Below are 69,502 nucleotides of genomic sequence, written 5' to 3' on the forward strand. Positions count from 1 at the left end.
TCTCTCTCTCTCTCTCTCCCCTTCTCTCCTCTTGTTTCCGGTGTCTCTATGTCTCTTCCCTTCCCCCTCACTCCCCTTTCTAAACAAACTCCTCATTTAAGCTCTATCTGCCTGGTGTGTTATTCCCTCCGCCTCGGTCACCCTCACCTGCTATGGGACCTGCTATGCTCTCCCACGTGGTTCCTTACCTTGGGACCCCACTCATTCGGGACCCCCCTTTCTCCAGCTTTTATTCTTATAACTGTAACTAAAGAACAACAGCCATGTCTGGGTCCAAAGTCCTGCTGCAGCCGGGGTCTGTCTTGGCATCCTTGGCTCATGTTAACCACCAAAGGCCACGCAGATGTCCATGATCTACGCAGCAGTCTGAAGCCGTGTGGGTGGGGCCATATTGATGTGAGTGGCCTGCACTGGCACCTGAGGCCATGTTGATGTCTGTCTGTGGTCCGGACTGCCTTGTCTGGGCCTACGGCTCTATTTTAACTGGGGACCATGTTCGTGGTCTATGCTGTCACCAAAAACCACATGGGAGCCCATGACCCTTGCTCCCATTGACGGTAAAGAACCAGGAAGCAGACACACAATTGAGGAAGAGGGACACGGAAGTCTTTGGTGACAGTCCCTACCCCCACCCCAACCCCCACCCAAAAAAAAAAAAAAAAAGTAACAGCCTAAGCAGAAAGCCATCAAAGAGAACTCTTAAAAGTGTAATAAGGAAGCGGGGTGTTGGTGGCACAGGCCTTTAATCCCAGCAGAGACAGAGACAGGAGGATCTCTGTGGGTTTGAAATCAGCCTGGTCTACAGAGTGAGTTCCAGGACAGGCTCCAAAGCCACACAGAGAAACCCTGTGTACGCGCCCGCCAGCTCAGTCACTAGTACCTCAGTCAGCAGATATTGCAGCCCTGCTTTTCGGTTTCTGTTTAAAACAGTGAGGTCAGATGGAAGCAGGGAACACTTCCCGATCCCTGGAGATGGACCAGGGACAACATAGATGAGGCTGGCTTCACATGGGTCACCCTGTTCACCGGCTCTGCAAGCGCCACAACTCCAAGCTGTGCCTCCTTCTACCATACACATGGCTCAACTGCCAGAACGAGCTCGCCACCTAGTGGACACTCTGGGCTATGGCTGACATCATGCAAATAGAAGATGGGGTGGGGGGGAGACAATGGCCTGAGGACTGTGGACTCAAGCACCTTAAGGTGGGGGGGGGGGAGAACGGGAGGGAGAGAGGGAACTGGGATCGACATGTAAAATAATAAAAAAATAATAATTTAAAAAAATGGTGCATCAGACGGCACCCAGATTGAGATGGGAAGGGAAGGGGCTGGAGTGATTTTAGTAATAAACAATGTCCCCAGTACTTACTTATATGAAATAGAATCAGCGGTTGGAGAGATGGCTCAATGGTAAAGATAACTTGTTGCTCTTACAGAGAACCCTGGTTCAGCTCCCCGAAAACATCCACAGCTCCATTCCTAGAGGATGTGAGGTCCTCTTCTGGCCATTTCCAGCAGGGCATATATCTGGTTCACAGACACACACGCAAGCAAAACATTCATACACGTAAAGCCAAAATAAATCCTCGAAAAGCAATTAGTGACGTCTACTGAATTAAAATCCCGTCGTCATCACTTAGGCTAGGCATCAGCTTCGAGAATGAACAAAATGTGTACATGCATGCACATATGTGTAAAAGAAATTAATAAATAAATAAAATGTAATGTAATTTTTTTCAGCCAGGCATGACCGAGCCTACCTTTAATCTCAGCAGTCAGGAGTCAGGGATAAGTGGATCTCTGTGAATTCCAAGCCAGCCTGAGTTCCACAATGAGATTGTCTCAAAAGAAAAAAAAATTAAAAGAAAACATTGGGTGGGCTGGAGAGATGGCTGAAAATCTCTCCCCACAAAAAGAAAGAAAAACACTTAAAATGTAAAATCAATCAACTAAAAAGATGTGAAGTGTGTATGTAAATATTTCTTCACAACCAAATGGGACACAGAGTCATCCCAACTCCTACCACCAGAGGGCACACCAGGCTTAGTTAGGGCTCCATTGCGTGTGAATTTGGCTCCAGCAAACTCCTTGACATGGGTTCAAAATAATGAGGACTCCTAAAGTGAGCCATTATGAAATGGAGAAGTTGGGCATGGTGGCCCACTCTCAGCCCTTGAGGTTCCAAGATAGGAGGATAAGGAGTTGAAGGTCACGGGTCCTTAAATGAAAATCCCAATGCCAGGAACAGGATACCTCCCTAGGTATCCTGGAAGTCTTGGGGCCTCTAAAAGCTCCCAAAATGATAGAGAACTGTCATTGATCTTAGCCACCCATGAGAAATAGAGAGTAAGACCCTGAAAAGACATAAGACACAGAGAAATCTAGCTAAACATGATCTGGAATTTTCCTTCCTGCTGGCTAGGGTTCATAGTTCTGGAAGGTACCATAGAGGCTGCTAAGGGGGGAAAGACCTCATCCAGCTGTGGGCCCTGCCTGCTACAATACCAGCCCACAAAGGCAAGGTATGCTCAGTGGTGTAGTAGCACCACAATGTCCCGGATGTGACCAATTGCTTTCTGGTTGGATCTGAGGCCCAATCCACGCGTGGGGTTTCATGCCTGGTACTGTAAACCTGGCCAAAAATCTAAAGCTCAGGGGGTCATGGGCTCTACGGCGGAATCTACTGATGGTTTCCTAGATAAACATGTAGCCAAACTGCCTTCTAAATATTTCTGTTTACATCCACAGACTAATGCAGCTCTCATCCTTGGCCAGGTGAGTTCTTCTGAAAGCAGGGAACTCATGAAGCAGAGACTTATAAATGCCCACAGCTGAGAATAGGTGGTGTGTGTGTGTGTGTGTGTGTGTGTGTGTGTGTGTGTGTGTATGTGTGTGTGTGTTTAACCCTAAACAAGACATCTCTGTCACCTCTCCTCCAACATCAAAGATAAGGGCATGATGGAAAGGCTGCATGGACCAGATGGTACGGAAGAGAGCCCCAAAGTGTTTTCTTCTGGATATGACATGGACATTATAATCATGAACACACAGCAACCGTGGCTACAATCACAGGACCTGCCCCACACACCCCCCTCAAAAAAAAAAAAAAAAGACATGAAAGTAGGAAGGGGGCTAGCTGGGAAAGCGACAGGAGTCAGCAAGAGCAGGAAGGGATAAGAAACGTTAAAAGGGTGCCAGGTGGCAGTAGCGCACACCTTTAATCCCAGGTAGGGGCTGGCGGATCTCTGAGAGTTTGAGGCCAGCCTGTTCTACAGAGTGAGTTCCAGACAGCCAGGGCTGTTACGCAGAGAAATCTTGTCTTGAAAAGTTAAAAGGAAGTGCATTTGACTACAAAGCATTATATGCAATTATGGAACCATTTAAAAATTAAATTCCTATAATCAAATATGGCAAACCCCTCAATATCAGAGCAATTTATCATCACCTATCCCATGGCTGCTGGAAACTGTCAGGGTACACTGGGGAGAAGAGTATGGCAACCATCTTACTGGTGTTATGCTTTGCCCTTGGAGGTCAGTGGTTAAAAAAGAAAGAAACAGCTGGGCGGTGGTGGCGCACGCCTTTAATCCCAGCACTCGGGAGGCAGAGGCAGATGGATCTCTGTGAGTTCGAGGCCAGCCTGGTCTACAGAGCGAGAGTGACAGGACAGGCTCGAAAGCCACAGAGAAACCCTGTCTCTAAAAACTCTGAGAACACCTCAGCGTGCCCCCCACATACCCCCCCCCCCGCGCCACATACCTATGAGTTCTATTTTGAGGGTCCTCACTCTCTACTTTGAGTTCTTACCTTCAGTCAGCTCAGAGCTCCTCGATGATAACTGCTTTATCAACTTCTTTTTTATTATTGGGAAATATAATACACACATAGGGTAGATGCTCTGCAGACCAGATTGTAAGAAAAGAACAATGGAGTTCAGACTCAGTGGTGGAGCCCCTGCCTAGAATCCCCCAGTGAGTCCCTAAGTATGTGGTGGGGCCCTAAGTATGTGGATTTCTAGAGGAAAACCATTTTTTATTAGTGTGTGTGTGTGTGTGTGTGTGTGTGTGTGTGTGTGCGTGCGCGCCAAAGGACAACTTTCTGGAGTTGGTTCTCTCCTTTCATGATGTGGGTCCTGGGGAATTGAACGCTGGTCATCATCAGGCTTAATAGCTTCTAACTGGGAGGAAGAGCACTCTAAAATGAGCGTGCAGCACGTGCAAAGGTCCTGAGATGGAGCTTGCCCAATCACTCAAAAGCAGCAAAGCCATTTCTGCCGCAGTGTGGAGTGTGCCCAGGCCTGCGTGCGGAAGGCACACTGCACCCGCACCCTTGTCTGTTACTGCCCCACCCCCTCTCCAGCCTGCACAGGAACGTCCTTCCTTACCCTGCTGTACCGCCTTCCACCTGTCCGCGGTCACTGCGCACGTCCCTCTCGTCGTTTCTCTGTTCCCTTTACAAGTGGGTGTGATGGAGCTAAAGCATATTTACTTGACGGAAGCTTAATTATTCATCCGCGGGAACCTGCACAGGGAGTTAAGAGAGGCCATGGGGTCAGGGTGGAGTGGAAAGGGGTGGACAAGGAAGGAGGGGGCGGGTCCAGAGCGGGTTCCACACAGTGGCGTGTATATGGCAGCTCAAGGGGTTTTGGAACACGGGTGGAGAGGAGTTAAGTGTGGAGAGGAGAGGTGGGGGCTTGGGACATTAAGAAAAGGACAGGGGGAAAGAAGATGGGGGGCGGTTTGGAAAGGGTGGGGAGTGGAGGGGCCCGACTGTGGGTGGTAGTGGAGGGACAGACAGAGGTGGGAGCTGGGACGCAGAGAATTGTGAATCGGACGGTTCAAAGATTGGAGGGAAATCACGCCCGGCGGGCTCCGGACTGCAAGGAAGTCTGAGGCAGGGGCGTGGCTGGGGGTGTGCATTACACAGGGTTCCCCCACCCCCTTGGAGTTCCAAGTCTTCTCCTTTAGTCCCTCCTCCTCCTTGGGAGTAACAAGCCCACCTTCCAATCAGAGCCGCGGGCTGGGCAAGGAGTAGCCAATGGCGTGGCAGGGGCGGAGCTGGGGAGGGGGCTCACTCGACCAGGGGAGGGGGCGCGGGGCACCGAGGGCTCAGGAACTGCGAAGGGCGAGCCATGGCGTTGGGGCTGCAGCGCATGAGGTACAGGGCTTCGGGGATAGGATGATGGGGGCTGGGGGCTCTCCTTGACGGGGGTGTGGGGGAACCCCTCATGTGTGGGGTGTGGCTCAAGTGGAGGATACTCTGGGGTGCGCGATTGGGGACACATCCCCGACGCACCTTCGACCCTAGAGGGTTGCAGGGGATCTGGGATTTACCCCTAGAGCTCCAGCTGTCCCGCCCCCTCCCCAAGAACAGCTCTGGGGTTGTGAGCTGCGATTTCCCGATACACCGGGTTCAGTCCTCCTTCTGGCTGGGAGTGAAACTCCAAGTTCCTATGGATTGGAGGCGGTTGTGTTTGATCAGTGGCCTCTTCCGAGAGAGGCTTTCCCCCAAGCCCCTGAACTGAGTCTTTCTTGGCTGTCAGACTCTAGTGATCTTAAAAAGGGATCCCCAAATTGAGGTTTCCCCAACATAGGGAGCCCTGGAAGTCCTCACTCCTGACTTCCAGAAGAGAGATTACCTTTATCCTACCCATCCTAACCATCTCCCAAGCTTCAGGCTGCCTCAGAAATGACCGGGAAGAATGTCTCCATTAGAGTCTGTGCGGGACCCAACCAAGGTCCTCCTTTATCCTTTCAAAATTAAAAAAAGAAAGAAAGGAAGGAAGAAAGAAAGAAAGGAAGGAAGGAAGAAAGAAAGAAAGGAAGAAAGTAGATGGGATGATGGCTGGGGAGGAGAGGTCACGCCTGTAAACCCAGCATTTGGGAAACCGGGAAAATGATGATTTCAAAGCCAGCCTGGCCTACATGGCAAGTTCCAGACCAGCTTTGGTCTACACATAGAGAGATTTTATCTTGAAAGAAAGGAAGAAAGAAGGAAGGAAGGAAGAACTTAAAAAAAAAAAGTAGGGTCACCCTTTTTTAATACCAACGGAAAAAGCCGGACCTACTTCCCAAAGCCTGGTTCTGTGTCTCATTCATCTGCCCCCACCCAGTCTGTACTTGAGGGAGAAGGGCCCCACCCAAACCCTATTTGAGGGACATCCTTCAGAGGGACATCCTTCAGAGAGATGCCCTGGCTGAGCAAGCAAGGGATGCGGCGCCTTCCTGTGGCCCGGTACAGCAGGGCCATCCTGGGAATAGCTGGATTCTGTGTTCACCTTGCAACAGGTGCAAAGGCCCTGGGACCATAGCCAGGTCACCACGGGAGACCCCAGAAAACCACCCTAGACCCTTGGCATTCCCTGTCGCCATAGCCCCTCCTCTCCGGCTCTCTAGGTCTGATTGGTTTTGTCTACACCCCACTTTACCCCCACCTCAACTCACCCAGCTCCCCACTCCTGTTCTCCAGTCCTATTCTAATCTCCGGCTTTGAGCCCACCAGGGAACTCCATCCCCACCTCTTCTAGGCCAGCCCTGGCACAGCCCGTAAGAGCGTCCCCTTATGGTTGCGTGAGGAGCCTCTCTTAACAAAACTAGGGTGGCCCCCCTCTGCACCCAAGGCCAGCCCTTTCCTGTGGTGTCATCCCGTGCCACACTCCCACTAGTAACTCGCACCCGCCTCCTGGCTGTGCTCCGGGCTTCCGCTGCGCCCCCGGGATGTCACTTGGCATCCGAGGGGGCTTGGGTAATGGTAAGTGGTTCCCTTCCAGCCATTTGCCCCCTTCTTTCTTCTAGCTTTCGGCTTCCAGCCATCTAACCCTTCGTGGGAGCATTCTTGGGAAATCCATAATGACAGCATTGCCATCATGTACCCACCTGAAAGCAGGGATCCCCATAAAGACAGGACTGGTGACTGGCACCCCACAGGATAACCACATGACCATACTTGAGAGCAAGTTAGGTCAAAGTCAGAGAGGCTCCGCGCTGACCCCTACCCCAAGTCCTTTCTCTGACCCAAACCTTGCGGCCTGGCCTCTCAGGTAACCTCCAAGCAGCATGAAAAGGGGGTCTCTGCCCAGATATAAAGCTAAGCCCCCCCATACCGAGCTGAGAGTCAGAAGGCCAGAGTGTGAGAAAGAGGCTCTCCTCATCTCCTAAGCCTTTCAGGATGGGGAAAGGGACAGGGTCTTTTCTCTCTTGGCTAAGGGGCCCTGGGCCCCAAGTCTCTCTTCCCAGGCCTCACCCTGGGCCTCTTGGCCACACCCTCTGTTCTCAGCTAGAACACCGAGTAAGGGTGGCAAAGTTCCAGGCGCACGTCCCAGGCTGGGCACACTGCCAAGGGGTTGGACCAGAGCTGGGCCAGCCAAGGAGATCTGCAGCAGCTCTGGTATGGGGGAAGAAGACTTAGGCCACCAGGCAAAAAGGAGCAGGCAGGGGTCCCATGGCTGTGGGCACACCCTCCTGAAGAATCAACATTTTAGAACACAGGCCCTAAAGTCAGGGTCCAAATCCCCCAAGGAGTGGGATCTTGGCCCAGGGATTTCCTTCCCTGGGCGCTCACTTCAAGTCTTGGATAATGGGGGTCAAATCTCTCCCAGTGAGGAAACATGTGTCCCTCCTCCCGTACCCCCCCCATACCCAAGGAGGTGCCAGAAGTCAACAGACCTGACTTTCCAAGGGATTATTATGTTATGTGGCCTCCGGCAACTTTATCACCTCTCTGAGGTGGCTTCCTTAAGCGGGAAGGTAATAATGGGTGCAGGGGGGAGGGGTGCTTAACTGAGAAGCAGCTAAACAGGGCAGACAGGACTGGGGATGAGTCCACACAGGCCAGGGGTATCATTGCTCTGAACCCCAGACTCTGAGACAGGCTGATCTCGAACTCCCTATATCCAGGGGTGAGCATGAACTCCTGATCCTTCTGGGCCCACCTCCCTAGTGCTGGAGTTGCAAGCTGGTGCCACCACACCCTGTTTATGTAGTACTTCGAGCAAATGCCTCACCCACTGAGCTACATACATCTCAGGCCCTATTTCTACCTTTAAAAAAAAAAATAATGACATTTATTTATTTCCATATCTGTGTGGATGGGGGAGGGGTTTCGTGCTTGTCTTTGGGAGTGTGGAGGTCAGAGGACACCTTGGCCTTCCACCAGGTGGGTTCAGGGCCCTGTTTCTGCCTTTTTAAAAGGGAGATTGTCACTTCTGCATGTGACAGTCCTAAGTCTGCATTGGGGGAGGGGAGAGTCTCTGGTTTCTGAGTGTGCAACACACCATCACTGTTACTCTATTCCTTTAAAGCGTTTGTGTCAAAGCTGGGCATGTACTTACACACTCATGATCACACACACAAATGCTTGCATGCATGACTAATTGCACATGTGTAATTGCACACTCGGAGGCCCATAGGTTACTCCAGGGTACAAAAGCCTCGTAAACTAGAGCCTTTCATTACTAACACTAGCCAATTGCCGAGCCTTGCTTCCTAAGCTTCTGACATATATTAACTCATTTAATCTTCCAGCCACGGGAGGAATCCATCATGTTCACACAGTCCTATGACCGTAGCACCCAGGGAAGAGGCTACAGCAGGGCGATCTTAAGAGTCAGACCTGTCTGAGCCACACAATCAAAAAAACCACCTTTTGCGGAGGTGGGGGGCTCTTTACTGTCCCCAGGGAGGTTAAGCAACCTGCCCAAAGTCGCACAGCTAAAGAGCAAGGGCGATCATGGTGTCAGAACTGGAACCCTGACCCAGAAGAGGCAATCCTCACTGTTTCACAGTAAGGCCAGAGAGTCAGCGGGAGGCCCATACTTCCCGTCAGAACATCCGGAGAACAGGCTGAGAGGGGAAGGAGGGTCCCTCTACAGCCACCAGCTGGCTCCTGCTATGGAGGAAGAAACCCTGCCACCCTAGCCACGCAGAGTAGGATTACAGAGCTCAGCTGCCTGGGAGGTGGGGCGCCGGTCCCACCCCCACCTCACTCCCCTTCCCTCTGCCGGCTCCCTCTGTCCCAGGGCCCCCAGCTCAGTGAGGCCCGCCCACCCCCACCCTCTGGGCAGGAAGACAAACAGGGCTGGAACAGTACAGTACAGGACGGAATGTCCTCTGGGCAGGCAGGACTGAGGCCCCTGCCCCCACCAGCCAAGAGGGAGTTCATGGGGGCGGGCGCCCCCTCGGCTCCTCCAGTACTAAGCCAGCCTGCCCCCTTCAGGGCCTCACACAGCCTTGCACTAATGGCTTCCCCAGCCCAGCCCAGCCCACCCCCCACCCCACCCCCGCACCCAGACTGGAGCATTTTTGTAGCCCTCCCACCCCTAGAAGTGGCCTCTGCTCTCTGAATTGATGACTATTAGGAAAGGGCAGTCGGCTCCCTGGGATGGGGGCAGTCCTCACACGGAGTTAGTTAGAGAAAAGCTTAGGTACCTCATTGACTGGGCTCAGCCAGGTACTGGTTGTGTGATCTCTCGGGTAAAGAACTTCACCCTCCAGAGCCTCAATTTCCTCTTTGCAAAGTGGGTTTTAAATTCGCCCCCTCCCCTGTCCAGGCCAGACATAGTGGCATGCCTATACATTTATAATCCCAGCACTCAAGAGGCGGAGGCAAGATCAGACACTCAGGGTCATCCTTGGCTTGGGCTACATAGGACCCCGTCTCAAATAACAATAAATGGGTGCAGTGGCGCACACCTTTAGTCTCAGCTCTAGGAAGGCAGAGGCAGGCAGATCTCTGTGAGTTCGAGGCCAGCCTGGTTTACAGAGTGAGTTCCAGAACAGCCAGAGCTGTTGCCAAATAAATAAATTAGCCGCCGCCGCCACCCGGGCAATATACCTCTTTTTAAAAGGAGAAAAGAAAATACTCAAAAAGAGACACAGAAATCAAGTGTGGAGGCACAAACCTATAATCCCAGCTCTTGGTTGGTAGAGGCACAAGGAAGGATCAGGTGTTCAAGGCCAGCCTGACCTACATAGGGACACCCTGTCAAATAGACTATGGTGTCAGATAAAGTTTGAGGTTTCATTTGGTTGTTTGCTTGTGTGTTGTTGAGACAGGGTCCCACTATGTAGCTCTGACTGGCCTGGACATGTAGATTAGGCTGTCCTGGAATTCAGAGATCTGCCTCCCAAGTGCTGGGATTAAAGGCTTGCACCACTATGCCCCGGGGTTTTAAATGGGTTTGGCACTTGGTAGGGAAAATGACCTAATAGTGGAAATGGATAATTGATAGATATTAATATTACTGGTGAAAGCTCTCTCTATTTCTCTCTCCTCTCTCTCTCTCTCTCACTCTCTCTCACACACACACACACACACACACACACACACACACACACACACACGGCAGGCATTTGAAGTGTATTAAAGGGCAGAGATGCTGGACAGAAAATACAGGGATTGGTTTGCTGCGTCACCCTTAGTGGGGCCCTGCCCCTCTTAAGGCCCCTTTGGTGTGTCGTTAGGCTCTGAGATATCTCTGTGAGATTCAGCTTGTCTAAGGAGGGAAAGGAGCCTGGAAGGGTGCCGGTTCTCCGCGCTCCTTTCGCCTTTGGACTCAGCTCTACCACCCCTCCCATCGGGAGGCCTCCCTTTCCCCCAGGCGGCTTCTCTAGCTCGGGGAAATGAGCTGCAGATAAGTCCTGGAAAGGACGGGAGGCTTCAGGCTCACATCCTGAGGGGTTAGCCTGAAGCAAAGCCCTTCAGGGAGGGCCACATGGGCTGGGACCAAGACAGGAGAAATCTGGGGCTTCAAAGGGAGAAGCGGCCGGGATCCAGCGATGTCGCCGGGGCCCCAAGTGGACCCACATGTGACCTGTCGCGTGCAATTTCCTTTCCACAGGTCGAGCACAGAACTGCGGAAGGAAAAGTCCCGGGATGCGGCGCGCAGCCGGCGCAGTCAGGAGACGGAGGTGCTGTACCAGCTGGCGCACACGCTCCCCTTCGCGCGCGGTGTCAGCGCGCATCTGGACAAGGCTTCCATCATGCGCCTCACCATCAGCTACCTGCGCATGCACCGCCTCTGTGCTGCAGGTGAGCCGGGAAAAGCAACCCTCCCACCCCGCCACCCCTCCCCACCACCTCCCCATCTCCACCCCCGGTGCCCGCTGAGAAGGCCCCGCCCCTGGGAAGCCTTTCCCGCCTCCCTTGCTCTAGAATCTCTCTGGATGAGGACCCTTTGAGTGCTGAACCAATCGGAGCCCTGGGTTCAGAAAGACCCCCTTGGGATGCTCCACCCCTTAGAATCCTTGAAGCCTCATGCTTGGTCATTAGTGTCCACCAAAGACCAAGTCTCTACCCCCTTAATTTTGTGTTTTTCTTTTTGTTTCTTGATTTGTTTGTTTGTTTGTTAACTTTTGGGTTTTTTTTTTTTTTTTTTTTTTTTGAGACAGAATCTCACTGTGTAGCTTTGATTGGCCTGGAAATTGTTATGCAAACTAGCCTTGAAATCGCAGGGATCTGTTTGCCTCTGCTCACCCACTCACCCCCCCCCCTTCAAGTGCTGGGATTAAAGGAATGCACCACCACATGGGAAATTTATGTGTTTGTTCTCTTTTTTGCCATACTGGAAATTGAACCCAAATCCAAGGGGTGTGGCACCCAAACACTCCACACTCACTCCCCCAGCCCCTCACTGGGGGACTCTAGGCAGGGCCTCTACCACTGAGCCACACCCCAGCCCCTCACTGGGGGATTCTAGGCAGGGGCTCTACCACTGAGCCACGCCCCCAGCCCTCTTTATTGTTTTATTTTGATACGGGGTCTTACTAGGTTGCTCAAGCTGGCCTTCATCTAACTTGGTAGGCCAGACAAGACTTCAATTTTTGATCCTTCTGCCTCAGCTTCACATAACCACCAAGATTAGCCAGCCCTTGTCCACCCCAAGGGCGGGCTCCACAACCATTTTGCAAAACTTCTTTTAAAGCGTCTCTTCCCCCTCTCCCCTCTCCTCTAGTTCTATTTCTTATTTTCTTAGCAGCCACAGGCAGAAACACTCTCCTAAAAAACTGAAAAGCTTTGAGCGTGTGCCCATTAAATCCCTTGCCCGTCGGGCATTGGTCGGGAAGCAGAGGCAGCCCGATGTATTGAGAATTCAAGGCCAGCCTGGTCTACAGAGCTGGTTCCAGGACAATGCAGAGAAACCCTGTTTCAAAAAACAAAAACAAAAAATTCCCTTGCCCCATAGAATTCGAAGGAGGTGAGAGGTGCCCCTTTAGAATTCTGTCAGCTGTCCTCGGACCTCCACGTGCATAGGAAGTAAATAAATAAATAAAACGTGATGGGATTCTGTCTTCTGGAAGCCCCTAACGTTTTAGAATTCTGCCCATCTGGGCAGGCCATCCATACCCTCCCCCCAAGAATTCTAGAAAACTCATAACTCTAAGAATTACAAGTGCATCCCCCTCTCCCCACCCCGCCCCCGAAGTCAACTCATCAGAGAGTTCAGTCTTAGAATCTTGAGAGATTCTGTCCCCTCCCGGAGTCCACGTTCCTCTTTCCAAAGCTTAGTGGCCTGGCCCTCTTCTTTGGGACTCTGAGCCTCTAGAATCCCCCTCCACTCTCCTGGGCATTTCTATAAGTTCATGTGGGTGAGGAAAGATGGAGGATGGATCCATGACTGACCACACCCCCTCCTCTTCCCCTCCGTCTCATCTCGGGCACCAGGGGAGTGGAACCAGGTGGGAACAGGAGGAGAGCCACTGGACGCCTGCTACCTGAAGGCCCTGGAGGGGTTCGTCATGGTACTCACCGCCGAGGGAGACATGGTTTACCTGTCGGAAAACGTCAGCAAGCACCTGGGCCTCAGTCAGGTGAGCTGCCTGCTCTGTACCTGCTCCTCCCTCCCTGGTGATGCTGGGGGTGGGGGGTGGGGGACCGTGGTTCCTCACAACCTTGGTACTTCCTTTGTGAAGCTCACGGTGTGGCAGAGGGGAGATAGGAACGCCACCAGACAGATGGTCAAAGCTGTGATGGGACAGCCTAGATGCAGGGAATGTGGAGCCGAGTGGCCGCGGCTGTCTAGCCGGCAAGGAAGTGGACTTGGGGGCTGCTTGGAGGACATAGCATCTCGGTTGAAACCCGAATGGTTTAGCCAGTCATAAAGAATATGAAGGGCGGGCCTGTGAGGAGCGCTGGCACAGGCAAAGGCCGGGAGGTGAGATGGAAATGTAACACCTTGGAGAAACGACTGAGTTCATCGTGAAGACAGCGGAAGAAGTTGGGAGGGGATAACAAGGTCACACGGTTCAACAGATTCATCATGTGTGTGCAGATGGGAGGGTTTGGCGCCAAGGTCCTGGGGAGCCATAGAAGCAGTCAAAGCAAGAGACAGAGGTTAGGGGGCCAGCAGGGAGTGGGTACCTGCCTGGGGGGGAGGGGAAGAGGACCTGAGCAAGACATCTGGGGACTAGAACTAACTTTAGTTCATCTTTAGAGTAAACCCTGTGTGAGAAAGTTTGTGTTCTTTTTTCTCTCTTTCATGTAAATGGCTGTGGACCCTGTTCCTTCTCCCCGATGCATGTCCCCACTCTGGTACCAAATTCTCTGTGCGTGTCAACTCTCAGAGTCAGACTAGTGACTGTCCCAAAGTCCCCAACTAGAAAACGATAGAGCCAACCCTCAAACCCAGCTACAAGAGGTGTCTGGGGAAGGGCACTCTGTCACCCACACACCGCTGGGTCGGATCCCACTACGGGCGGGTGGCTTTTCCTCCGTGTCCCATCTACCCTCCCAGTACCGGGCTCATTTGCTAAACTGAAGCAAGTAACAGACCTCTGACCTGCCCAGGTGTGGCTCACCCTTCAGATTTGTAACTCCTGGTTTTCATTTTCATTTTTTTTCATTTGTAGAAAAAACATTGTTTATCACTATTCTATATGTATGTGGAGGGGCCCTGAGAGAGAGAAAGAGAGAGAGCGTGCGTGCGTGCGTGCGTGCGTGCGTGTGTGTGTGTGTGTGTGTGTGTGCATTGCATGCATGGCCTGTGGGCACTGAATACATGTATGTACATCGTTCGTGTGCATATCAGGCTAGAAGGGTACATTGGATCTCCCGAAACTGGAATTACAAGCAGTTGTCAGCTGCCTGATATGAGTCCTGGGAACTGAACCCAGGTCCTCTGTAAGAGCAGACACTGCTCTTAACCAATGAGCTGTCTCTTCCCCACCCCACCCCACCCCCTTTTGAGACAGGGTCTTACTATGTAGCCCTACCTTGCCTGGAACTCAACATGTAGACCACGCTGGCCTGGAACTCACAGAGATCCACCCATTTCTGCCTCCCGAGTGTTGGGATTAAAAGTGTAGGTCACCCCACCCTGCAAACTCCCATTTTTAAAGAATTCCCTTACTCCAGAGAGCCACAGACTGATTCACTTTACTTACTTTGTTGAGCTTCCCCAAACCTTGGAACAGCATTTACATAGCCCAGGTTAGCCCCAAACCCACTCTATAGCTGAGGACAGCCTTGAACTTCTGACCCTCCTACCTCCACATCCCCACTTCTGGAATTATAGATACTTGACGCAGGGCCCAGATGCTGTGTCTGGTATCAAACCCAAGGCCTGATCCAAATTAAGCAAGCATACTACTAACTTAGCCACATCTCCAGCCCAACACCTTTTTTTTTTTTTAATGTCACCTTCTCAAAGAAACTATTTGGGCCCACTGTCTTTAAATTAGTACCTCATTATCATGTGAACCTACCCCGATGCCTCCCCAGACACACATATGCATGCACCACCCATTAAACCCCAAAAGGCAAAGATCCATCTATGATTGGTCCTTCCATTTAGGAAGGGTCCTAGCAAATATTGGGTGCTGATAACTGGGTGCTGAATGGAGGAGTAAGTGAATGAGTGACTGAGGAAGCTGATGACATCAACCAGACTCCTGACTTGGGACAAAAAAAAAAAAAAAAAAAAAAAAAAAAAAGATAAGCAGAGAGAGGAAGAAGAAGCCAGCCCAGGGATCCTGTTAAATGTGTCTTCACCAAAAACTCTGCCCTTCCCCGCAGCTGGAGCTCATCGGACACAGTATCTTTGATTTTATCCATCCCTGTGACCAAGAGGAACTGCAGGATGCCCTGACCCCCAGGCCAAGTGAGTGCCTTGCAAGCCCAGACCCCACTGTTTAGGGTAGGAAACAGACAGCCCTCCCCTCCCTGATCTGGCACACCTGAATGGAGAAAAGTGGAGAGAACTAGCTGTGCCCTGAGTGCTCCCTCCCCTGAGTGCTCCCTCCCCTGAATGCTCCCTCCCCTGGGTGCTCCCTTCCCTGGGTGCTCCCTTCCTTGGGTGCTCCCTTCTCTGGGTCCTCCCTTCCCTGAGTGCTCCCTTCCCTGAGTGCTCCCTTCCCTGGGTGCTCCCTTCCCTGGGTGCTCCCTTCTCTGGGTGCTCCCTTCCCTGGGTTCTCCTTTCTCTGGGTGCTCCCTTCCCTGAGTGCTCCCTTCCCTGGGTGCTCCCTTCCCTGGGTGCTCCCATTCCTGGTTCCAGGCCCCAGCTTTGGGAATGAGGCTGGGGGATACTTTAAGATGTGCCAGGTATAGTGATGTACGCCTTCAATCCCAGTACTGGGGAGGCAGAGGCAGACACATCTTTGTGAGTTCAAAGTCAGGCTGGCCTACATAGTGAGTTCCAGGACAGCAAAAAAAAAAAAAAAAAAAAAAAAAAACCTAAGTAAAATCCTGTCTCCAAAAAATAGGAAGGGAGGGAGGGAGGGAGGGAAAGCTTTTATTTTTGTTTTCTTTTAAGTAGGATGGGGGTAGGGGGGACGAGGGAGGGGGGTAATTGTGCATGTACGGTAAGTGCAGGTGTCTTCACAGGCCAGGCATGGGTTTTGGAGTTACAGATGGTTGTGAGGTGCCTGTCATCGATTCTGGGATGCAAACTCAGGTTCTCTACAGGAGTAGTACACGCTCTTAACCGTTAAGCCATGGCTGAGGCTGGGGAGAGTTTAACATTCACTTGGTGACATGTCCCCTTCTCTGTGCCTTCCCAGGCCTGTCCAAGAAGAAGCTGGAAGCCCGCACAGAGCGCCACTTTTCCTTGCGTATGAAGAGCACACTTACCAGCAGGGGGCGCACGCTGAACCTCAAAGCTGCCACTTGGAAGGTAGGCTGGGCCTGCTCTCAGTCGGGTGGGTTCTGACCCCTGAAGATCTCACTCCCTAACGGATTTGGGGTCTCCCGGGCTCAGAGATGTGTTAGAACTCCTTCAAACTGAGTCCCACGGGGTATTAGAGTAGCTATGAAACTGAGTATCCCGGGACCAGACATTAAGGATGGAAAAGTCCTCAGCCGCCTGATGAGTCTACCCGAGGGTTAGAACACGGATCCCAGAGCTCCTCATGACTTTCTAGAGTAACCAAGGATCTTTTCTTGCCAGTTCCCTCTGGGATGCAGACACAGGTCTCCCAGCCCCGTGGGTAGCCTAAGGCTAAGGTGGGTACTCACAACGCCCCGCTTCACCCAAAGGTGCTGCACTGCTCAGGACATATGAGGGCCTACAAGCCCCCTGCACAGACTTCCCCCACCGGGAGCCCTCGCTCCGAGCCTCCCCTGCAATGCCTGGTGCTTATCTGTGAAGCCATCCCCCATCCAGCCAGTCTGGAGCCCCCTCTGGGGCGAGGGGCCTTTCTCAGCCGCCACAGCCTGGACATGAAGTTCACGTACTGCGACGAGAGGTGGGCAGTGGCTTTTGTGCAAAACCACACCCACCCGCCATCCCCTCTCATTGGGTTTACCCAAGTTCTCCCCGTCTGTCTCTCTGCCTCCTGTCTGTCTGTCTCGCTCTGTCTCTCTCTGGCCTAACCGCCCTGCCTCTACCTCCTGAAGGAGGGGGGATTATGGGCATGCTGGGGATGGAAGCCAGGCCTACAAATGCACTTTGCAGAGTAAGCTACACGCTCAGATGCAGTGACTCTAGGTTCTGGCTTCTCTGTAACATTGACCAAGTGACTTCACCTCTCTGTACAGCAGTGTCAGCTGTCCTGGAGGGGAATAACGTCCCCCGTCTTGAGCACTCCTTGTCCGCACAGGGCATAGCAAAGCAAGTGTCTCGTTTTCAACCTATGCTGGTTTTCAGTCTTTCTTTTTTGTAGTGTCTGCTTCACCTTCGTATTTCTTTCACTTTATTCTCTTTATCTTCTCTGCTCCTTTTTTCCACCCTTTCCTATACACACACACACACACGCACACACACACGCGCACACACACACACACACATTTCTTTTTACACTTGTTTACTTATTGTGGCGATAGGAGTGGAATGCAGGGCCTTACACATGTTTGACAGATGCTCTACCTCTGAGCCACACCTCTAACCCCTCACTGGGGGATTCTAGGCAGGGGATCTACCACTGAGCCACGCCCCAGGCCCTGGAGAATTCTAGGCTGTACCACTAAGGCATGACCTGAACCCTTGATTTTTTGAGATATGGCCTTCCTGCCTCCCAAGCCTCAAATTCACAACCCTGCTCCATTCCCGAATGCTGTTCTTACAGGTGTAAGTTGCCACACTCTATTCTCCGTGTCTCTTACCTCCCCTTGCCTTTCTGTTGCTGCCCTGCCTCTTATCTTGCTGCTGTCGCCTGGGACACCTGTGACACCTGCCCTTTCCCTCCATCTGGGCCTTGACCAGTACCTCTCCGTTTTACTTCAGGATCGCAGAAGTCGCTGGCTACAGCCCTGATGACCTGATTGGCTGTTCTGCCTATGAATACATCCACGCACTGGACTCTGATGCAGTCAGCAGAAGCATCCACACTTGTAGGTGACCACCATGTCCCCAGGCCAGACCCTGCTGCTGCATGGCCCTACCTACCTGACAGCAGACCCTGCTCTGAACAGAAAGCCTGGGCTTCGTGGGACCCTTGCCTCCCCCTGAACCCCAAGTGCTAGGGCCTGCCTTGTCTTCTATGACCTCTCACTCCTAATTCCAGCTTCCTGAGCTTCCTGACCCCCACCCATCCTCTCCCCAGTGCTGAGCAAGGGCCAGGCGGTAACAGGGCAGTATCGCTTCCTGGCCCGGACCGGAGGCTACCTGTGGACTCAGACTCAGGCCACAGTGGTGACCGGGGGGCGGGGCCCCCAATCAGAAAGTATCATCTGTGTCCACTTCCTGATCAGGTGAGCAGAGGGGTGTAATGTGTGCGTGGGGGGGGGGGTGCAGGGACACAGCTGTGTATTGTGAATATATGAGGAAGTGTACACCTGTGCCTGTGTGGAACTCATGCGGACATACGGATACACATATGCACCTCTGTGTGTGTGGTTTTTGTTTTCTTCTGTTTTGTTTTCTTTTTGAGACAGGGTTTCTCTAACTGGTCTTAGCTGTCTTAGCACTCTATGTAGAGCAGGCCGACCACAAACTCACAGAGATATACCTGCCTCTGCCTCCTAAATGTTAGGGTTAAAGGTGTGCACTGCCAGGGCCCTTTGCTAATTTTTTAAAAGAAATTATTGGTGGTAGATCTATGGGCTGGAGGGATAGCTCAGCAGATAAGAGCACTGGCTGTTCTTCCAAAGAACCTGGGTTCAATTCCCAGCATCCACATGGTGGCTCACCATCTGTAACTCCAATCCTAGAGGATTGGGCACCCTCCTCTGTGGGCAGTGCACCTACATGGTGCAGGTCATATCCATACACATAAATAAAAATAAATACATATTTTGCTGGGCAGTGGTGGTGCATACCTTTAATCTCAGTACTGGAGAGGCAGAGGCAGGCGGATCTTTGTGGGTTCAAGACCAGCCTGGTCTCCAAAGCAAGTTCCAAGACAGCCAGGACTGTTACACAGAGAAACCCTGGATTGAAAAACAAAACAATTTATTGGTGTGTTGAGCTGGTCTCAAACTCATAGCAATCCTCCTGCCTCCAGCTCTCATGTACTGGATTATAAACTAGGTCCAGACCAACAGTTCCCTTCTCGTGGTGACGAGTGGTCATTAGAGAATGAATAGACCAATGTTTATTTATCCATGTGCCAGCTGGGGGACTTTGGGCTGTTTCCTGCTGAGGGGGAGGATTATACAAACAGCCATTATAACCATTCCCATGTGGGATTGTGTGAGAATGAACATTTTCATTTCTCCTAGGAGTGGAATGGGTGGGTCATATGTTTCCTTGAAAGCGTAACTTTTTAAGGAACTGAGCAACGGTTTTCAGAGTGCTGTGCCATTTTTGCATTCCCTTCAGCAATGTATGTGACTTCCAGCGGTCCCCATCCTCACCAACATGTCATATTGCTGCACATTTCCCCTTTAGGAGTTCAAGTAGATAAAATCCAGGCTAGAGGAGCACCTGCTTTACAATGGCCCAGTGAGAGGCTGAGGAAATGGCTAGGGTGGAGACTCCTGCACAGAGTCTCTCAGAGAGCAGCTGGGGGGTGTCTCAAGGGTAGAGCCCCTGCCTAGAATCCCCCAGTGAGGGGCTGGGGACATGGCTCAGTGGTAGAGCCCCTGCCTAGAATCCCCCAGTGAGGAGTTAGCGGTGTGGTCCAATGGTAGAGCCCCTGCCTAGAATCCCCCAGTTAGGGGTGGGGCCCAATGGTAAAGCACTTACCTAGAATGCACAAGTCCAGAGACATTCAGTCACATGTTTAAGGCCACACAGCTCAGAAATGGCAGAACTGAGATTTGAACCCAAGCTGCCAGCTTCATAGCCCTTGTTATCAACCCCTGTATAGTTAGGGATGCTTAACCGGGAGGTGTTTGTGGAATAAATAAAAGAATGAGCTCCACATAGCCTGTGTGCACATACATGGCAGCAAGTACATGGTGTCTTTTTGCACATGTATGTGTCTTTTTCTCTAAATACTTGGGTGTCTACGGGTGTTCCTCTATGTCTGTGTCTATCGAGTGTATGCCCGTGTGGCTATGCACATTCTGTCTTTCAAGGGGATAAATTGGTACATCTCCAGGACAGGTTCAGTGAGGGTAGAATCATAACTTCTCCCAGAGCTGCAGGAAGCCCTAGATCCACCTGCCTTCTGCCCTGTGGGATGCTTATGCTAATGAGATGCAAATTAACCCACTCCCCCAAAGCCAATTTATCCAGCCAGTTTTGGGTTGTCTCCAGAGCCAGAGACTGTGGGATGGGAGGTGTGGGGGACAGAAAAAGGATGTATTTATAAACCTGTTCCCTTGAGGATGGAGATGTCTATGAATAGAAGCTTCTCAAATAAATGCTTATTCATAGAAATATAGCTATGAAATCTTCATATTTGGAAATGTAATGAAGAATGGTTTTGGGGGCATTGGATTTTTTTTTTTTGTTTTGTTTGCTCGTTTGTTTGTTTTTTAGTTTTTTGGAGACGCAGTTTTCTACCGCGCAGACCAATATCAAATTCGCTGTGTAGCTGAGACTAAGCTTGAACTCCTGATCCTCTTGCCTCTGCCTCCCAAGTCTTGGGATTACAGGCAGAAGCCATCAGTCCTAACGCGTTCTGTTCTGTTTTGTCTTATTGAGATAGGGTCTCATGGCAGTAGCTCAAGCTAACCTCTAACTCTCAAACTTCCTACCTCAGCCTCTCAAGTACTGGAATGTATGTTGGCTCCAGCAATCCAGGCTTTTAAGTTTCTTTTCAACACCACTGCAGGAGCTAAGGACATAGTTCAGTGGAAGAGGGTTTGCCTAGCATGCATGAGGTCCTGGGTTCAATCCCCAGCACAACAAACAAACAAGCCCATAAGTAAATAAATGTCATTATAGGTTGAGTGTCCCTTATCCTAAATATCATTTCTGCGGGGCTAGGGATGTAGTTCAGTCGGTAGAATGCTTGCCTAGCATGCACGAAGCCTGCAGTTCCAGCCTCAGACCCCATGGCCTGAGCTTGGTGTATGGGCCATGTAATTCCAGCACTCAGGCAGTGAAGACAGGAGAATCAGACAGGAGAATCAGAAGTTCAAGGTTTTCCATGGCTACATACTGAACCTGAGGCCAGCCTGGGCTACGCGAGACTCATCTCAAAACAAATAAGATAAACCCTGTTGAGAACGCATTGTGGGGGCAGGTGGGTGGGCAAGGGCACTCTCTGACTACCATTCTTCTTGCTTTCCCCCTCCCCCTCCCCCACCCAAGCCGGATAGAAGAGACTGGAGTGGTGCTGTCCCTGGAACAAACAGAACAGCACACTCGCAGACCCCCTCAACGGGGCACCTTCTCGCAGAAGGGTATCCCTGGCAACAATCTAGGTATGGATCAAGGCCATTGCGTCCTCGGGACCCCTAGAAGAAAGGTCACACCATTCACACAGCTCACTGAGCTGTACACACACACACACACACACACACACACACACACACACACACACACACCCCTTCGCTGCCGTCCCGAATGCAGTTCCTCCATTAGAATGGTTTTCCCTTCCATCCTCCCTGTAAGGATTCAGGCAGTACGCTGGCCTGCCCCTGTCACCTGGGAGAATGCACTGAGGCAGTGCACTGGTCAGCCCAGGATTCCATGGTTGCATAGTCTGCACGCAGGTGCAAAGGACCCTTTAAAAGACAGACCCCGCCCACTTACGCTCTCTTCCCTCTCTCTTCCCGCTGTTCTCTTGGGGCAGACAGGACTTTTCCTGTCTCCCTCTTCCCTTCTGTCCTGTCTGTGTCTCTTTACCTCTGTTCTCTTTCCTTCTTCCTCCCTCCCATTTCTAATAACACTTCTCACTTAAGCTCTGTCTGCCTGGCGTGTTTGTCCCCCCTGCCTCGGTCTCCCTCGCCTGCCATGGAATCCGCCATGGTTCCCCATCCAAGGATCCCTGTATCCGGGAGGGAGATGATCGCTTGAGTTTCTTGTCGCCTTCTCTTCCTCCTCCTGTGCTTCTCTACTGCTCACACTTCCCTATTCCTTAGTGGGGGAGGGGAGACCTCCAGTCAGCCTTAACACCCTGGAACACGATGTCCAGATGCTGTTTGCAGCCACTAGGCCCTTCCTTCCCCAAGGACCCTCCCGGGCTCCATAGCAATCTGTCTGTGAAATGGCCTAGAATGAAGCCCTTCAGCCGCTCCTCCCCAGCAGTGAACACAACGGCCATCCTCACCATCATCGACCAGGCTGAGCACAGCAGAGCAGGGGCTGGTCCTCAGCCCTGTGTGATCTCACTGTGTTCTGTTCATCCTGCAGACCCACCTGCTCCCCGGATCCTGGCCTTTCTGCACCCTCCGGCCCTGAGTGAGGCCTCCCTGGCTGCTGACCCTCGCCGTTTCTGTAGCCCAGACCTGCGCCGCCTCATGGCACCCATCCTGGATGGGCCTCCCATAGCCGCCACCCCCAGCACCCCACAGGCTACCCGGAGACCCCAAAGTCCTCTTCCGGTAAACAGTGTCACTCACCTCCCTGAACACACAGAACCTGTGCTGCTTGGGCCTCTGGCTTGAGTCTTGATGTTGTTTGTTCTCAATTTCCTCCATGTACAGGATGAGACGGGGTTTCTCTAAGGCATAGGTCACAAGATAAGTATGGTGGCACACAGCCAGGCCCCAGTACTCGGGAAGCTAAGGCAGGAGGATTGAGTTTAAGGCCAGCCTAAGCTACACAGTGAACCCTTGCTTCAAAAAAAAAAAAAACTAAACAGCAATACCAGCACTTGGGAGGCTGAAGCAGGGACAGTTCAAGGCCAGCCTTAGCGATGTAGTGAATTCCAGACCTGCCTGGAATGAGACCCTGTTCTAGTCTCCTTTCTGTTCCTGTGATAAACTGTCCTGGAAAGGGGGAAGCTGGAGGGACGGCTCAGGGTTAAGATGCTTATTCCTGCAGAGCATCAGAGTCCGGTTCCCAGCATCCACATCAGATGGCTCACAACCACCTACAATCCCTTCCAGCTCCAGAGGATCTGAACTCTGTGGGCATTTGCGCTCATGTGCATTCACGAGCACACACACATTCAAAACAGCAACTTGGGGGGGGGGTTATTTTGGCTTGCAATTCTGGATTTTATCTTTGCAAGGAAGTCACAGTGGCAGTAGGTCATATCATACCTATAGTCAGGGGCAGAGAGGAATGAATGGAGGCATGCTCTCGTGTGCTTGGCATCATTTCTTCATCCTTAGGCAGTTCAGGCCCCCTGACTAGGGGATGGTGTCACCCACAGTGGGCTGGGTCTTCTCATAATTAAGTTTAAATTGCGCACGTGCGTGCGTGCGTGCGTGCGTGTGTGTGTGTGTGTGTGTGTGTGTGTGTGTGTCTGCATGTATGCATGTAAGCATACCACATGTGTGCCTGGCTCCTGTGGCAGTCAGAAGAGGGCATCAGACATCCCAGAACTGACTGGGTTATTGGATGGTTTTGAGCCACCATGTGGATGCTAAGAATCAAACCTGGATTCCCTGGAAAAGCAACAAATTTTCTTAACCACCAAGCAATTCTCCAGCCCCTACTTCAATTAACTAATTAAGACAATCACCCACAGACATATCCAGAAGACAACTCAATATAAACAATGCCTCTTACTAGGTGATTCTAGGCTGTGGCAAGTTGACGAACCTAACCATCACAGACCCTGCCTCAAAGTAAGTAGGTAGATAGATAGATAGATACATAGAGCCAAGAATGAAATGATGAGACACACCTGCAATCCCAGAATTTGGGAACTGGAGGCAGGAAGATCCTAAATTCCAACTCCTCCTCCTTGGCTACATTGGGAATTCAGGGGTCACCTTGAAATACATAAAACAATGTCTCCAAAAAACAAAAACAAGCAAGCAAACAAACAAAAGCACCTTTGTTTGCATTGCTATTTGACCCTTGACCACCTGCAAGCTCCAGCCGAAGATCTTACTGAAAGCACTTCCAGACTCAATCTCTGGTGTTTCTGCTCGGTTCCCTCCAGGCTGATCTCCCAGATCAGTTGCACAGGGGCTTAGAGAAGGCATACAGACTCTCTGCTGCCCGGAAAAACAAGACTGCGGAGACAGATCTAGATAGAGCTCAGGTAAGGACTGGCATGGAGGGGTCAGCTTATCCAGCTTTACAGAAGGGTGGTGGATGGATGGATGGATGATTGGTGGGTGGGTGGGTGGGTGGATGATGGATGGACATATGGGTAGATGGATGTTTGAGTAGATGAAGATAGATAGATAGATAGATAGATAGATAGATAATTGGATACATAGACCATTGTTTCATTGACTGGGGTTTGGAAAAGGAAGACAGGACAGAGAGGGGAAGAGAGAGAGAGACAGAAAGAAATATACAAAATGACAGAGATAGTCAAGGTAAGAGAGAAAGGCAAGCCTTTAATCCCAGCACTCAGGAGGCAGAGACAGGTGAGTTTGAGGCCAGCTTGCTCTATAAAGTGAGTTCCAGGACAGCCAAGGCAATGCGGAGAAACCTGGGGGCGGGGGACCACAGGAAGAGGCAGAGAAACAGGCATCCAGATAGAGACAGAGAAAAAAGACAGTGATGGGGGGCAGTGGCAATGATGCTCTGAGAGACAAAGAGACGGGCAAGGAGAGGGACAGAGAAGAGATGGGGCTTAAGCAGAGACAGAAGAAGGGGGAGAGAGAGATAGTGTGAAAGACAGAGACAAAGAAGGAAGAGACAGGAAGACAGCTACAGGCAGAGCTGGAGAGGCATGGTCAAAAACACAGACAGAGAGACAAAGAGAGAATAACACAGATGACAGCTATCATGCCTTACAGCTAGATGGGAAAGACGCGCAGGATCATGTCCTTGTAAACCCAGGCCACCCGGTTGACCATTGTGGAAGGGGACTGGACCCAAGGAAAATCGTTGAAGCACCTCGGGAACTAACTGCCTCTCAAATGGGTCTTTGTACCCATTTGAGAGATAGGGCGGGAAAAACAGCTCTTCAGGCAAACACCTCAGAGGAGTGAGCAGCCAGCATCCAGCTTAGGACCGCCCACCCAGGCCGTGACTCCTGCTGTAAACTCCCTCCTGCCCCCTTACAGGACCCTGACGCTCTGGACTTGGAGATGCTGGCTCCCTACATCTCCATGGATGATGACTTCCAGCTCAACTCCAGCGAGCAATTGCCCAGAACCCACCGCAGACCTCCTGGGGTGGCCCGAAGACCCCGTGCTCGGAGCTTCCACGGCCTGTCGCCCCCCATCCCTGAGTCCTCCCTGCTGCCCCGCTGGGGGAGTGATCCACGACTGAACTGCTCCAGCCCCTCCATGGGGGATTCCCCCACAGCCTCCCTAATGGCTGGAACTCGTAAGAGGTGAGCCGCAGTGAATGAGGGGTGCAACAGGCATACAGAAGGCCCACCCCTCAGCATTCTTCCTGTGCCCACATCTCCAGCCAGGCACTCCATGTTCCCAGCACAAGCCAGGCTTATTCCAACCCCTGCAGCCCTTACTTGGAGCCCCCTTCCGGAGCTCTCACCATTTACCCAAATCCCATGGAGCCAGCAATGACTCATCAGGACACATTTGCGTAGGACTTACTGGCACTTTTTGTCACAGTGAGAAGCTGGGCTCTTCAGTAGAGAACTTGCCTAAAACCGACCAAGCACTTGCCTGGAAGTCCCCAGTGAGGGGCTTGGGGTGTGACTCAGTGGCAGAGCACCTGCCTAGAATTCCAATGAGCGTTTAGGGATGCGGTTCGGTGGTAGAACACTTACCTAGAATCCACCAGTCCAGATACATTCAGTCACATGTTTAAGGTCACATAGGTCAACCTCTCATTAGGGGATTCTAGCCATAACCCCAGACCTCTCCCTGATGGGTTCTAGACAGTTTCAATAGTGCTGGGCAATATTGCCATTGTATAGGGAGATGGATGGGTGGATGGATGGATGGGAAAAATTAGTGGATGGATAGGTGGATGGGTAGGTGGGTAGGTAAATGGGTAAATAGATAGATAAAAAATGTCAATAGATGAGTGGATGGGGCGGGAAGGTGAATGGGTGGTTAGATGGATGGATGACTAGGTGGATAGATACAAGGATTAATGGAGAGGTTGGTGAATAGGTGAATGGAGTGAATGGATGGCTAGGTGGATCTTGAGAGGGTGGATTAATCAAGAGATGAATGGAAGTATAGATGGGTCATGGGATGGATGAATGGCAGCTGGATGAATGTATGCATGAATGAATGAGTGGGCAGATAGGTGAGTGGATGGGTGGGTAGGATGAGGGGTAGGTGGGGGAAGGAATGTGTAGATGGATGAATGGGTAGGCAGAGGGGCAGGGAGAAGGAAGATGAAGGTGCATTCTGTGGAAATGGACAGGTCACGGTGCAGATGAATGCAGGGTGGTTGGTGGGCAGATGGGTGGCTTGGTGGGCCTGTGTGTAAAGGACTAAACAGTTGTTTGGGAAAGGCATCTGCTTCCCACGTGGGTACCCACACTTGCCCAGCTTTGCTGTATTTTGAGAGTATTGTCTGTGTCTCTACAGGGCACTGTCCCAGAGCTCAGAGGACAAAGGGGCAGAGCAGCTGGAAACGAAGCCTGCCAAGCGGTCCCCCAGCCTAGAACCTGGAAGCTTCCGGCTGCCTCCCCTCAGCCTGGTAAGTTTAGAGAGTCGGGAGTGGGGTTCTTCAACCCTCGGAACCTAGCAGGTTTCAAACCTCCTGTTTTATAGATGGGGAAACCAGAGAGGGCCAGGGGCTGGCTGAAGGTCAGATGGAAAATCAATGGTCCAGCTGCAGACCGGACTCTGATCTTCTTAAATCTGCTAATGGGCATGAAATGACTTTGCTAACACATGACTGACACCAAGAAGAGACGCGAAGTAGGTCAAAGAGGAGTGAGGGAGTTCTTCGGATGAGAAGGAACCTTCTCTGCCTCCATGGGTCCCCCTCTAAAATGAGATGCCTCAGATCTGGAGTACCCATGCAGAGTGTAAAGAATAAACACTGAGCTTGGTGGCCTCGCCCATAACCCCAGCCCTAGAGAGACTGAGGCAGGAGGATGAACAGATTGAGGTCAGCATGAACTCCACAGTTAGAGCCTGTCTCAAAAAACAAAGCAAGAAAAAAGATCTATTGTGCACAACAGCAAAATCCGGTTCCTTTCGTAAAACTTCCCTGGATTGTGTGACATCCACAGTGCCTCTGTCTAACATCTCCCTGTGTCCCAAAGAATCAGCTCCAGAGTCTACAAGAACTGTTTGAATGTGAAGGGTGCGAATGATAATGTCAGTAGCTCTCATTACTGTGTGCTGATCCTAGCCGCAATACCTACCTCACAAGATTAATTCATTTAGCCAGGTGTGGTGGCTCATGCCATTAATCCCAGCACTCTGAAGACAGAGGCAAGTGGATCTCTGTAAATTCCAGGCCAGCCTGAGCCTGGTCTATAGAATGAGCTCCAAGGAAGCCAGGGCTACACAAAGAAACCCTGTTTCAAAAAAAGTTTAAATAAATGGCAGGGTGTTGGTGGAGCACGCCTTTAGTCCCAGCACTTGGGAGGCCGAGGCAGGTGGATCTCTGTGAGTTCGAGGCCAGCCTGGTCTACAGAGTGAGTTCCAGCTAGCTCCAAAGCAATACAAAGAAACCCTGTCTCAACAAAACAAAAAAGGACAAAAACAAACAAACAAAAAGGTTAAATAAATCAATGTCATTTTGATTATGGTGAGACAGTTACACGGAGGAAGTTAAGCAGTATTTATCAGTCAGTCTAGATAGCACACCTAGATGGTGTGCTGAGAATTTAACAACAAGATTGTCGGTGGTGTGAGTACAGTGTGTGCAAGTCCACAAAGATTCTGTAGCATTGGGGCCAGCACTACCTCTATCGATCAAGGCCTAACACCTTCCGGAGTGGTACACAGCCAACCTACTACCTACAGCCCCGCAGGGAAACAGCTAGAATGCCACCTTCCTCCTCCCATACCTGCTAGGGTTGCTTGTCTTCTGAGTACAGCAGGAAAACAGCAAAGTTGCCCAGCAATGGAGTCAGCCTCTTGGGGCACAGAGGCAGAGAAAGGAAGGAGGAACACCTGGAGGATATCTAGAACAGTGATTTTTCCCCAAGTCTCTTGGATGACTAGTACTCAGACTCCAGTTAACTCCTGTACCGTACTGTCTTATCATATAAATGATGGTGGTGGTTGGGATGATGGTGGTGCTGGTTGCTGATGATACTGATGGTGGTGATGCTGATGATAATGCTAACGATGGTGCTGGTACTGCTGATGCTAGTGATAGAGGTGATGCAGATGGTCTTAAAGACGCTGTGGTGCCGTTGATTCTAACCCGGCGAATAGTGATGATGCTGCTGCTGATGATGGTGTAATGACAGTTCTGTCTCCCTAATTTCCCAGAGTTTCCTCCTGCAAGGTCGACAGTTCCTGGGGAACCAGCAGGATCCCAGAACCCCACTTCTGGATTCCCATGAGCCCTTGGGTGAGTCACAACAGCCTGGGTATACAAAAGCTTCAGGTCCCCCCCCCCACACACACACACCATGGTTCTGCACATGATTAAGAGAAGAATGGAACCCCTCTTAGGGGTAGGTGATGAGGGTATCTCAGGGTTATTTTTTTGCTGTGATGAAACACATGACCAAAGGCAACTTGGAGAGGAAAGGATTTATTTCACATCCACTTCCACACTGTAGTCCAACATAGAGGGAAGTCAGGGCAGGAACTCCAGCCGAACAGGAACTTGGAGGCAGGAGCCAATATAGAGGCCACAGAGGGTGCTGCTAACTGACTTGCTCCTCATGGCTTGCTCAGCCTGCTTTCTGATAGAACCTTGGACCACCAGCCTAAGAGTGACTCCATCCACAATGGGCTGGACCCTCACCCATCAATCACTAATTAAGAAAATGTCCTACAGACCTTCCTAAGGAGGTTAAGAACTTACCAAGGCTTCCTCTTAGGGTGGAAGCCAAGGTCTTTTGGACCCAGATAGGGCTCCACTTCGAAGCTTAACCAAGTTGAAGTAACTCCACAAGGTAGCTCTCAGCCACATGGCTTTGGGACAGTTGCTATGAAGCCTCAGCTCCCCTGTCCATCAGTGAGAGTCATGACTACAGTTCTTACCTGGAGGACCTGTTTGAAGAAATTAAGTTATGGGGATGCTGCACTGGGCACAATTCACCCAAGAACTGTTATGCAGTAAGTGCTCAAGAAACACCTCCCTTGTGGCTGCAGGGTGGGGTGATGGTAGACCTTCAGCCTTTCGCTCATTCGCCGTTTTGTTGTTGGTTTTTTGAGACGGGGTCTCTCTATATCTTTGGAGCCTGTCCTGGAACTCACTCAGTAGACCAGGCTGGCCTCAAACTCACAGAGATCCACCTGCCTCTGCATCCCGAGTGCTGGGATTGTTTGATCATCCTTTTGTGGTGATCTTCCCTTGTAGCTATCAAAAGTTTCAGGTGGATCCTGAGGATGGAACTGAGTGGTCTGTTCTCACCTTCCGATATATGGCTCCTAAGGATCAAACTCAAGTGGTCAGGGTTTGCAGCAGGCACCTATACCCCCTGAGCCATCTTGCCAGCCTGCCTTCCTGCTTCTTATTCAGGTGCATATATGATTGGGTGCTAATTCTCTCCTGATTTACCTTCCCTTTTTCCTGCAGGCCTAGCTCCCTCGCTGCTCTCTCTCTACCAACATGAGGAAACTATCCAGTCTAGGAACCACATCCCATCAGCAGCAAGCTTGGCCCAGGCCCACTGAGTCAGCTTCCGGCTCCCTTCTACCCCAAAGGACTCAGCCACACTCCACACCAGCAGCCCACACCCGGGATGGGGCCTCTCTCCTCTGAGTGTCCCTCACCAACCCCCCGGCCAGCCTCAGTCCTACCTCAGCGCCCCCCAGTCCTCTCCCATTCAGGGGCTTCTTGGAGTGTTTGCAGCTCAGTGACCTCTGGGAGGGGGTGTGTGGCCCCCTCCACCTCCTCTCAGGACTTCCCTTAGGGTTCTCCATAGTTGGGTACCTCACTGTCCCTTTCTCTGACTCTCTTTGCTTTGTTTGGGAGAGTGAGGTCTTGGTTGAGTCTGCGATCTGTCTCTGGTCCTGGCTCCGTGGAGTTTGAACCATCATATTCATATTTTTGTTTCTGGTTTTATGTTTTGTTTTCATTTCCCATCACTCTCCTATCAGCTTTACTTTGTCCTCTTCTTCTCGATGATATATTCAGACACTGCGTTGCACAGGGTCCACAGCAATGTGGGTCTCTGCTCTTGCCCCCTCCTCGGTGACAAATCAGGATCAGACCTCTCGCCCTCAGCGACTTGTGGAGTCTCTGCCTCCTGAGCTGCCACCCGGCTCTGCCTGTCCTTTCCCCTCCTGCCTTCCTGCCAGCACCAACCTGGCCTGAATAATGACTTCATTTGTGATCTTCCTGTTTTAGGAGTAGCCACCAACTTCCTCCACTCAGCAGACCCATAGTATCTGACCTTCCCTGGATCTAGAATACTTGACTCCTAACTTCATTGTTTGTAGACTATACGGCCTCTGGCTTTCCCTGGTCTTAGGCTATTCTACTTTCTGTCTCCCCTGGTTCTACACAGTGAGACCGAGTGCCTTCCTTGTATCTAGACCATGCAGCCCCTGGTCTTTGCTGGTTCTAGATTGTATGTCCTTGAGCCTTCCTTGGTTCTCCAGACCTGTGGCTCGCTGGTTCTGGAGTTTCTACTTCCTGGTTCTAAAATGTACAAATCCATGACTTTTCCCTGGTTCTTAGACTCCAAACCCCTCATTTTTTTTTTCTGTTTCTAGACTCTGAGGCCTGCAGGCTTCCTTGGCTCTAGACTATGCCATTATGTCTCTTCTGGTTCTAGGCTTATGACCTTTGCCCTTCCCTTATTCTAGACACTGTGGCCTCTGTCCTCCATGGTTCTAAGCTGTGTTATTCCTGCCCTCTTCAGTTCTAAACTATGTAACCTCTAATCTTCTCTCTAGTCTGTACATTTGCTGGTGTTTTGCCTGATTCTAGACAGCACACCTTATGACCCTGCTGTGGTTCTAGACCATGCCACTTTTCTGATTCTAGACTGTGGGCCCTCTGATCTTCTGTGGTTCTAGAGCAGTGGTTCTCACTCAACCTTCCTAATGCTGCAACTCTTTAATACAGTTCCTTGTGTTGTGGTGACCCCAAGCCATAAAACTGTTTTATTGCTATAATTTTACAACTATAGTTTTACAACTGTTATGAGTCATAATGTAAATATCTGCTATGCAGGATATCTTTTATGCAACCCCCAAAGGAATTGAAACCCACAGGTTGAGAACTGCTGTTCTAGTCTGTACAGCCTGTGACCATCTTTTATTCTAGGCTATGATGCCTCTGGTCTTCATTGGTTCCAAACTATATGACCACTAGCCTTCTCTGGCATTCCCTGGTTCTAGACTTTGCTGCCATTGACTTCCCCCCTATCTCAAGACTGCATCACCTCCAACATGGTCTTCTACAGACCTCAGTTTCTTCAAACCCCTCTAATTCCAGATCTCATACTCTTCAGCTCTTTCTTGGGCTGGCTGTCACAGCTCCCAATTCTGTTTCCAAACCTCAGTGTTTTAAAGTGTGGTTTGAGTTACATAATCTGTAAGGCTCTCTGAGTCTAGAGCCTACAATCACCAGAATCCTCTTGCTACCAAATTCATTCTGCAATTTCCTCTGGTTCTAGGCTTCTTAAAAATCTCTCTGGTTTCCCATTCCTTCTGCTGCTTGTCATTGCAGACCATTTGCATGTATGGTATTGAGAATTAAAACCAGGACTTTGTACCTGCTAAGCAAACACTCTACCAGTGAGCTATAACCTCTGTCCTTTTTTTTATCTCTTATTTTGATAAAGGATCTTGATCAATTGCTCAGACTAACCTTGAACTCACTCCGTAAACCTAGACAGGCCTTGAACTCATTAGACTCCTGCCTCAGCCTCCCAAGTAGTTGGGACTTTCAGGCCTTTGAGACAGAGTCCAGTTGATCCTACTATAACTGACGATTCCTTCTTGTTTCTGGATCCCACAACTCCAAGCTTCCCGTTGGTACCAGTCTTTTGATTTGTAAGATAGTTGGTTTCAAATCTAGATCTCATTTTTAGATCACTTTGGTTCCAAACCTCACAATGTCTATCTTATTTCTCTTCAGGTTTCTGCACTCAAGAATTTAAGAATTGCTTTCCCCAAGTAAGGAAGGGTAAAGTGAGTTTTATGTCTTGAACTTGCAGCCAGCTCCTCTGGAACCAGACATCATGTGCCCATTCTCTTGGGTTCTAGATTTCACTACCTCCATCATCCCCAGGTTTTGGACTATGCAAACTCTAGACCTTGAAACTTCCAGGATTCTCTGTTCTCTGATGACCTGGTAATCTGCCTATTACTGAGCTTCAAATGTCAAGCTAGGGGTTGGTGGTGCACACCTTTAATCCCAGCACTTGGGAGGTAGAGGGAGGCGGATCTCTGTGAGTTGAGTCCATCCTTGTCTATAGAGCAAGCTCCAGGTCAGCTAGGGCTACACAGAGAAATCCTGTCTTGAAAAACAAACAAACAAAAAAAATCTTCTGGGTCTGTTACTGTTTTCAAGCAGTGTTTCAAAAGTCACTGACCACTAAATTGCTATGTAGTCAAGGATGACCTTGAACTTGTGATACCACTTCACCCACCTCCCAAGTGCTGGGATTACATGAATGTCTGGTTTATGTGGTTCTGGGGATTGAACCCAGAGCCTCATGCATGCTAGGCAGGTGCTCTATCAACTGAGCTACACTCAGCCTCTATAAATGTCTTCCAAATGTAGACCTCATCCCATGGGTTCCTTTGGTTCTAGACCCCACAACTGCCAAGTCCTCCTTACTTCAGATCTTATGATTCAAATTACCCTGAATGTAGAACACATCTTGAAAGCAGCATCTGATAATGTCTTGCCTTATAGATTTCTCTAGTTCTAAACCTCAGAACCCCAACTCTTTCTAATTCTAGATTGTAAGATCCCTAAAATCCCTGTGGATTCTAGAACTTAGATTTTGGGTATTTTGTTTGTTTGTTTGTTTTGTTTTGTTTTCCTAGAGAGGAGGTAGGATTTCATGTAGCTCAGGGTGGCCTCCAACTCACTTTGTAGGCAAGAATGACTTTGAACTTCTGATCCTCTGCCTCCACCTCAACTGCCAGGGTTACAAGTGTGCACCATCACAGTCACTTCTTGTGGTGCCAGGCAGGAAACTCAGCTTTGTGTTCATGGCAAGCAAGCACTCTACCAGCTGAGAACACGCCCCGTCCTAGGCCTTTTCTACTTCTGCCATCACTCACGGATCGCTGGGGTTCTGAGCCTCTGGCTTCTTCTGATCTACTTCAAGTTCTAGAATGCAGACTCCCAATGGGCTTGTAGAATGTTTCTTGTTGTAGAATCTAGAACTCACTCTGTAGGTTCCCGTGATCCAGCATCCCACATCCCTTGACTCTTTAGGTCCAAATCTGACCCTTGTAACTCTGCTCTGGGCTTGCCTCAACCCTCCCCTTGACTCTCCAGTCTTCCCACGCCACATCCTCTGCTCATGAATTTCATGTTCAAGCCCCTCCTGTCTTGTATCCCTAAAAGTTCTCTATCCTAGAACCTCTTTCACTTGTCATCCCAAGCCTCCAGGCATGCACTTAGCTTTACTCCAGGTGTCTAGGGACCTGGGGCTCCCTCCCCTCCCGTGGGGTTCCATAATCCAGCCGCACAGGCACACGCACAGCCCTGTCTGCATATCGTGGGGTGGGGAGAGAGGGCAGGACCCCTCAGCTGTTTCCCACCAACTATGCATCCTCCTTACCCCAGCTCCCTTTCTACAAAGGTGCTACTCTTGGTCTTCCACAGGAAAAGGCTTCCCTCTCTGTCCCATTCATGAGTCTCTGGAAGGTACCACTCAGTCTGTCTTGTCAAGAGGTGGCCTGGCCAGGTGTTACAGGGGAAAGGGTGTGAACCTCCTCTCCCCTCATGGGTTTTGTGGGCCCTCAATGGAAAGAACTGTCCTAACTAGGAGAGAGGAAGGACATGGCTCAGAAACCCAAAACTGTCTCCCAAACCGCCATAAAGGCCTTGCCTTGGCAGGCACCAGACAGATACGTGTTGACTCATCTGTTGGGCCACTTTGGAGGGTGTGGGTGCACTGTGTAGCTGGTATCCATTGTCTGCTTGTGAACAATGAGACAAAGCCTACTACTGTAGGCCAGGCTAGCCTGAAACTCACTATGAAGCCAAGGATAACTTCCAACTTTGATCCACCTGCCTTCACTACTTAAGCGCTAGGACAACAAAGGTATACCACATTTGGCTTTTATGTTACTTCCCAATTCTCTCTCTCTCTGTGCGTGTGCATGCGTGTGCGTGTGTGTGTGTGTGTTCTTGCATGCCATATGTGTAGACATCAAAGGATGACTTGCAGGAGTTGTTTCTTGCTTTCCCCTATGTGGGTCCTGAGCATCACACTCTCTGGCGCCAGCCTTGGTGACAGCATCTTTACTTGCTGGTACTTCTCAGGAGCCTGGGAGTTTGTTTGTTTAATCGGGATCTTACATATCCCTGGCCAGCCTTTAGCTCACTATGTAGCCGCTTCGTATCCTCCTGCCTTTATCTCCCTAGTGCTGGGATCACAGGCATGCTTCACCACACCTGTTTTATTTGGTTCTGGGGATTGAACCCGGAATCCTGTTGCATGCTAGTCAAGCACTCTACCAATTGATCTAAGTCTCCAGCCTGGCACTGGGCTTCTTTTTTTAACGTCTGTATGATGTTGTGATACTGCATATGTGTGTGGGACTGTTTAGCACAGTAATTCCAGAAGAGTGAGTGAGTGTGTATGTGTGTCTGTGTGGGTGATTGTGAGTCTGCAGATTCCTGCGTAGGAGGGTGTGTCTGTTCGGTTTCGTCTCTGTACATGTCACTCACAGGCAAGAAAACCACTTTGAAATTGTTGCACGTGCTGTACCTTCTGCTTTAAATGTCTTTCCTGAGGATGTACCTCGGTTGGCAAAGCGGTTGCCTAGCATGCATGAAGGCCTGGCTTCTACCCTCAGCATTACATAAAACAGGGCCATGACCTATAAAGCCAGCACTTCCTAGCTGAAGGTGGGAGGGTTAGGAGATCAAAGTTATCTTCAGCTACGTGTTGAGTTTAATACTCATGTTGAGTTTAATACTAGCTGAGGCTACATAGGATCCTGTCTCTTTAAAAAAAAAAAAATGCCTTTGCCCCCTCTGTTCTCATTTGCTCAACTAACTCATACTTCAGACCTCTGGCCACTTTTGCCTTTCCCAGTTGGATAAGGTCCTTCTAAACCCCTGAAAAGTGCCCCATACCAGCTCTATTCACTCTGTCGAACTCACACACCTGTAAGGTACTCAGTATGGAGCGTCCTGTTCAAACCCTGTATCTCACATGAACTTTTTGCTTGGTTGGAGGGTTTTTTATAGCTGGGAAAAAAAAGAGAGAGAGAGATCAAAACGAGGTCTTACTCTATAACCTAGGCTGACCTGGAACTCACTCTGTGGCTCAAGCTGGCATCCTTCTCCCTCGGCCACTCAAATGCTGGGATCGCAAGGGTGAGCCACCAGACCAGGCTCCTCTCAAACCTCTGCATTTATACATGGGAATCATGACCATCTCCTCTTTACAGAGGAAATCACAAGATGCCTTGCCTAAGGTCACATAGTCTCAGGAAAAGTCTAAGCTGGAATTGAATGTATTAAAACAGATGTTGTCTCAAAAAAAAAAAATCAGAAGAAAATTCACTATCCCACTGGCACTGGCAGAGGCAGTCAAATAAGAACTTAGTGCCTAGGAATTGGATTCAGATTCTGACTTCAATGAGACTTCTCAGGGGTACATTGGTTCCTGTGAACTTCAGTGTCCTCACGTGCAACATGGGCATGATACCAAAAATCCAGGGGTATTGTTGGTTGGGGGGAGGGAGTATTTACAGAGTCTAGCCTGAGAAGGAGTTCAAGAAGGTAGAATGGGAAAATAACACAGTACCTGTGGTCTAAAGAGAGCGGTGCAGTCTGATGTTGCCGGAGGCCAGCCTAATTATGGCTTCTCGTCAGAAAGAGTTAGGGTTTTCTCCTTAAGGGAGTTGGGGAACTATGGAAGGAAGGCTGGGGCGGGTGCCAGCCCTACAGTGTTCTAGCAACATGCCTCTAACTGCCATATGGAAGGTAAACTGGAGGAGGGGAAGATGAACCTAAGCAAGCATCAGAGGAGGCTGAAGCTGTGATCCAGGCAAGGGGAATAAATGCACAGCAACCCAAGTGTGGTTGGTTGTGTTTGTGACAGGGTTTCAGACACAGGGTAGACCAAGCTGGCCTTGAACTTGAAATTCTGATCATCTTGCCTCCACCTACCAAGTGTTGCGCTCACAGAGGTCCATCTTTCAGTCTGGTTTTATGTGGTGCTGGGATGGTACTGAAGCCTATAGGATGCTGGACAAGTACTCGACCAATTGAGCTACGCCCCTGGTCCTTTAAAAGATTTTGCTGGGGCCTGCCATGATGGCAAGCCTTTAATCCCAACACTTGGGAGGCAAAAGTAGGTGGATCTCTCTGAGTTCAAGGCCAGCCTGGTTTACACAGCAAGTTTCAGGCCAGCCAGAGATAGGGTGGGACTCAGTCTCAACAAATAAATAAATAAATAAATAAACAAACAAAAAATATATTTAAAAAAAAAACTGTTGAACCCAGAACACAGTAAGTACATTTGATACGAGTTCAAGACTGAAAATCGAGATCCAGAAAGACTGATTTGCAAGGTTCAAACTTTATTTGGCTTCCTTGGAGAACTCTAAGCATTTTCCAGAGGGGTCCCCCACCCCCATCCCCGCCCCAGGGGCGACGGGAGGAAGACTTGTTCAAGGTCACAAGTGTTAAGAGGCAGCAGCACCCAACTCCGGTCGGGCAGGGTACTGCCATGAAAGCAGCCCCACCCGCCGGAGGCATCACACGCAATCACCAAGCCTAAAGGGATCCGGGTCTCTGAGACCCGGGAAACTTTCGCAGCCTCCGAACTCTCTGACTTGGGAGCAGGCGCCCTTCGGGCCACCCCCTGCAGCCCAGCACTCCGCCTCTGTCACACTGATTGCCTCTTGCTAGGAGGGGCGTCTGGACACCCCGTCTGGTCACCTTGTCCTCCCGGGCCTCTCCAGCTCCAGCGGGTGGAGGGACCGCCGCGCAGGCGCGTCAGGCGCGCCTTCGGGTCCCGCGCTTTACGACACTTGTGCGGCAGCGGCGGCGGTCACTCGGCGCTCCTTCGCGACGGTTCGGCCTGGTGCCGCGAGCGGCCGTTGCCAGGGTGGGGGGTCGCTTTGCGGCATGGCGATGGCGGAGGGCGAGCGGACTGAGTGTGCTGAGCCCCCCCGGGACGAACCCCCGGCCGATGGCGCTCTGAAGCGGGCAGAGGAGCTCAAGACGCAGGCCAACGACTTCTTCAAAGGTGCGTCCGGCCCGGACGGGGGTGAGGGAGGGTGGACAGCGGCCCAGGCCGTGGGGGGTGCCGGGCCCCGCGGGGAACCATGGCAACGCGGAGCGGTAGCCTGGGCGCCGAGCAGAGTGGCCCGGCGCGAGGAGGAGGCCCGGGACGGACGCCAGACCGGGGAGAGCCACCGAGACGTGGAGTGCGGAGCAGGAGCCGCTCGCTGGGGAGACTGAGGCAGGCTCTGCTAAGCGGTAGGGGACAAGCTGGGGACCGACATGTGATTGCTGCCAGAATGTGAGACCTGGACAGTGGTGCTGGGTGGAGGTCAGACCTGAAGAGGGCGCTACCAGACAAGTGGCATGTGTTGAGGGCAGTGGTGGCGCCGGCCGAGCGGGGAGACCTGGGGTGAGTGTGACCAACTGAGGAGAGGAGGGAAGGCCCGATGCACAAGGGGATTGTGGGGATGGAAACGGGTAATTAGATTGGAAGGCGATGGGGGGGGGGGGGTTGCAGGGTCCGAGGAAATGAGTAGGAAGTAGAGGCGGAGCAGGAAAGAACGGCGTGGTGTTGGGTTCGGAGTGAGATGTGGGAACGTGTGTCCATTCATTCATGCCTCCGGTGCATCTGTGTTAACTGTCATGTGCTTGGCTCGGAGGCTGGAGCAATGAATGAGACACGTGGCCCGGGTTTAAGCAGAATCGATCATTGCTAACTTGTGAGGAGCGCTTCGGATCGAGGCGACAGGGTCGGGAGCCTGCTTTGGGTAGTGGGTGCTGGGGGTCGCCTGGAGAGAGGCTTTTTAAGGAGAACTGGGGAGGAGTTTCACACATGGGTCAGTTGGCATAGCCCAGAGACCCCGGCGCGGAGAATAAATGAAAACAGACTGGCTGACTCGGGGCTTGAGCAGGCTGGGGCTGGGAGGGGAAGACTGATACAAGATGAGATTAGGATAAGGGGCCAGATTGTGCAAAATCTATGAAGTCATTACAAAGACTAGTTTGGGTTTCCTCGGCCTTCCAAAAAAAGAGACATTGAGTAGGTAGATGGGCCTCTGGGCTGGAGAACATTCTGGGCATGACCAGCCTATGGTTTGGAGGTGCTCTGGGAGTGGATGAAGTCACCTACAAGTGGGGTCTGCAGAAAACCTAGAATGGCATTTTCCTGTTTAAAATGGGAACGGAGCTGTGGAGGAAAAGCGCGAGGGAAGCGGAAGGGAAACCAGGAAAGGTCCCACAGGCTAAGAGAGGAAGGTTCTTCCAGAAAGAAAGCCCCAGGCGATGGTCCATGGGAGGTCTGGCGATGATGTTGACAGAGCAGTTGTGAATGATAGAGCCAGCCCAGGTGACCTGGCAGGTGAAGGCAAGTGAGGAATTGGGAGCCCATAGGGATACGTGCCTCAGTTCTGAAGGGGAGTGGCGAAGTGGGGGCAGGAGGGGGTGGGAGTGGGGTCCCTAGGAATGCTATTTCAGATATGGCCCAAAAGAGTTGCAGGCCCAGGCAAATGTAGCTGCAGGATGTGGGGGAGGGTGAGAAGGATCTGGAATCCTAGGGAAAGACCGAACGCCCCAGTGGGGTTAAGTGCAGACACTGTGGTGCATGCCTGTCAGCCCAGCTCTGGGGAGGCGGAGGCAGGAGAATTGTGAGTTTAGTGACAGCCCGGAATACATAGTAAGACTGTCAAGCACGTTGAGTGGGAGCATCAGGTAAAGCCATAGAAGCCCTGTGGGTTTCTAGATGTCATCCTAAGGGCCGCTGGGAGACATGGGCTCTAGGAGAGTGGTCCAGTTGGCTCTGGGTATGAGTACAGGTCCTCCATGCTGGAGAGAGGGTGGTCCTCCCTGCTGGAGAGAGGGTGGAGCCTCTGGCCTGGCTGGAGGGAGGAAATGAGGCTGGCTTCCTAGAGATGGGGGGGGGGCAGTTGGTCAAGGCCCCAAGGTGAGTGGAACCTGGCCCTTAGGTGAGTGGCGCTTCAGGGGAGAAGGCTAGAGTTGGGGTGGAATACAGGCGCAGGGCCCGCTGAGGTGCTGCGGAAATAAAGCTGCTTCAGATTTGTATCTTCTGAAGACTGGGGACAGGAAGCCCGGAGGCCAAGGTAGTGGCTAGGGCAGAGCAGGACTCTGCAGGGGAGTTTAGTGATGGGTGGGGAGTTAATGGGTGTAAGAGATATCAGCACAGCTTGTGGGGCTTAGAAGGCTGGAGGCTGCCAGCACCAGGTAACCAGGCCCTTCCTGAGAGAAGCAACCAGAAACTCGGCTGCTGCTGCGGACAAGTGAAGCAAGGAGTTAGCCATGGGGAGGGACCCTTCACCTCACCCACACCCCCACCTCTCAGGTCCTAGGGCAGGGCAGCCAGCCAGACAGAGGGCCTGGCCCCGAGCTGGCTTGAAGAAGCAGCCTCCCTGCTCCTGGCCTCTCACTGCTGTGGACAGGCAGTGGCAAGCACAGAACCCCAGGCTCAGAGTACAAGAATACCAATAAAAAGAGTAATTGCAGCTGACTTTCATTGTACCCCTGTGGTGGCCAGGTACTCCTGAGCCCAACCTGCCTGGGGCATGGGGGTGTCGGTTTATAGAGGAAGCCGACTCAGAGTGAAACTTCTTGCCCAAGGTCAGAGTGTGTGAGCAGAAGGCGGATATCCCCTTCCTCCCCACGTGCTCAGCTCTCCTTGTTGGACTCATCTGGCCTCGTGGGGAGAAAGGGTTTCTGTATGAAGGAAGGGGGATCTCAGGGACTCAGAAGGCCCACCCCCAACATAGAGGGTCCCTTGTGAGCTCCGCCCTACTGTAAAGATTCTGGGGGTAGAGCCCGGTCCCCTGCTCAGTCTGAATCCAAAGGAAGCAAGCTTCTTTCCCCTTCTTCCTGAGAAGGAGGCCGTTCTCTCCTAGGGATCTTCATGGTGCGAGGCTGGCTGGGCAAGGCCTGCCTGGTGGTCCAGGGTGCTGCTCTGGGAAGGAAGATTAGCAATTGAATCTCATTATATATACCTGGGGCCTCGTACTACTGCAGCTGAAGGATGGCCCCGGGCTGGAGTGTGTCGGCCCTTGGGGACCTCCTGTCCCATGTATGTACATTTCCTTCCCTCCTCCATTTGGCCGGATGTGAGGCCAAGCCCTGCCTGGTTCTCAGTTGCAGACAAGTGGTCTGAGGGGCCGAGGCTCTCTGGCTGAGCTCCTGTGTTGGAATCTCAGCCACTGGGCGTCAGGGGACACGCCCTCTGCCACTTGATGAAGTCCCACCTCACCAACTGAGTTCTAACCAGCAGCCTCTGGAGCCCAGCCCTCCGAGGCACTGACATCCTGGGAGGGGCCCTCTGAGCCATGCTGCCCGCCGCATCTTCCTGCCTTAGTGGCTTCTGGGCAGTTCTAGGTCCTGCCATCTTGGGGGCTCCCAGGCCTAGGAGACACCAAGTGGCAGAACTGAGGTGGAGAGGGTGGGTGGGGGGTGCCTCACAGACCAGAAGCTTCCTGAGGGGACATTCGCACCTGTGACGGAAGTCCAGGAAGGACTGCTGAGCTGCCCTGGTCTCCGTGTGTCTCCCTTCCTCTCTGCTCCCTGGCCAGTTGCTTCCTTCCCATTCAGAGCCGCCTGGACTGTTTCTCCCCCAGGGCTTGGTCAGGCCCTTGGGCTGTCTGAGCACTTGTCACTGTTATCTGGGGTCAGATCCCCTTGATACACCAGCAGTCCCTGGAGGGCAAGGCTGTGACCCCAGAGCAGAGCAGAGCAGAGCTCTGGGAAGGGGGACAGACGCCTTCCTCGCTGTGTGGGTTCAGCAAACAGTCCCTGAGTGGTCTGGGAGCAGGGAAGTGGGGTCAGGGCGGGGACTCGAGTACACCCAGCCTACAAAGTCAGAGCCGGGCCACCTTCCCATTGTCTGAGCCCAGTGCTGTGCCAGGCTCCCACCAGGGCACGTGGAGGTGGCATAGAGCCCTTGCCATTTCTGCCTGCTTCGGAATTCCCATCTGCCACTGGCGTGTGACCTCAGGCACAGGCTTTCCCTGTCTGAGCTTGAGCAAACCCTCATCAGGAGATGGGCTAATGTGGCTATCCCCCTCAGCTTCCTTGAAGGTCCATGTGTCCTAGGGTGCTGTGTGGCCTCTGGCACATTTCGGTCCCTCAGCCTGGGCAGTTCTCGCAGAGACTGCTGTTTGCTCTAATGAACCCTCGGGAGCAGGGGTCAAGCCTACTACCTCTGCTGGTACAGACCGCGGCTCTGACCTTGACCTAGGTCTCTGTGGCTTGTGTCAGGTGAGCACCAGATGGTGCCTACGCTGCAGAGACAGAGAATCCCACGGTTGATGGAGAGCCAGGCCGAGCTGTGGCTCAGGTCCTTGGTGGGAGTCACCCATTCCCCCCCCCCCCCGCCCCAGCTCCCGCCCTGCTGCACCCGCTGGTCTCCTTCCTCCCTGCATCCTCGCTCTCTCCCCATCTCTGGGCCTGTCTGCTTGCTCTGGGCATCTGGACAGGCTCAGGCTGTCTCCGTTTGCCTGGCTTAGAAGGAAGTGCTGGTACTCCCTAGCATGTCCTTTTGATCATGGGTGGCCTTGGAGCCCTGAGGGGAGTGGTGGCAGCCTGGGCTTTGCTAGGCTGGTGTGTGGATTGATTCGGGTTCTGGAGACTGTGGCCTGAGCCTCAAAACCTGGGCTATGGTCAGACATTGGGGACTGGGAGAAGGGACAGATTGCATACTGAATCCCGGTCTTGAAAAAAAGAGAATTATTATGTACATTGGTATTTTGTTTGCATGCATGCCTGTGTGAGGGTGTCAGGTCTGGGAGTTACAGACAGTTGTGAGCTGCCATGTGAGTGCTGGGAACCGAACCCTGCTCCACTGGGAGAACAGCCAGTGCTCTCAGCCACTGAGCCATCTCTCCAGCCCCGGTCTTTCCTTTTGTAAGAAGGACCACCAGCCTAGTATGGATTCCTACCTGTGGCAACAGGACTTCATGCCTCCTTCTCCTGTCCACAGCCAAGGACTACGAGAACGCCATCAAGTTCTACAGTCAGGCCATCGAGTTGAACCCCAGCAATGCCATCTACTATGGCAACCGCAGCCTGGCCTACCTGCGCACGGAGTGCTATGGCTATGCACTGGGCGACGCCACTCGGGCCATCGAGCTTGACAAAAAGTACATCAAAGGCTACTACCGACGGGCGGCCAGCAACATGGCACTGGGCAAGTTCCGAGCTGCCCTGCGTGACTACGAGACGGTGAGCCGGGCTCGGGCATGGGCCAGCTCCCGGCACCCTAGCCAAGTGGATGTGGGGGGGGCACCAGGGGCAGGGAGCAGCTGCTCTGTGTCTCCTCTGTACAAGCGCTCACTCAGAATGGCCATGAGGCGTCTAGCTGGTTCCATCCCACCTCCACCATCATGCGCTCTATGACCCTGGTCAAGTCACCTGGCTTCTCTGCCTTCCTGTGCCCTCTGTGTGTTGAGAACAGGCCCAGCGTCAGGGGCTGCAGGAGAGTTTCTGCTGGGTGCATGCTTGGAGCAGTGCAAGCATACATATAGTCCGTGGTCAATAATAGCTCAGCCTGTGACTACTGTGACTTATTAGTGAGGGTGATTAGTGATGGCGGCAGTTATTGGCAAGGACTGCACCAACCCTTGACAGCTTGAGATTCTGTGGCAGCTGGGAGCCCTGTGTCACTGAGCAGGCAAAGAAAATGGCTATAGTGCTTTCAAGAAAATAGATCAGGGTGCCACGCTGTGGGGGGACAGCCTCCAGGGACATGTTGCCCTGTGGAGATGAGGGAAGGGACCTAGATGACAGACAGTTCTCATCCACTGCGTACTGGCGATGTGCTCTGACAGTCTTGATGACAGGGGTAGGGACTGCCAGAGCATCCACGTGGGACAGGTGTGCTCTGTGCCCTTCAGACACTGGGTGGCTGAGTCGGTGCCACCCAGACAGTAGAAAGAGACTGCTCCTGTCGTGCAGGTGAGGGCTCTGAGGTCCCAGCTGTTCAGGGTCAGTGCTGGGTTAGAGCCAGTGTAGCCCTTGACTGCATCTCTCCTCCAGGCAGTTAGCTCCCTGCTCAGGGACTCAGGGTACAGAATAGATCACTGCTGACCTTGCTGTAGGTGACTTCACAGTGGATCCTTTCTCAGATGCTGGCAACCTTCATGCCATGAAGGTCACTCCGTCTCCATGGTCCCCTGCACAGCAGGGACCACTATTATCCCTGATTTACAGGCGAGGAAACTGGGCTTCGGAGGTAAGGCAGGCCACTCCCCTGCAGTCTCACAGGAATCCCAGAAGGTGGTGGCCTCTCCTATCCCCAGTCAAGTTCCTAACCACGGTGTATGTGCAAGCTCCTGGCACCATGCCGGCCCCTGGGCAGGTAGCACTGGTGGCAACCCTACCTGCTGCATCATGTGGGCACTGGCCGGGTGTGTTGTGTGTAAGGCTGTCTCTGACGGGCTACCTGCGGGAAGCGTCGCTTTTCTCTGTTGCGTGGTGCACCCTCTGGCCCTCTGATCTCATTGTGTGTGCCCTGCAGGTGAACCACAATGCCCTTTTCTGGCTCTTCCTCCTGGTCTGTCTCCCTCATACTCTGTTCTGATAAATGTGGGCACTTTGCTTGGCATCCGCAGCCGCCCTCAGTGACTGACGCTCTGATGGTCTGGATTGCTCCCGGGTGGAGGGACTGCAGGCCTCATTGCCAGCAGAGCTATGTGGGTAATAGTGGAACTGCCTTGGGTCTGCTGTGGGTGTCATGATGGAGGGAGGGTATGTACCCCGAATGGCCTGTGCAAGTGCGTGTCCCGGGGCGTACAGTAGTGACCGCTGGTGGGCCCTGACAGCTGGCGATGCCATTTGTTGTTGTATATTTTTTTCCACTGCTGAGGATGACATTTGAGGCTGTGCAAACACTTTACAGCCTTCCCTAGTGGGAGCCTTGTACTTGTTCTATTCTTTCTGTTTTTATAAAGTCCCCAATCCTACCAAGGGGACCTAGCCTCGCGACCTCATCTAATTCTGATTACCTCACAAAGCCCTACCGTCAGCCCCTAAAGATGGCAGCTTTTAAAGACCCCTCATTTCTTCAAAAGCGTGGTTGGTCACATGCACAGGTCCCAGTTTCCCCCAGTGCTGGGTCTGTTTGAACCCTGTGACTGTACAGAATGCTGACTGCCACACATGCGGTCCACATCGAATCTTTTGCTTGTTTCCGCCTTATGAGAGAGTCTTGATATGTAACCCAGACTGTCACTGAACTCCTAGAATGGAGCCATCCCCCTGCCTGGGCTCCCAGAATCCCTGGAATATTGGGGGCATTATTGCACCTAGCTTTGGTTGCCTACTTTTTAAAGACATAACCGTGGGCCAGGTATGGTGGTGCATGTTTTTAATCCCAGCACTTGGGAGACCCTGTCTCAGAAAAAGAGAAATAAGGAATGAGATGTCCAGTGTTGCCACTGAGCTCTGGTGCAATGGGTCTCAGGCCCCAAAGAGCCCTGTGGTATGGAACTGTACCTGTCCTCAGGAGCCTGGGCCTTGACACAAACTAATCCAGGAGTACACAGGACCCTGACTTTTTGGGTTAGTAACTTTGCCACTCTGTCTAATGGGGATTATGCTGCCTACCCCACAGAACTATAGAGAGGGTACAGTGAGCTGGGGTTGTTTACCACAATGGCAACACCCAGCTCCCTCCCTCTTTCTCCTTAGCCTGCAGCGCACCTGACAAGGCTGACTTCTAGGACATGCTTGCTATGCTACCCTTTCTTCCTTTAGAAGACATTCGTTCTCTGCTGAGGACACAGCTCTGTCTCCCCAGCGTCACTTCAGGTGGGAAGGGCATTGTCCCCAGCCTGAAGGCTTCATGGGCGAAAGGAGCAGAAAGGAGGTTGGAATTAGAAATGAAGTGGGTAGGCAAGGACAGTGTGGCATCCTTGGGGACCTGTGAGAGGCAGTGCCAGGCCACATAGAAAGAGGGCCAGGTTGGAGCCTGTGGACTTTATGCTGGGGAGTAGAGGGAGCCTGGCCACCCACCCGCCTCTCCCTGGGAAGGGCTCCAAGCGCTGCCTAAAGCTGGCAGCCCTCAAGCTTGACGCCACACCCCCTCTCCAGTGGAGCTGTCTGGCCGTTGGCCCAGCCTAGGCCTGCCCAGCCTGCTGCTGGCCAAGCACCTGCGGGGAGTAGTGGTGGTTGCCTTTGCCCAGGCTGACTCACTCAGCCAGCCAGTTTGGGGGCCCGGGGGAGCATTCTGAGGGCCAGGACTTCCTTCTCGAATAGCACAAGCTGTAGGAGGCCAGTCTTAGGATGGCTGTGTAGGTCAGCAGGTGTGGGACTAAACTTTTGGAGGTAGATGAAGCATGCATGTCTGCTTACCCCAGATAGGGGTCTTGGCAGAGAGACCACACTACCAACGTCCAACTTTGTGAACCAGTGCCTTTTATCGGGGTTACTTAACAGGAGTATGTGTGAGGGGTTTCGTACAGGAGTAGAAAAGGCAGCTCATCACCAGGGCCCACCCCTGCATGAGTGACAGCTCTCAGAGCTGGGAGCCTGGAGCGCATTGCACAGCCTGTGGGCAGCTCAGTGGGCGGGAGGGTGTCCTCCCCGGTGCCTCAGCTGGTCTAAACCCCTTTCCAGGCTCCTTGGCTGACTCTTTCCTCTAGGCAGCTGGTCTGGTCTCATAGTCTTCCTTGTAGCTTGGCTACTCCTAGCAGTCTCTATTGCTTGCTCTGCTCTGGCAGGGAGGGCCTAGTGAATCTGGGCCGTTTTAGGGACTTTCTGAAGCCGTTTTGAGCTGTTTACCTGTCTGCTTGAAGAGCTTCCCTGTAGGAAGGAATGATTCAACCTCAGAGGAAACTGCTAAACAACAGCGTGTCAGACTGGTCCAGTTACAGTTATGGTGGCCAAGCTAAGGCTCAGAGATGAAGTCTGTTGCCCAGAATCTCACTCTGTAACCCAGGCTAGCCTGGTGTTAGCAGTCACCCTGCGTTTACCTCGTAAGTGCTGAGATTAGACGTGCTCCACCAGGCCCCGCTCTGTCTCTGAGCTCCTGGGATCCGAGTTTGCAGGAACCAGGGCAGAGCAGTGCAGGCAGGCTCCTTTGTCTGCTGTGACCTAAAACTGCCTGCTCACAACCGACTGTTGGATCTTTTAAACGGACCCCTCATTCATTCTCCTGGCTCAGCCCCAGGGTTCCCCATCATCACTGGCTAAACCAGGACTTGAGCTGTGTCTCCTAGCCCAATGCCAAAGGAAACAGGGCAGTTGAAGCCCCAGTCTCCCATAAAGCCCCAGGGAAAGCAAGCTGTGACTGCCACCTTCACAGCCCCTCTTGTGTGCCAAGACCCTCATTCCTGCCTCGGTCCTTTCTGCAGACCCCCGCTTTATACGAATGGACAGTAAGGTGCTAGGAGCCCAGGCTGCTCTGACTCTAGCCTCCTCCGCTCCCCCCCCCCCCCCACTGGCTGTGCAGGGAGCCTGGGACCTGTGTGCTCAGCTGGGCACCAGTTTGCTTTTAACAGGGCACTGGCGTGGGCTAATGCCCTAACCTCTAAAGCCACCCTGTGGGGCAGCTCAGCATACTTGGTGTAGGGGTGTAAAAACTGAGTCCTGGGTGACAGGTCCAGGGTTGTCCCCCTAGCATGAGGTGGCCCCTGGGTGGGCTGTGTCTGGCCTTTCCCCAGCTCAGGGCTGTGCAGTCCAAGGCAGTTGCAGTGACCCTGGTGGCTCATCTGGACCAGGTGACTGGCCCTCCAGAGTGTGACACCTCCTCACGCTCTTCCTCGCCAGGTGGTGAAGGTGAAGCCTAACGACAAGGATGCTAAGCTGAAGTACCAAGAGTGCACCAAGATTGTGAAACAGAAGGCCTTTGAGCGGGCCATCGCGGGCGACGAGCACAGGCGCTCTGTCGTGGACTCTCTGGACATCGAGAGCATGAGTGAGTGGGGCCTGGCTGTTTATCACCTACACCTAGTGGGTAAAGGCGGGGTTTCAGAGAGTGTAGCTGTCACCTTCAGCTGCTGACTGCCTTCCTTAACCCTTTCCCTCCGTCTCAATCGTAAGAGTGGGAACCCGTGGTTAAGCTCGGGGCGGCTCGGGATTTTTCTCACCTCACAGCCTCACGCCCGCCTTGCTCTAGTCCATTCCCCTCCAGTTAGGCTCGGGGCCCATGGTGACAAACAGGTATTGCTTCCATTTCCACCACCATGTCTTGTGGGTGACGTGGCCTCATTCGCTGTCACACTTGGCTTTGTCTGATGGGGTGTGGGCACCATCTTCTCCTGTCAGCATTGGGTTTGGAACCATAGGGAGTGCCACGCCTGAGAATCCCTCACAGTGCTCTGTGACAGTGCTTCAGGCTTGGGGACAGAGAAGCGGAGTGGAGATGGGGGGGGGGGGGACAGCGGGACCCTGTGGCATCCTCCTTGACAAGAGCTGTGTGCTCACAGCGCCCTCTTGCTCCCTGTCTCGTGTCCTTCGGTTCCTTCGGGTGCTTTCTTCCGGGCTTTGTGTGTATGGGGGTCAGGAACATAAAGGCTGGCCTCGAACTCACGATAATCCTCCTGCCTTAACTTCCCAAGTGCTGGGGTTACAAAAGTGTCATCATGCCCGATAGCTCCCCTCTTCTTAGCCAGCCAGGCTTAGATGTTCTGATCTGTGCTGTCACTTGGTGTGGACGGATGACAGTTGTCACCCTGTCTACATAATGTCCTCGGGTTTCCTGAGCACGCTCAGGCCATTTGTCTTCCACACAGGCAAGCAAAGCCACCGAGTCTGGAGACAGTGTTGAGTCCTTGTCACAACCCATTTGTAGCCGCTCCCCCCTCCCCCCCAGGCCACTAGCGTCACCCTAGCTCACCAGCTATTGAGGCTGTCCCCCCATAGGACTGTCCCGTAGCTACCAGCAGTTGAGCCGTACCTGAATGGACACGTCTAGACTCAGCCATCTTTGCAGGGCTGCAGCTCCCATGTCCACCTGTTTCTGGGGCAGGTGGCCTGCTAGCATGAGTGCTGAGGTTATCAGGAAACTACTGATGGGCATTGCCATTCCTGCTTCACTGAGCTCCTCGAACCTCCCTGGGTCCATGTCCCAAACACATGCCACTGTACCAGGCCAGGTTTACATTGCTCTCCTGCCTGCCTCTGTGTCAGCACAGGTGCAGACGTGGTGCAGACGTGGCCTCAACACCACCCAGTTTGTTGTGGCCCCCAAGCAGAGCCGTTCCCCTGCTTCTGTGGGAGAGGCACCCTCCCAAGTGGGAGATTGTCCTTTCACTTTGGGGCGGCCATGCACATACCTAGCAGCTTCTAGGTCCATTGCAAGCTATGCCTGTCCAAATGTCACGCGCCCAGACTAGCCCTCCCGTCCCTGCTGCGCGTGGCTTGGGCAGCGTGCCCAGTTCCCAGTTCTTATTTGCTATGTCCACTTAACTCCTGCCAGAGTGTGGACCTGTGTTTAGTGGGGAAGGCATTGTCCGGGGAGAGACACTGTTTCAGTGTGTGTAGGTGTTTGCCTACGTGTATCCCTGTGCACCTCTTGTGTGCTTGCTGCCCTCAGGGGGCACTGGACTCTGGGGCTGGAGTTATAGGTGCTTGTGGGTGCTGGGAATTGAACCTGGGGCCTGTGCAAGAGCAACCAGTGCTCTTAACTACTGAGCCATCTCCAACTCCAACTTTCACATCTTTTAAAGATTTGCTTATTTATATATATTGTGTTCTGCCTTCATAGATGCCTGTATACCAGAAGAGGGCACCAAATCTCACTATAGATGGTTTGAGCCACCATGTGGTTGCTGGGAATTGAACTCAGGGCCTCTGGAAGAGCAACCAATGCTCTCTCTTCACCTCTGAGCCATCTCTGCAGCCCCAACTTTAACATTCTTTACCATAGTGTATTTGGGCTCTCATCCAGGGTATGATTTCTCGTCTCGCCCTCTTGGCATTGAGCCAAGACACCTACTCTTTATCTTCATTTTTGAAATCTTGGTTCTTGTTAACTCTTCTTGTTTTATTTATTTTTATTTTATGTGCATTGGTATTTTGCTATGGGTGTTGAGTCCCCTGAAACTAGACAGCTGTGAACTGCCATGTGGGTGCTGGGAATTGAACCCATGTCCTCTGAAGTAACAGTCAAGTGCTCTTAACTGCTGAGCCATGGCTCCAGCCAAACTTATACTGTTTTAATGTGCTTGCTGCTCCAGGAAATATCAGACCAGATTTCTCATCATAATCTCTGTCTCTGAAGTGTTAAGCCTTTCCAAACAAGGCTAAGTGGAGCAGATTTCTGTGGACTCCCTTAGTGTTTGGCTTCTAGCAAGGGCTTCTTGCCTCAAGCCAGCTTCGCTAATAACATGTTGTATTTAAAGCTCTTTTTCTCTTGGGTATGTGTGTGTGTGTGTGTGTGTGTGTGTGTGTGTGTGTGTGTGTGTGTGTGTGTAGGATACAAACCGTGGCATGCAGGAGTCAGAGAACACCTGGGAAGAACCAGCTCTAGCTGTCTCAACTATGTGGATCTGGGATCAAACTCAGGTCATCAGGCTTGGTGACAAGAGCCTCTACCTGCTCGGCCATCTCGCCAGTCCCTCCTCTTCATTTTCTTTATTCGCCTTTTATCACTGTGAAGTTAAAGGCAGCCTCGGTGCTCACAGTCCTCTTGCCCCCGCCTTCCACGGTTTAGGATCGTGTGCCCGCGCCGGCTGGCCGGCACACCTGGCCTGGCCTTATTTTTAAATGACCCTGAGCACTTCTCCCTCCCCTTCCTGAGATGAAGTCTTCCTTCTTTCTCCATGTTCCTGTTTATCCGCTTGATGTTTAGTAGCATCTCCCAGACCCGTAAGAGGGAGTGGGGCCCCGAATCTAATAGAACTTCTGAACCAGTTTTGTACATTTCCATGGGGCAGGGAGGGTCCGTTAACCCCGGCCCGCCCTGCACGAGAAGCAGAGCAGCTGCTCCTCTGTGGTGTCTTTCCACTCAGCGCTGACTGGGGCAGGCAGGGATCCCCATTCAAGGTGAGCAGGCTTACAGTAGCTTCTCATCAGCCCACCAGAAGTCTGCCTTAGTTTCTTTTCCTGTTGCTGTGATAAAATACGTTGATGAGACTGCTGTAAGGAACAGGGGGCGGGGGTGGCTCACAGTTTAAGGGTACAGCGCATCATGGCAGGAAAGCCAGAGCTCGAAGCAGCTGACCACACTGCTGCCACAATGAGGAAGCAGAGAGGGATGCATTAGAGTCACTGCTCCTATACAGTCCAGGATCCCAGCCAGGGCCTGGCGCCACCCACAGTGGGCGGGTCTTCCTGCCTCCGTCCATACACAGGCCCTGCGTCCATACACAGGCCCTGCGGCCCATCTCCCTGGCGATTCCGGACTCTCCGAGCCATCACAGCAGCCTGGTTGTCCCTCCCTCCACTCTGCAGCATTCTAGGTCAAAGCCAGGGCCCTGCATTCAGGCCCTCAAAACCACCTCCGGCAGGGAGGCTCCTTGGGGGCTAATAATGGAGTCACAAACAGCTCCCTCGCACCAGGCTTTCTGCCCTCAGAAATGTCTTGCTCTTCCCTCCGGCCCTTTCTTTTACTTTTGGTGGCCAGAGGTCCTTCCTGCAGGTGCTCAGATCAACACTCTCTGCTGCAGTTGCAGCCATCTTAGAAGGTTTGCCGAGAAACTGAGCAGTCACGTTTTCTTAGTAAAATATGGAGCCGGCACCTTTAATGGGAGCACACCACAGCCGTGGCCTGTACAGCGTGTATCCACGTGGTCTCCCAGAAGTCACACTCCTCCCTTTGTCTGTCCTTCTTCTTCCCAGCGGACCCCGTGCCTAGCACTAGTGCTGACTTTATCGGCAGAGCAGTTTTTCCTCATCTCGCTCAGCAGTCACCGTAGACTCCCGGTCGCCAAGACCGAATGCAGATTTCTCCACCAGTAGCCAGGTCCTCCAGTCTGTAGTGGGTACCATCTGCAGATCGCCCTGATTCCAATGAGTTCTGACAAACTGGGGCATAGCCCCAAGCCCCCTCCCACATACATGCACACGCCTTTGAGAAGCATTCATTGAGTGTGCTGTTGTTGAGTGCGCATGTATGTGCCATGGTGCTTATGTGGAGCCTGCCGCCTCCAGCCATTGCTTGTTCAAGGCCCAGATTTGTTTTGACCATGCTCTGACCCACTGGGGATGAGTCAGGCCTCCCACAGCCGCTCTTCAGGCTTCATTAGCTTGTTGAGTGACTCACAGAATCCAGAAGGGTGCTTACCAGTCAGTTACGCAGTCTAGATAATGAAGAATTGCACAGGGAGAGGACATGTGGACATGTGAGCTGCCTTCCAGCAACCTCCATGAGCTCCACTGTCTGGGTCCCTGACAAGGACTTCGCTACATAGACCGACACTGAGTTAGACCACTAGCCATTGTGTCACCAAACTCAAGTCCTGTGCCCACCCCGAGAAGCCTGGGAGCCAGGAGTCGGTGTGGGAGCCAGCTGTATTTGAGTGTCTGCCTCCCTCCCAGACACACCCTCTCGGGGTCTTCCTCATTGTGGGGAGGGGGCCAATCACTGTCTTCTCTGGCCAGAGTCTCTTCACGATGGACCTTGATTTCCTGGTGGCTCGGTGCACTGTCCCTTTGACGGACACGCCACTGTGCAGTTTGGCCTAGCAATCCTCATTCAACAGAGCTAGAAGGAGTGGCCCACACTCTAATGTCACTTGAAGGTCATCAGTTGCTCCTGGTGGCAGATCATTTGGCACTCACCCTCTTAGCCGCTCATTGAGAATGTGGGGCAGAGGACGGGGAAACCGCTCTCCAGGGGACAGGCGTCAAAGGAGGAAGCCACTGCTTAGAACTGGCCAGAGAGTTGGAGTGTAGGAGCTGTGGGCTGACCCTAAGACCCAGGAGCACTGTGGCATCACGGAAATCTTAATTGCCTCATCTCCTCACTGCATCCCTGTGGGCCAGGTTCCCCTTCCTGCCCTCCATGGCTGAAGCCACTAACGAATCCCCTTGTCCATACACCAGCCATTGAAGATGAATACAGTGGGCCCAAGCTTGAGGACGGCAAAGTGACAATCACCTTCATGAAGGAGCTCATGCAATGGTACAGGGAACAGAAGAAACTCCACAGGAAGTGTGCCTACCAGGTAATAACCCACCCATGCCACACAACCTCCACTTCCTGGGCCAGTGCTGCGCACCATGCTGAGGGTTACCACACGTCCTCGTCCAATGCCGCAACACCTTGTAGGTGTCGGGCAGTGCCATTACACAAGTGTGGAGTTCACAAGGCTACCCAGGCTCAAAGTGAGGCCTTGGGGAGGCATCAGAAAGAGGAATTCCTTAAGAGCATGGCTGCCCCAGGTTGGCAGATTGAGTAAGAGGACATGCATGGTTGGAAGAGATGTCACATATAGAAGTCATTACTTTTTTATTTATTTTTTTGATTTGTTTGTTTTATGTATATGAGTGCTCTATCTCTATCTGCATGTACTACTTAATGCCAGAAGAGGGCATCGGGTCACAACCACAGATGGCTGTGAGCCACCATGTGTGTGCTGGGAATTGAACTCAGGACCTCTGGAAAAGTAGCCAGTGCTGTTAACCTCTGAGCCACCTCCCCAGTCCCTAATAGTCATTCCTATGACACAGCTAGCCATACAAGTCGCCCCTCCTGTGACCCAGGCACAGCCCACCTGTGGTCACCGCCTCCCCCGTGCCCCTGGTGCTTAGCTCCAGCCTGAGCGAGTGACTCCCCCGTCGCCACAGAGGGGCTGCTTGTCACCGCCTGTGGTATGATCCCTCAGGGTTTTTGCAGGTGGCTTGTGGGTGAACTTATTAGTTTTCTTTGTGAGTGTGATGTTGGCTGTTTGGTAGCAAGAGCAACCGTCTTAAAGCTTCCTGCGTGGCCACCTCCACTATTTTGTTTTGTTGGGGTGGGGGGATTTCCGAGACAGGGTTTCTCTGTGCATCTTTGGAACCTGTCCTAGAACTGTGTTACACCAGGCTGGCCTCGAACTCACAGAGGTCCACCTGCCTCTGCCTCCCGAGTGCTGGGACTAAAGGCGTGCGCTGCCGCCACCTGACATTTTTGTTTGTTTTGACACTTTCTCTTCCCAAGTTTTTGGGTTTTTTGTTGTTAAACATACATGGAAGTTGAGAGATGAGCAGTTAAGAGCCACATACTTCTCACAGGTGTGGGAGCTCCATTGCTTGCTTTTAACAGAACCGTTTGAGAATCAGTTGGAACATGGTAACCGGTATCCTAAAACAAGACTTTACAGGACTTTACAGGACTTCGGTGTGTTCACTGTCTCCCTGATAGGACTGGCACCAGGAATAACTGATGTGGGCAGCCCACAGCCTGTCCAGGAAACCTAAGACACTGCTAAACACACTCGGCTTTTCTCAAAGCCTGTCAGTGTGTGAAAATAACATCAACAAATATTAAAGGGTTTGTTGAGACAAGGTCTTACTGTATACCCCAGGCCAAGCAGGGCGTGGTGGCACACACCTTTAATCCAGCACTTGGGAGGCAGAGGCAAATGCATCTCTGAGTTCAAGGCCAGCCTGGTCTACATAGGGGATTATAGACCAGCCAGAGATACACACTGAGTGAGACTCTATGAAATTTAAAAAATAAAAAATAAAACGATATACCCAAAGCTAAGCTTAACCTGCCAGGATTATAGGTGCGTCCCAGCACGCCCCCTTTGACAGCACGCCTGTCAAAACGCCAATACCCACTGTAGGCCCCCTGCCCCCTTCTCTGCAGAAAGAGGCTTATAGTTTCAGGAGCTTTATGACATGTATTTTACATGTGTGCAGGCCAGCTCTGTTGTATGTGAGTACGCACCCACATATAGAACTGGCATGGAAGTCTGTAGTTATGAGGACACCTATACATATATGCAGGTGCCGGGGGAGGGGAGAAGACAGGGTCTTGCTCGACTGGGAACTCATCAATCAGTTCATCTGGGCTATGTAGCCCACAGGCTCCAGGAATCCGCCTGGGGATCCAAACTCAGATCCTTGCCAAGCATCACTCTTGCACACTAAACCATCTACCTGTCTCTAGGCTGGTTCTTTAATAAGATTTCCTATACTGTGAACCCACCATTGTGCTTCCTAATGCTGATGAATTTTAAAAGACGAGCCAAAACCCTTATGAGATGATGGTAATGTTTAGATTGTCTGTGTGTCTGTCTGTACACTGCATGTATGCAGTACCTGTGTAGGCCAGAAGAGGGCACTGAATCCTTTGGGACTTAATAACGCCAATGCTCTTAGTTGCTGAGCCTTCTTTCGAGCCCCCAGTCACGGTGTTTGAATGACACGTGGACCCCTCAACACCTCTTGAGGGCTACCTCCGCCCCTGGCTAGCACCCAGTAGTCCAGGCTTCCCAGTAGCTCCTGGGCAGCTGCCGCTTCCCAGGGGCCTTACGGGGCAGCACCTCGTACTCTCGCCCGGCCAGCTGTGCTTACAGCCTGCCCTGTCTTGCAGATCCTGGTACAGGTGAAAGAAGTCCTGTGCAAGCTGAGCACTCTGGTGGAGACGACACTGAAAGAGGTGCGCCTGGTGCCGCGGGTGCAGGGTGGGGGTGCCCGCAGGCGGGGGGTGGGGTGCCCGCAGGCGGGGGTGGGGTGCCCGCAGGCGGGGGTGGGGTGCCCGCAGGCGGGGAGGGTGAGCGGCCCACCAGCCCCCCCCCCCGCGACCCCTCACCCGTCTGCCCCCTCGTTGCCATGCCCTCCGCCCCGTGTCTTGCATGACTTTCCTTGGTCTGTTGTGACCTCTCCCCTCATTTCCCCTCTGCCCCCTCCCCACATCTCTCTCTGGGCCCCTCCCTCTCCGGTGGCCTCTTTTCTTCCAGACAGAGAAGATTACAGTGTGCGGGGACACCCATGGCCAGTTTTATGACCTGCTCAACATATTTGAGCTCAACGGTTTACCCTCAGAGACCAACCCCTATGTATCCTCCATGTCACCTCCTGTGTGTGCAGAGGGCGGGCCCCCACTGGGGGGGAGCGCCAGGGCCGCCACCTCACCGTCACTGCGGTCACTGCGGGCCCGGGCCCTCGTTCTGTCTCTCCTGAAGGACACAGAGCAGCAGTGTCCTTCCAGCTCTTGTGCTCCAGCAGGCTGTGCCGCCTGCCCCTGTGGACCCTGGGGTGACAAGGTCTTCCTCACAGGGTTGTTGCGAGGTGATGAGCAGAGCCAGCCTCCGCATTTTATCAAGTTTTATTTTGTTTCATTTGGGACTTTTTTTGAGGCAAGGTGTCATGTGTAGCCCCTGCTGGCCTTGAACTTCCGCCTCCCATCTCCTGCGTGCTAGACTTGTAGGCTTACGTCACCACACCCAGCCTGTCCACACGTGTTTGACATGGGATATTTTCCTGATGGTTAGCCACAATCTAGAGGCCCTAGGCTGTGTACTCTTGGGAGGAAGGGTCTGTCCCATCTCCTGTGCTTTGAGGACTGCTCTCAGGGAACAGCTAGCTGTTGTGGGCCATTGGCTTCCCCAAGACAGGAGAGATTGGGTCATTGGTGCCGATGGGGGGGGTCAATCCAAAGACAGGCGAGGGGTGCGCCCCCTTTGGAGGTACTGACAGGAAGAGCCAGGGCGACAGGACGGACTTGCCACCCCACACACCCTGCCCGCCCCACCACGAACAGCATGGTTTCCTTAACTAGAAAGATATTTAATGGCGACTTTGTGGACCGAGGCTCCTTCTCCGTTGAAGTGATCCTCACCCTCTTCGGCTTCAAGCTCCTGTACCCAGATCACTTTCATCTTCTTCGAGGTAAGGAGGGTTTTGTTGTGACCGACCCCCGCCTCAGCCTTCACCTATAAAGCAAAGAGTAGTTGAGCTGTGCCTGTTGTGACCTCACCAAGCTCTGCGTGCAGCTGTCCGGTAAGGCTGGGCAGGTTGCACGCTATACTCGAACCACCATGTGAGCTGTGGCACTCGCCGCAGACAGCTCCGGTGGGACTTCACTGCCCTTTGCTGGCAGGGCAGACGAGAGAGGTTCAGGGGAGGGAGGCCCTTTTCTAGTTCATACACAGCAGGTGTGAACAGCCTCCCTGGGGACACTAATCCAGGACAAAGGTCAAGCTGAGCAGGGAGGTGAACACTCATTTGCAAAACTTGGTGCCAGCCTGCCATCATTGGGCAGTGCCATCCTGTCCCCAGGCCCATACCTGAAACGGCCAGCTAGGTGTATGATAACCTGGAGGCTGAGGAGTCTCTCCCGTCCCCTGTTGTGGCCAGGCAACCACGAGACAGACAACATGAACCAGATCTATGGGTTTGAGGGCGAGGTGAAGGCCAAATACACGGCACAGATGTACGAGCTCTTCAGCGAGGTGTTCGAGTGGCTTCCGCTGGCTCAGTGCATCAACGGCAAAGTGCTGGTGAGGAGCCCCGGGCCTTCCCCTCCCCCCCCCCACCCCTCCCCCCCCCACCCCCCGGACAACGTGCTGGTTTGGGGTGGGGGGTGGGACTCCCTTTCTCACAGAGACACACGCCTCCCCCAGATCATGCACGGGGGCCTGTTCAGTGAGGACGGTGTCACCCTCGATGACATCCGGAAGATTGAGCGGAATCGGCAGCCACCAGACTCGGGTGAGTCTCAGACACACACACACACACACACACACACACACACACACACACACACACACGGGCACAGAGAGGAGCGTCTGGGCCCACATAGACTATGCCCTTGGCAAGCATGGAGCCCACTGCACTGCAGTCTGGGACTACGCCATCTGGGAGACATCGGAGTTTGTGACGCACACCTGTCACTCATTTGCTCCCCTCCCCCTAGAGAGCAAGTAAGGCGCCTGCTAAGGTCCCAGAGACTGTGTCACTGAGGACATAGATGATGTGGGTGGCCTCTGCAGGATGGTGACATTCGAGATGACACCAGAGGAAGGGCAAGGGAGTGGCCAGTGGGGAGGACATCAGAGAGTGAAGGGGTGGGGTGGGTGGGGCTGGCGTAAGGCCGGAGGCCACATCCTGAGAGCCGCAGGAGGCTTTGGGCCTGAAGACGGCCATCGAGCAATAGCCGGGAAACAAACGGCGCCCAGCTCAGAACTGCTGTGCGTGCCCTGAGCCCTGGCCACGGTGATGGCCCCGGCCAGGCCCCAGCGCCTACCGCCACGCTGTGCTGTGGGTGTGGGGAAGCAGCTGTCTGGTGTGGCCTGGGAGACTAGTCTCTAACACCGCCCCTCCCCCAGGTCCCATGTGTGACCTGCTGTGGTCGGATCCCCAGCCACAGGTGAGTGTGGGTCTTGCGGGTGTGGGCTGAGTGGGGAGGCGCGGCCAGCCGTCACCCAGAGTCTCCGGTTCCCTTGCTCCTACCAGAACGGGCGCTCCATCAGCAAGCGGGGTGTGAGTTGCCAGTTTGGGCCTGACGTCACCAAGGCTTTCCTGGAGGAAAACCAACTGGACTACATCATCCGCAGCCATGAAGTTAAGGCCGAGGGCTACGAGGTGGCCCACGGCGGCCTCTGTGTCACTGTCTTCTCCGCCCCCAACTATTGGTGCGTCTTCCCCTCCCACCCTCTGCGCGGGACGCGGGGTTTATTTTGTGTGGCTTGTGTATGTGTGGCCTTTGAGACCAGGTCTTCCTCTAGTCCAGGCCGCTGCCATCCACACTCGTGACATTTCTGTTGCAAGCCTCTCACGAGGTAGGATTGCTCATAGGCGTGAGCCACTCTGGCAGGCTGTGGCTTTAACTTTCCTCATGGAAAACTTCTGTCATAGGAAGGAGGGCACCAAAGAGTGGATCCACGGCCCCGGAATGGGACCTGTGGGCCCGCCCCGCCCCGCCCCAGGAGCTAAGTCCTCACAGGGCTGCCTATGCCCCAGCTAGGCTGTGACTCACGGTGGGGTGGTCACATTACTCTGTCCCCTGCACCTCCAGTCAGTACGGTGGTGGTGAGATCGGTCGCTCGGTCCGTCTGTCGGTCTCCACGCTCTCGGCCACCTCCTTGCTCTGCTCCCCCACCTTTCCCTGCCTTCCCCCTCCCTGCAGCCCCTCCTGCCTCCTCCCTCCCTGCTCTGTTTACCTCCTTCTCTTAATCTGTTGCCCCAACCATACAGCCCTCTGCTCCTGTCCCTGCAGTGACCAGATGGGAAACAAAGCCTCCTACATCCACCTCCAGGGATCGGACCTGCGGCCCCAGTTTCACCAATTCACAGCAGTGGTGAGTGGCCCGGGGCGGAGCCTGGCCTGGGCAGGGGCTTTGAGTGAGCGGCCCTCTGACTGCCCCCCTCCTTCTGCCCCTGCTGCAGCCTCACCCCAACGTCAAGCCCATGGCGTACGCCAACACGCTGCTGCAGCTGGGAATGATGTGAGCTGTCTACAGCGGTGAGCCAGGGCCTGCCCAGCTCGATGGCGCCGCCTTCAGCCTGCTGCCCCGCCCCAGGGCAACGTTGGACCCCCTTTACTTTGTAAAGTTTGTATTTATTCCCCTTTAGGTTGCGGAGGGGGTGGGGGCAGCGCGGGGCAGCGAAGGACAGGCTCCTGGTCAGAGGAAGGAGTTGAGACTGGGTTACGGCACGGTCTGGGCATCGGGGAAGGCCAACCTGGGTAGGGGTGGAGCCAGGAGGAGGCCCTGCCCCTTCATCTGCATGGCTCCTCCCCTGGTAAAGCAATAGGGCCTTACCATAGGAAGATCCCAAAAGAGGATCATCAGGGAGGCCTACTCCTGGTAGCCTCAGGGTGGAGCGAAGCTGGGGCCCGTCCCCCAGCTATTTTATGTTCTGTAATTAAATATGTTAAAATAAAATAAAGTCATTATTGTAAGTCAAACCTCATCTCAAACCACATGAGAACACCATGGGCAGACCCCTCCAGTGTGAGTCCAGTTCTGTTCTGGATGCCTTACACTCTGCTGTGGGGGGGGCCACAGGGGTCACTGAGGCCACAGGGGAGCCAGCCAGCCTGAGAAGCTGCTGTTCCTCCAGCCTGGGGGCTTTGGATTTTATTGCTGTGAAGAGACACCATGACCAGGTAACTCTTACAAGGAAAACATTTCATTGAGGCTGGTTTCTAGTTTCAGATATTTAGTCCATTATCGTGGCAGAGTACAGGCAGACATGGTGCTGGAGAGGAGCTGAGAGGTCCACCTCCGGGTCCTCAGGCAGCAGGAGGAGACTGAGACACAGCGGCCAGATGGGCTGAGGCCTCAAAGCCCACCCCTAGTGACAATTCCCCCAACAAGGCCATGCCCCCTAACAGCGCCACTCCCTAGACTCCCTGTGGGCAAGCATTCAAGCACGTGCACTTGGGGTGGGGGGGTCATTCCTATTTAAGCACCACAGGGCTCCTCTGTTCCTGCTGTAGGTCCACAGGGCACCAAGACCTCCGTCCAGTGGTTTAAGACTCATAGCTGAGGACAAGGCACGCAGCAACAGGGCATCTGACGAGCAGGCCAGGGGTGGTTGTCAGTCAGTTAAGAAGAGCACTGGGTCGTGCTAAGAAAGGTGGGCCGTGGGAGTTTACACAGCTTCTCTCGAGGTAGGAACTGGAGAGCAGAGAGACCAACCCCAAGCAGGGCCGGCTAGTAACCGTCAAGACCCACCCTTAGTCTGCATCCTCCAGCTAGGTCACTGTCCAGAAAGTTCTGCCTCCCAGTTTTACCAGCTAGGGACCACTTGTAGGGGACAGTTCCCTTCAAGCTGAACAAGCCTGACACCACATTCCCACAGCCCTTTCCACCAGTTAACTCCAAGTCAGGGATCCCTTACAAAAGTTAACTCCATACAGTTGCCCTCTAGTCTCACACATGCTAGGTATCCGTGCCCTGCCCCCCAGTGATACCCACCACCACCCAGATGGTGTCTGTGTGGCTCTGGCTGTCCTGGAACTCTAGACCAGGCTAGCCTCAAACTCCCAGAGATCCGCCTGCCTCTGCCTCCCACGTGCCGGGATTAAAGGCGTGCGCCACCACAGCCTGGCCACAAAATACATATGTTTACATTGGACTTTGAGGTTTCTCTGGATGCTTGTTCAAACCGTGAGCTTCCCATAATTTACTGCACTCTTAACACCTGTCATAGAAACGGTGCCATTTCAGCACGGAGGGGGCATATGTCATAAAAGGGGACAGCCTCATCCATAGGGGCTGTGTAGTGTAGTTCAACAGTGGCCGTTTGCATGCTGGAGAGAACTCAGCAGTGTGGGCCAGAGGGATGGCTCGGTGGATAAGGGAGCTTGTCACCAAGCCGGAGAGCCTGAGTTCAAGCCCTGGAAGTCACGTGGAGGAAGGAAAGTACACAGCTACCCTCCATCCCCACACACAAATGTTGAAAAATTAAAAAGTGAAGGCAGGCAAGTTTTTCTTCAGAAAAAAGCTTGCCTTTTATTTCCGGGTAGGCCACCAGCTGCCAGGGGCTTCAAACCTTACGTGACCCTCCCCAGAAATAGCTTCAAAGACCTACCCACAAGCAGGACTCTTTCGTTGACTCTAGAGTTCTGTCTAGTTGCCAGTCAGTCATCGCATACCCAGCAGAAAAGTCCTAGACAGTGCCAAGAGGGACGTGCGTGGCTCAACCATAGAGCATTTACCCAGAATCCACCAGTGAGGGCCTGAGAAGACGGCGAAGCCCGGTGCCAAGGAAGGAATGCGTGGGAGGTGGTGTAAAGGGGGCCGTAAACGCCTACGGAATTCCACGTGCAGAATCCTGCCCTTGCCCCGTCCACACTCAGTCCTGGGGGGCGGGGCACGGGTGGACCCATCGTGAGAGCTGGTCCAGAAGGGAAGGGAAGACAGACAGCGGGAGGAGCTGGAAACAGGACGTCAGAAGTTCAAGGACATCCTCAGCTTCATAGCAAGTGCAGGCCAGCCTGGTTGAAGGAGACCCTGCCTCAAAACAAAGCAAAAGTTGGGGAGAGAGTAGCCCAGGCCCCAGACTCCAGGGCTGGCTCACCACCGCCACCTACTGTTGCTGGCGGAGGAAACGATTAAAAGACTGAGGTCAGGATGCAGGAGCCGGATTCGGCTCCACCCATCCACGTACAGGACCCCACCCCCGGGCCGCTCAGGCAGAGGAACACATCGCCAGGGGAGGAATGAAGGTGCAGGGATGCGGGAGGGAGGGACAAGGAGACCTAGGTCCCTCAGTCCCTGCCATGCAAGACCAGAATCTACCACCAGGTGGCGCTCCAGGACCAGTTAAAAACCCACTAGCAATGGCGCTTACACAGGTGTGGGGTGGAATAACGCAGCGTCAGGTTCCATCCATCCTGAGAAGGGAGGAGTGAGGTTTATACCAGTTACAACCGCCACAAAAGCCAACGCTTCTGTTTCACTTGCGATGTTCCACTCTCCGTTTAAATCCCCTACTCCAGACGAGGTATCGTGGCCCCGCTTGGGCTAAAACTTCAACAGCAGGGGATGACTTCTGATCCTGCTACCTCCAGAGTGCTGGTACTTCAGGCATGCAGCACCAAGCCTGGGTTTGGGGTATCAGTTGAACCAAGGGCTCCCTGCAAGGTAGCAACAGCCAAGCTACATCCCCAATCCTAGATGCTCTTATTATGAGCAATTGTTGTCGTTTGTTTTCCAAATGAGAAAATTGGCTCAGAGAGGGTGGATAACTTGCCAAGGGTCACACCGCCCTGGAATAGGAACCCAGGCACTTGGCTCATCTGATGAATGACCCCATCTTGCTGCCCCCAAACGAGATAGGGAAGTGTAGCTGTGGTGAGCAAGAGCCAGAAGCGGTCAGATGAGTGAGTGGCCAGGGGAGCAGGGGATGCATCCGGCCTGGTCTGAAGTGGTTTGGGCACGCTCTCCCCCACCCCCCCCCCGTGGCAGTCATGGGCAAGGGTCAAGGGTGATTTTCTGGGCAGGAGTAGCAAAGGACAGGAGCAGGGGCGTGTCCTGTGCATTCCAAGAGGACGTCACAGCATCTCCATCTTTCTTGAGGATAGCTAAGGGACTGTGATTTCAGATGTGTACCGCCCTGAGAAAGAGGATGGCGGTGGGGCCAGGTGGCAGGAGTGAGGCCAAGAAGCTCCTCCGAAGCCCAGACCACAACCACCTCCTGACTCCCGTTTGCCAATGTCGTGTAACCTCTTCCTCCATCAGCCTGGGTCTGGGAGCCAAGAGTGTTCCCATCTTCAATAGGACAGGTAGGCTGTCTGTCCCCTCCACATGTGAGTCCTTAAGCTTCATATTTGTGACAGCAAGTAGCAGATGACCTGGTTCAGACGAAAACTGGTTTGAAGAGCTTGGACTTGGATATCTGAGGTGGAGCCCCTGCCTAGTATCCCCCAGTGAGGGGCTGGGGGTGTGGCTCAGTGGTAGAGCCTCTGCCTAGAATCCCCCCTTGAGGGCCTAAGTGTGTGATTTCATAGTGGAGGGCTTGCCTGGCATGAATAAGGCCCTGGGTTCCACTTTGGAGTCAAGAGCTTCAGTTTTTATTTTTCCTTTTGGTTTTTGGAGACAGTGGTTTCTCTGTGTAGCCTTGGCTGTCCTGGAACTCGCTCTGTAGACCAGGCTGGCCTCAGACTCATAGAGATCCACCTGCCTCTGCTTCCCAAGTGCTGGGATTAAAGGTGTGCGCCACCAATGCCTGGCAAGGGCTTCATCTTTTAAGAAGCAAGGAGGTTAGGGTCATGGGACGATGCAATTGAATGTGTAATAACCGTTGGGATTTTTTATAATTTACTTTTTAAAATTTCATTTTACATTCCAACCACAGTTCTCCCTCCCTCCCACCCCTCCTCCACCCCCCCCCATGCCTCCCCCTCAGCTCTCCACCACTCCTCCTCAACAGTAAGGGCTCCCAGGAGGAGTCAGCTAAGTCTGATACAATAGTTTGGGGCAGGGCCACGCCCCCTTCCCATGCATTCAGGCTGAGCACGGCATCCCACCCTAGGGAATGGGCTCCAACAAGCTAGCTCTTGTACCAGGTTTACAACATGGTCCCACGGCCAGGGGCCCCTCTGATAGTTCAAGCTTCGCAGCTGTCTCCCGCATACTGAGGGCCTAAGTCAGTCCCATGGCGTCTCCTCAGCTGTTGGTCTAGAGTCCATGAGTTTCCACCAGCTTGGTTCAGCTGTCTCTGGAGATTTCTCCATCATGATCCTCACCTGCCTTGCTCATGCATTCCCTCCTCCCTGCCTTCTACTGGATTCCTGGAGCTCCTTCTGGTTCTTGGTTGTGGATCTGTGCATCTGGTTCCATCAATTACAGGATGAGGACTGTATGATGGTAGCTGGGGTATCCATCAATCTGATTACAGGGGTAGGTCAGCTCATGCATCCTCTCTACTAGTGCTGTGAGTCCTAGCAGGGGTCCTCCTTGTGGATACTTGGGGGTTACCCCAGCATCACGTTTCTCCCTAAGCCCACAGTGACTCTCTGTTAAGATCTCTCTTTCAGGCTCTTCCACTGCATCCTCCCCTCCTCAACCATCCCATTCCCTCACGTTCTCCCCTCCCCTCCCCCTTACCGCCCCCAGTTTACTCCCTCCCCAGAGCACTCCATGTGTCCTTCTGAGGGTCCTCCTTGTTACTTAGCTTCTCTGGAGCTGTGGATTTTAGGCTGATTGTCCTTTGCTTTACATCTAGTATCCACTTACGGATGAGTACACACAGTGTTTGTCTTTCTGAGTCTGGGTTACCTCATTTCAGGATGTTTTGGGTTTGTTTGTTTGTTTTTTCTAGTTCCTTCCAAGAAATGGGCAATATTAATGTGCTCTTGGTGAAGGATATCCTGCCACTTATCTGCTTATGTATTTATTCTTTCAACCAATCATTTTGGCAGTGTGTCATGTAGCTCAGGCTGGCCTCAAACTCACTATATAATCTTCCCTGATGTCCTAATGCTCTTACCTCTTCCTCTCGGAACTGATATTTCAAGCATTTGTCATCATACCAGACTACGCCCTACGATGTCAAAGGTGTCATCTTGCACAGACCCACATAAAAGCCAGGGCCTTTGATCTGCCGGAGGTACACAGGCCTCTGAGTCCCCCACATCCTATTAACTGTCACCTACTCATCAGAGGACTCATCTACACCAGAGCAAGGAGAAAATAATTACTGCTTAGCTTGTGACCTCCAAGATGTAATTTCACCTGTCTCTCCCTTTGTCTCCCCCCCACAGATTTTTTTTGTAAAATCATATTTGCATGTGTGTGCATGCGCACTGGTATGACCGTGTGTCAGGTGCCTCGGGAAGCCAGTGCGTAAAGCATGTAGGATCTAAAGCTGGAGTTACAGGTGGTTGTAAGCCTCTAGATGTGGATGCTAGTAATTGGGCTTAGGACCTCGGGAGGGGCCAGAACAGTACAGCTCAGTCAGTGAGCTCTCTCTAGTCCTTGCCTCGGCCTCCCAGGTGCCAGGTCACAGATTTGTCTGTTTACTTATCCGTCTGTTTGTCTGTGTTTAGCTGTGCAGGTTCTCTCCTGTTATCCACACTGGCCTTGAACTCAGGCTCAAGTGACCCTCCTACCTCATGACAATACAGCTCAGTAGGACCATGCTGGCTAAAATGTGCTTTTTTTTTTTTTTTTTTTTTTTTTTTTTTTTCAGCTCCACAGGGAAGAGGAGGCTGGAGGCTCTGTGATGAGGGCAGGAGTTCTCACCCCCCCCATTCCCCACAACATGACGAAGCTTAGAGAGGCCAGGAGTTTGAGCTCCACATTGTCCTACTCCAGGGCCCATGGCATATTCATCTCAGCTGCAAAGGACATTTGAATGGTACCTGCAAAATTTGCACTATCAGGAATCATCCCAACTTGGTCATGACTCCTGGTACCACAGAGGCTGAGATGCTCGAGTGTGAAGACCATCCCTCCCCTCAGCCTCAGCCCCAGTCTCTGCCCCTTGGTGTGCCTAGGAGTGTGGGTGTGTTCTAGAAAAGTCTAGGGTGGCTGCAGAAGTGGGCCCTCACTTTACTCCCAAGACAGCCACAGCCAAGAAGCCTATTTAAACTAACTACAGTTCTCATTGTTACCACCAGAGGGCGCTCCAGTCCCGCTGGTCCAAACTATGCCGGCGACTAGCATCTTGTGTAAGCTGGATGTCCTGGGCATATTCAATGTCTAACAGCACCGAAGTTGTGCCTGGCTGATTTGGGAAATCCCTTGGGGTTCTGTTGGCAGAGTGTTTATCTAGCATGTTTGAAGCCCTGAGTTTGATCCCTGGCACCAAAGAACTCTGGTGTGGTTGTACATCTCACGAGGGGTTGACCGGAAATTCAAGGTCATCCCCCTCAACATGAGATCCTGTCTTCAAAACAACAAAAACATTTGGGTTGACGACTTGAAGATGCAACACCACTTATCCTGTTGATCTAGGGCAATGCAAGAGTTCCTCTTCTCTCGCTTCTGGATCCTCTTTGGATGCTCCTGCTAAGGGAGGAAGAAAACATCATGGCCACACAAGGGACTTGCTAAAGGTCAAACCGACCCAGGTTTCAGGGCTGTCAGAAAGGGGATTTCCACAGTGTTACTCCATTCTCTGACTCTCGTCTGGGTTTTGGTGGCCTTGGTGTGTCTACAGGGGTATCCAGCAGCATGGATCAATGCTAACATTTGTAAGTATGGTGGAGTACGGAGTATGTCTGTCAGGGATAGAGTGTTTCCTGGCATGTGTGGGAACCTGGTGGGTCTGTGAGCCAGAGTAAATGAACACTGTGTGTGTGTCCATGGATGCACGGACATTTCTAGAAGCTACGAATGCATTTGCATGGGGGCACTATTTGTGCCTGGGTCTGTGTCTCCGTGGGTTAGATGTGTGTGTGTGTGTGTGTGTGTGTGTGTGTGAGAGAGAGAGAGAGAGAGAGAGAGAGAGAGAGAGAGAGAGAGAGAATGAGAATGCACCTGTGTGAGCCAATGAAGTGTGATAGTGTCACCAAGGGCAACTAATGTCTACGAAGCCCACAGTCCTGTGTCTAATCTGTCCAGCCTCTGTTGTGATGGTCCTTGGGACTCCAATATTGTCCCTAAAGGCCACTGAGCTGCAGGCCCTGTGAGGGAGAACAAATATAGTTACTATGTGATACTGTCCATTGATACTTTTCTTTTTACCTTCAGGTAGCTGTGGACAACAGCAAGGACCACCCCTGACCTCTCCCCCTACCCTGGTCATTCCAGACACCTCCATCAACACATCAATGGCACAGGCTGTGAGTCATAAAGGAACAAGCCTTGGCCATGATCAGCATCAAAAGGGACTATAGCAAGGCCACACTGCGAACTGCAGTGTGTTATATAACCACTCACTTTCAGAACACAGCAGGGAAGGAAAAGAAAGGTTGGTATACAGGGGCTCATCATGGAGCCCCTGCCTAGAATCCCCCAGTGAGGGGCTGGGGGCATGGCTTAGTGGTAGAGTCCCTGCCTAGAATCCCCCAGTGAGGGGCTGGGGGCGTGGCTCAGTGGTAGAGTCCCTGCCTAGAATCCCCCAGTGAGGGGCTGGGGGCGTGGCTCAGTGGTAGAGCCCCTGCCTGACATGGGAGCCAGACCCCAGCCTGTTACTGGGGATTATAGGCAGGGGGTGCTCTACGATGAGCCTTTGTAAACCCACCTTTCTTTTCCTTCCTTGTTGTGCTGTGTTGTCTCCCCACAGGGGAAAGAGGGTGAGAGCTGCTGGGACATAATTCTTCAATCGTAGGAGCACAGGGCTGCTCTTCCGCTAATGCTCTCTTCTCCAGCAGACTTTTACCGAGGCCATGTGTGCTCATTAATTCTCTCTCACTGATAGTGGTCACAGGCTGCCAACCATCACAGAGACATGCTCACCTTCCTTCCACCCCCGCAGGCCCTTGGCAGCCAGCCCAGTGTCAGGTTGCCAGAGGCAGCTATGCACACTGCTTCCCCTCGAGCATGCTTCCAACCCCAGATGTTTGAGGTCCCTCAAAACAGACTGAATCGAGGTGGTGAGGTAGCTCAGTCAGGTGAAGGCGGTTGCTGCCATTCCTGATGACCTGAGTTCAATCCCCGGAATCCACATGGTAGGAGAGAACTGATCCCAGCCAGCCGTCCGTCTTCTGACTTCCATGGGCACATCCTAGAAACTGAGCAACAGTGGCAGCCACTACAACAGCTAGAGGAGGCTGAGCAGGGCGGCCCACGCTTGCAATCCCAGCATTCAGGAGGCAGAAGCAGAAGGACCACACATTTGAGGTTATATAAGGAGACCTGTCTCAGAAAATAGACACCAAAAGACCGCTTCACATTCAAGGACCGCACAGCCATCTCAGGCTAAACCACCTTATGACATCAGGGTCCCAGACTCGATGCTTTGAGTGCATTTCCTGATGGCATTTTTTTTGTTTGTTTGTTTGTTTTTGTTTGGTTTTTCAAGACAGGGTTTCTCTGTGTACTCCTGGCTGTCCTGGAACTTACTCTGTGGACCAGGCTGCACTTGAACTCAGAGATCCACCTGCCTCTGAAGTGCTGGGATTAAAAGCATGAGCCACTAATGCCTTGAGCTATACATTAACTTTCAATTATTATTTTGTGTCTGGGTATTTGAGTTGCATGTATGGGTATCATGTGTGTGTCTGGTAACTGAAGACCAGAAGAGGACATCAGAACCCTTAAACTGGAGTTACATATGATTATGAGCCAACACATGGGTGTTGGGATTGAACCCAGGTTCTCTGCAAGAGCAGCCAGTACCTACTGAGCTGTCTCTCCCACATGGTACACCCTGTGACTTTTCTGTGCCTTGTCACCAAGATCAGTGTGATGTGTGAAGCCCACAGCCCCTGTACCCTCCTCCAGCACTTAGCAGCCCAAACACAGCAGCCAGAGTGACAGCTTAAACACAGGGTCATCATCAATGAGGAGCCAGACAAATCACCCCAGACCCTGGCCATTGCCAACACGGAAACAAGAAACCACCTCACTGAGACCAGTTTCTCAACCTGTGGGTTGCAACCCCTTTAGGAGTCAGGCATCCCTTTCACAGGAGCCACATATCAGATAGCCTGCATACCAGATATTTAAATTGTCATAACAGTAGCAAAATTAGTAACAAAGTAGCAACAACAATAATTTTATGGTTGAGAGGTCACCCCAACCTGAGGGACTGTGTTAAATAAAGGATGGCAGCATTTGGAAGGTTGAGAAACACTGTTGTAAACAATTTTATTTGCATGTCAACTTGAGCCCTCTCTTTAAGTGCAAAGTAGGCATCCATCAAAGTTAGTTGTAGACAGAAGACAAAGGACAAAATAACCTCTCCTCTGCCCACTTCCTTTTGCCAGGCTGTGAGCACTTCAGATACATAGCGAGAAGTTAAAACACCATTCAGGCAAGCAGGCTCTACGGACTTCTTTCTTTATACTCTTTGAGATAGTATATAGTTTTTAAATCAATGTATTAAAAAAATCAAATGTGTCTACATCTACACCTCCCCAAAATGAATGACGTCATTGTATAAAAATAAGATCATAAAGAGGACCATGAGAAGGCAGGCTTGGTGGCATATGCCAAAATTCCTAGCAGAGGCAGGAAGATCTCTCTGAGTTCGAGGCCAGCCTGGTCTACATAGTGAGTTCCAGGCCAGCTAGAGCCTCAGAGAAACCCTGTCTCAAACAAAACAAAAACAGATGTAGTAGAACACACCTGCAATCCTAGCGCTCAGGTTGCTACAGCCGTAAGTTGGAGTACTAGGCCAGCAGGCCTGCATAGCAAGACTGGGGGGGGGGATTTAAAAGGAAGAAAGGAAGGGAAAGAAGGAAGAGGGGAGAGAAGGAGGGAGAAAGCCAGTAAAGGTATGGGCGGCGCTGCCTGCCTCTGCAGCCTCCATTCAAGCATGGAGGTAGAAGGAGTCTGCAAGGGAGGGAGGCACCCTGGCGGCTATCACGGGGCAGGCAGGGTGCAAAGGCCCTGGGTTCCCCTCACAGCTGTTCCTCTTGCTCTCTGTGTTCCACATCTGCTCTAGCCTCAGCCCTCAGTACCCTGAGGTTCCTAGCCTCGCCTGCCCTGGGGACTCTCTTAGGCAGAGCTGGCAACCGGGGAGTGTGCCAGAAGGCCCTTCTGCGCTTGCGAAACCATGAGAACCGTCCTGGGGTTTGAAACCTCACCGTCTTTACCTGTTTCTGGGCCCTAGGTCCCCGGCGCATCCCTAAGGTAACAGAACCAGAGGAGGCTTCCGCTACAGCCTGCGGTCCAGTCTCCTCCCTCTGGTCATGGAGGACCCCTGCCTCCTGGTCAGCCGGGACCTCCACCCTCTGATTTTCTGCAGCTTCAATCCCTTGGTTAGCTGGGCCTTCTGCCCTCTGAC

At 52.6% G+C, this 69,502-nt stretch overlaps 3 protein-coding genes across 3 annotated transcripts in view; 2 read left to right on the forward strand and 1 right to left on the reverse strand.

Annotated features, from left to right (window-relative positions):
- The first annotated feature begins 10,872 nt into the window (after nucleotides 1-10,872).
- Hif3a (hypoxia inducible factor 3 subunit alpha) lies at nucleotides 10,873-29,580 on the forward strand. Its single transcript, XM_051207456.1, has 13 exons — nucleotides 10,873-11,028; nucleotides 15,010-15,094; nucleotides 15,993-16,105; nucleotides 16,468-16,676; nucleotides 17,654-17,760; nucleotides 17,973-18,120; nucleotides 21,074-21,186; nucleotides 22,118-22,308; nucleotides 23,823-23,924; nucleotides 24,904-25,175; nucleotides 26,353-26,464; nucleotides 28,222-28,303; nucleotides 29,483-29,580. Exons 1-13 carry the CDS (start codon nucleotides 10,873-10,875, stop codon nucleotides 29,578-29,580), a joined length of 1,788 nt encoding a protein of 595 aa, XP_051063413.1.
- A 7,516-nt stretch (nucleotides 29,581-37,096) lies between these two features.
- On the forward strand, nucleotides 37,097-59,060 carry Ppp5c (protein phosphatase 5 catalytic subunit). Its single transcript, XM_051207163.1, has 13 exons — nucleotides 37,097-37,310; nucleotides 42,258-42,499; nucleotides 47,045-47,192; nucleotides 52,265-52,386; nucleotides 54,744-54,809; nucleotides 55,111-55,209; nucleotides 55,936-56,041; nucleotides 56,510-56,652; nucleotides 56,776-56,863; nucleotides 57,481-57,521; nucleotides 57,608-57,786; nucleotides 58,371-58,452; nucleotides 58,541-59,060. Exons 1-13 carry the CDS (start codon nucleotides 37,190-37,192, stop codon nucleotides 58,601-58,603), a joined length of 1,500 nt encoding a protein of 499 aa, XP_051063120.1. The 5' UTR covers nucleotides 37,097-37,189; the 3' UTR covers nucleotides 58,604-59,060.
- A 9,759-nt stretch (nucleotides 59,061-68,819) lies between these two features.
- Ccdc8 (coiled-coil domain containing 8) overlaps nucleotides 68,820-69,502 on the reverse strand; it is a 2,307-nt gene continuing 1,624 nt past the window's right edge. The window contains exon 1 of the mRNA XM_051207244.1: nucleotides 68,820-69,502. This exon is cut by the window's right edge and continues 1,624 nt beyond it. Within this exon, the coding sequence (XP_051063201.1) occupies nucleotides 69,117-69,502 (386 nt within the window). The 3' untranslated portion in view covers nucleotides 68,820-69,116.

The sequence above is a fragment of the Phodopus roborovskii genome, unplaced genomic scaffold, assembly GCF_943737965.1.
Source record: "Phodopus roborovskii unplaced genomic scaffold, PHOROB, whole genome shotgun sequence".
Lineage (NCBI taxonomy): Eukaryota > Metazoa > Chordata > Mammalia > Rodentia > Cricetidae > Phodopus > Phodopus roborovskii.

Bases quoted from the DNA above. Each gene is read 5' to 3' on its own strand.
- Hif3a (XM_051207456.1), top strand. From the start codon at position 10,873: ATGCGGCGCGCAGCCGGCGCAGTCAGGAGACGGAGGTGCTGTACCAGC. The intron at 16,677-17,653 runs GTGGGCAGTGGC...GTTTTACTTCAG, and splicing joins TTCACGTACTGCGACGAGAG to GATCGCAGAAGTCGCTGGCT. The intron at 25,176-26,352 runs GTGAGCCGCAGT...GTGTCTCTACAG, and splicing joins ATGGCTGGAACTCGTAAGAG to GGCACTGTCCCAGAGCTCAG.
- Ppp5c (XM_051207163.1), top strand. From the start codon at position 37,190: ATGGCGATGGCGGAGGGCGAGCGGACTGAGTGTGCTGAGCCCCCCCGG. The intron at 55,210-55,935 runs GTATCCTCCATG...TTAACTAGAAAG, and splicing joins CCTCAGAGACCAACCCCTAT to ATATTTAATGGCGACTTTGT. The intron at 56,042-56,509 runs GTAAGGAGGGTT...TGTTGTGGCCAG, and splicing joins TCACTTTCATCTTCTTCGAG to GCAACCACGAGACAGACAAC.